Source organism: Vigna angularis, chromosome 10, assembly GCF_016808095.1.
Source record: "Vigna angularis cultivar LongXiaoDou No.4 chromosome 10, ASM1680809v1, whole genome shotgun sequence".
Classification (NCBI taxonomy): Eukaryota; Viridiplantae; Streptophyta; class Magnoliopsida; order Fabales; family Fabaceae; genus Vigna; species Vigna angularis.
In genome coordinates this window covers 26784755-26843825 of record NC_068979.1, presented here as the reverse complement: position 1 = coordinate 26843825, position 59071 = coordinate 26784755, and the positions used below count along the sequence as shown (strand labels likewise).

General features: G+C 32.2%; 7 protein-coding genes across 11 annotated transcripts in view; 2 read left to right on the top strand and 5 right to left on the bottom strand.

Moving 5' to 3' along the window:
* Positions 1-5253: 5253 nt before the first annotated feature.
* LOC108336062 (rhamnogalacturonan I rhamnosyltransferase 1) lies at positions 5254-10857 on the bottom strand. Its single transcript, XM_017572369.2, has 9 exons — positions 10384-10857; positions 9970-10284; positions 8992-9059; positions 8824-8912; positions 8576-8738; positions 7247-7536; positions 6644-6848; positions 6224-6381; positions 5254-5914 (listed from the first exon to the last, which is right to left on the bottom strand). The coding sequence occupies exons 2-9, from the start codon at positions 10238-10240 to the stop codon at positions 5638-5640; spliced, it is 1521 nt and encodes a 506-aa protein (XP_017427858.1). The 5' UTR covers positions 10241-10284; positions 10384-10857; the 3' UTR covers positions 5254-5637.
* A 4585-nt stretch (positions 10858-15442) lies between these two features.
* Positions 15443-17190, top strand: LOC108335532 (transmembrane emp24 domain-containing protein p24delta7). Its single transcript, XM_017571569.2, has 4 exons — positions 15443-15673; positions 16182-16394; positions 16728-16804; positions 16895-17190. Exons 1-4 carry the CDS (start codon positions 15449-15451, stop codon positions 17037-17039), a joined length of 660 nt encoding a protein of 219 aa, XP_017427058.1. The 5' UTR covers positions 15443-15448; the 3' UTR covers positions 17040-17190.
* A 1016-nt stretch (positions 17191-18206) lies between these two features.
* On the bottom strand, positions 18207-27091 carry LOC108334735 (integrin-linked protein kinase 1). 2 transcript variants are annotated; one of them, XM_017570667.2, is made up of 11 exons: positions 26630-27091; positions 26445-26519; positions 26130-26246; positions 25615-25709; positions 24896-25016; positions 24708-24787; positions 20363-20422; positions 20092-20213; positions 19482-19567; positions 19261-19376; positions 18207-18642 (listed from the first exon to the last, which is right to left on the bottom strand). In XM_017570667.2, exons 1-11 carry the CDS (start codon positions 26897-26899, stop codon positions 18624-18626), a joined length of 1161 nt encoding a protein of 386 aa, XP_017426156.1. In that variant the 5' UTR covers positions 26900-27091; the 3' UTR covers positions 18207-18623. The 2 variants fall into 2 exon arrangements, with proteins under 2 accessions (XP_017426156.1, XP_017426155.1); XM_017570666.2 differs by having other exon boundaries at positions 18207-18650; positions 26630-27088.
* A 2686-nt stretch (positions 27092-29777) lies between these two features.
* LOC108335300 (uncharacterized) lies at positions 29778-31966 on the bottom strand. Its single transcript, XM_017571283.2, has 5 exons — positions 31517-31966; positions 31114-31213; positions 30881-31019; positions 30145-30240; positions 29778-30057 (listed from the first exon to the last, which is right to left on the bottom strand). Exons 1-5 carry the CDS (start codon positions 31800-31802, stop codon positions 29920-29922), a joined length of 759 nt encoding a protein of 252 aa, XP_017426772.1. The 5' UTR covers positions 31803-31966; the 3' UTR covers positions 29778-29919.
* Positions 31967-33249: 1283 nt separating this feature from the next.
* LOC108336070 (vesicle transport v-SNARE 12) lies at positions 33250-38557 on the bottom strand. The gene is made up of 6 exons (XM_017572382.2): positions 38352-38557; positions 38151-38258; positions 37421-37479; positions 37131-37319; positions 33831-34001; positions 33250-33585 (listed from the first exon to the last, which is right to left on the bottom strand). Exons 2-6 carry the CDS (start codon positions 38245-38247, stop codon positions 33433-33435), a joined length of 669 nt encoding a protein of 222 aa, XP_017427871.1. The 5' UTR covers positions 38248-38258; positions 38352-38557; the 3' UTR covers positions 33250-33432.
* Positions 38558-42228: 3671 nt separating this feature from the next.
* Positions 42229-48162, bottom strand: LOC108334684 (uncharacterized). Of its 2 annotated transcripts, XM_052869783.1 has the most exons (8): positions 47834-48162; positions 46779-46830; positions 46348-46454; positions 46026-46055; positions 45679-45780; positions 45138-45245; positions 43935-43989; positions 42229-42854 (listed from the first exon to the last, which is right to left on the bottom strand). In XM_052869783.1, exons 3-8 carry the CDS (start codon positions 46440-46442, stop codon positions 42786-42788), a joined length of 459 nt encoding a protein of 152 aa, XP_052725743.1. In that variant the 5' UTR covers positions 46443-46454; positions 46779-46830; positions 47834-48162; the 3' UTR covers positions 42229-42785. The 2 variants fall into 2 exon arrangements, with proteins under 2 accessions (XP_052725743.1, XP_017426080.1); XM_017570591.2 differs by lacking the exon at positions 46779-46830 and having other exon boundaries at positions 47834-48161.
* A 4735-nt stretch (positions 48163-52897) lies between these two features.
* Positions 52898-59071, top strand: part of LOC108336105 (CSC1-like protein At1g69450) — a 6202-nt gene continuing 28 nt past the window's right edge. Inside the window, exons 1-11 of one of the 3 annotated variants that reach the window (XR_008245753.1) lie at positions 52898-53315; positions 53721-54046; positions 54182-54337; positions 54497-54560; positions 54748-54957; positions 55423-55614; positions 55898-56196; positions 56300-56576; positions 56749-57024; positions 58365-58495; positions 58605-58743. Coding sequence is in view for 2 of the 3 variants with exons in the window: in XM_017572440.2 (XP_017427929.1) it covers positions 53766-54046; positions 54182-54337; positions 54497-54560; positions 54748-54957; positions 55423-55614; positions 55898-56196; positions 56300-56576; positions 56749-57024; positions 58262-58495; positions 58605-58760 (2145 nt within the window). In the remaining variant the exon portion in view is untranslated. Of the gene's footprint in view, positions 53316-53720; positions 54047-54181; positions 54338-54496; positions 54561-54747; positions 54958-55422; positions 55615-55897; positions 56197-56299; positions 56577-56748; positions 57025-58261; positions 58496-58604 lie in introns of those variants that run through there. The other 2 variants (XM_017572440.2, XM_052869723.1) reach the window with 2 other exon arrangements.

Sequence of the window (59071 nt, the reverse complement as noted above, 5' to 3'; positions counted from 1 at the left end):
GTATCTTATTCAATCTGTAGTGAAAATAAAGAAGAGAACACTAGTAAACGATCCCTAGGAAACCTCGTTTCCTCCACTAACCAAGAGATCCAGTCTCAACCCTAAACCTAAAATATCTGATGCCCCTTCTTCGAACCACTCAGCAATTATTTATACTCTCTCTTCCCTAAACAGTTAACGAACTTTTCCACTATTTCTTTCTCTCATAACAGACTTGTGACCCTTTAATATTAACTTTCCACCGTTCGGTATTAACATTATTGTTCGGTTCTCCCTTCAGTGTCACAACCTCTTATTTAAATGTCACCACCCGGCCCCTTTCACCAACATAATCGTTCGATCGAGATGCAGCCGGTCAACAGTATGAAGAGCCTACCTAAGTAATTTAGAGGAAAAGCCATCATTCTAGTTAAGGTTGTTTGGGGATAGGAGAATAGGTGACTCTACCTGGAAATTTGAAAATGTCATGAGGGAATTGTTCTCTCATCTATTTTCTGGTAAGCATAGATTACGAGGACGAAAATTTTTGTTGTTGGGGAGAATGTAAGAACCAGAAAAATTAGTTTATAGAGGGACAGGTGTTTCATGTAAAGACTGAGAGGAGTCAGCCTTGGGAGTGAACAAGTGGCACCAGAAAATGAGACCGAACATTTAATAATAAAATAATGTTGATATATAAACGCTGAATTCAAAGTTGGTTTCATTATTTGAGAAACCATCATCACTCTTCAAAGCTCTGCTCTCTTTTCTCCTCCTTCTCTCTACAAATTCTCTCTAAAAATCTTTCATCTCACCGCATCTGATCTACAATCAGATTGTGCGTAAGCTATCCTAATGTCAAGGACTTTCATTCTCACCGATCAAACTTGTGTTTTGAACGGGTAAGTTTCATTTCTTCAGTTTTGTTAAAATCTGGAAAATTCTATCACATGCAAGGTAGTCTGGCTGCTTGCATGTGTTCTTCAACCTTCTTTTCCCCTTTCTAACTCCATTTTGGTCCATTGGGTGGTCTTTTCTCACCAATCGGTGAACTGTAGGTGTTCATAGGAATTTCTGGTGGTAATCGAGTCTGCAGTTGTTGAGCTCTCGGTTCGATCATAGAGGTAAGGAAAGCTAGTTAATTTAATTATGATTTATTATGTATGAATATGTTGTTTGATGATTATGCATGTGTGTAAAAGTGAATGAATTGGTATTCGGCATTGTTGGACGTGTGCATGTGTAGATAATTTGATGTTGGCTTGATTTTTGTGTATTGCCAAGACTTGTGAACTGGTTGAGAAGTTCTGCAGAGTTATGTAGAAAGTCGAGCGCTCATTGTTGAACGCTCGGTCATGTCAGTTAATTGGACTTAGCGGTATTCGGTTTCGTAGTGATATTCGGTCTTAGTGTTGTCCGGTTTAATATTGTCATTCAGTTTTAAATGTACTCGTTTTCGACCTCGGCAGTCTTCCGGTTGGTATTATCATTCGTTCTTAGTCGTACTAGTGATCGTTCTTGGTAGTGCTCGGTCTCGTACTAGCGCTCTTTCTTGGTAGTGCTCGGTCTCGTACTAGCGCTCGTTCTTGGTAGTGCTCGGTCTCGTACTAGCGCTCGTTCTTGGTAGTGTTCGGTCTCATACTAGCGCTCGTTCTTGGTAGTGCTCGTTCTTGGTAGTGCTCGGTCTCTTACTAGCGCTCGTTCTTGTTAGTGCTCGGTCTCGTACTAGCGATTGTTCTTGGTAGTGCTCGGTATTATACTAGCAATTATGATAGAGTTAGCGTTCGGCCTAAGCTATATGTGTTCGGTATAAGTTCAAGTTTTCGACTCATGCTTGAGTCTTACTCTCTAAATGACCATTCGGTCATGTTCGCATGTAGGGAGAGTTTCTCCCGTTCGGCATTGTCTATAGGTTGTATTGATCTTTTCTTTTCGGTCGTGCTCAAGGGTGGGGGTTGTTTTACTGTTTTGTGTGACTTTTATTTAAGGATGTTATGGATGAGGAAGTATGATAATTCTAATGTAATGTGAAGGTATGATGAGATATTTATAATATGGATATGAAAGAGAATTCCAAGGAGGAATGTCTCGGTGGTTGGTTTCAATGTGATAAAAGTATGAATATGGATAGTCTAAGTTGGCGTTCATCCTGACATTCTAATGGTCACCGAGTCTCAAGTAGAGAATGGTGACGCATGTGGTGAGAATAGTAGGAGGCCTGGTCGCGTATAGCTTGGGGTTCCAGCTAACGGACTAAACTCATGTTGTAGCTTGCGGTTTCCAACTACAATGAGGGATGAAGGGCTAACTTCGTGTGACGGCTTGGGTTTCCAGCTATGGTATTTGTGAGGTTTCCAGTTTACCTTTCCATGAGTGCAAGAACGGCCTAGCTACATATTCATACAGTCCGGACAATCAGAGTAAAAGTGGTCGGTTATAACATGCTTGTATGGTTTCTGTATATGTATGATTGTATTATATGTTTGTCTGAATTGTATGTTAACATAGTTAATTAAATTACACTAGCTTATCCTTATTTTCCTGTCTTGTCATGTTCGTTCGGTCGTCTGCGTCCTTGCAATGATCACCATGTGGGTGTGAGTAGAGTGCGAAGAGGATTCTCTAAAGCAAGTGCTAAGCAAGGAGTCTTCAACCCCTTTAGGATAGGACTGTTTGGTTGATACACCTCTTGTGTGACCGATCGGTCTGCTTTTATGATTTCTATCAGGATTTTTGTAAGTTTTAAATTTATGGTTATTTTAGGATAACTATAAGTTACCTTTATTTCCTGTAATTGTTCTATTTTATTGTAAATGTAAGTACTCTTAATTATAGTTTACAACTATATTTTTGGGATGTTACATCTTGTAATTATCATTTACTTATAAATTAATCTTCAAATAAAAACTATACTGGTTAATATTTGATTGTAAACTTAAAATTTAAAGTGAGTTTAAAATGATACTAGTTTTTTCATCATGAAAATTTTGAATATTCATAAATAAAATAATTTTAATATTAAGTAATCAGAATTTTAATATGAAAGTGGTAATAAAATTCAACACACTTAAAACATATTATAGGATGATTGTTAAAGTAGATATATTAAGACAAATATTAAGAAAAAACAATCACTTAACCGGCTTTTTAATCTTTGATTCAATTGATAGTAATCTTATTGTTGGTGAACATGACTCTAAAAAGGAAGATTTAATAGAGTCTAGACTCTTTCTACATTTAGTAAATTGAAATACTTATTAGCAAATAAATCAAGTATAAAAGAAAGTTTTATACTAATTCAATCAAGCTTAGAGGTGATATCTAGTTTTTCATTAAACATTCTAGTTAAGAGGTTTCACTAATCTAATAAAATTTATTACAAAACAAATAACAAACAACTTCAAGTTACAAGTATAAAACCTATATAGGTATTATGAGTATCAACCTTTCTAGGTGAATACAATCTCTCTAGATATCATTATTAATCTCCTTCTAAGATCAAGAATTCTCAATTAAATATTGATAAAACACTTATAAAGAAAAAGAGAACAAATAAGGCTCGTAAGGGTAAACTTCACAATATAAAAAACATTAAAGTAGCTTATCACTTTTTTCTCAAACTAGACTTTTCACTAAGGAAATTTTACAACGATTTGCCCTTTGATCTTTGAAAATTTTTCATTATGATTGTTTTTGTTCAATTATTGATCAACTTGTCATCTATTTGTAGCTATTGAAAATATAATTTTTGGAGTTCTATTGAATTTGAAAATTTTTATTTCATACTAACATTAGTTGGTATCTTCTTCATATAACTCTTCATAGGGAAAGTCTTGGTAATCTTTTCAAAATGATCTCCAAATTTTGACTTCAAGTTTCAAATTATATCATTGAATTTTTAAACTCTTCTTTCCTTCCTTGAGTCAGCGAGAACCTTGATTTAGAAACTTTAACTTTATTTCCTCATCAACATTAAAAAAATCTTTATTGAAGAAAACTTCGACGATTTATCGTTAAGAAAATTTTGACTTGAGAAATAATTAATTTAAAAGGTCTTTTCAATAATCAATTTTAAATTATCTACAAATAATGTCATGGTTATATATATATATATATATATATATATATATATATATATATATATATATATATAAGCAATATAGTAAATATGAAAATGTTGACTTAGTAATGATGACTTACGTTGAAAAGAAATAACATAAAAATGAACTTTATCCTACCATGTTATGATTCCTCTGTTCAAGTGAGATAAGTCTCGATGTTAAAATGAATCAATATAAAATTATTCTCTCTATCCTATATATCTTTAAGCTCTGAAGCTCACACGAATGGCTTTTTCATATTCCTCACTATTGACTCACCCAGTTACAAGAAATTTTGCTCCTAATTGTAACAAGAAATTATATATAGGTTTGGATGCCATGGATAAATACTTTCGAATTATAAAATCTGAAAATTAATTTTTTTCTTAAAAAGTTCAAATTCAACAATCCAAAATTTATTTTTTTCTGGAAGAAAATACTTTTAAATATAATACTAATTTGTATGATCCTTATTTGTATAATCTAAAAAATTGTATACTGTACATTTTTTAATTATAGATTGTATAATCCATAAGCCACATAATGAGGAATGCCTATGAAAAATATCAGTTTAAATACCATGAAGAAATACTTTAGAATTATAGAATCTGGAAGTTAATTTTTTCTAAAAAAAATAATGAAATTCTACAATCTGAAAGATATTCTTTTCTGAAAAATAAGAATAAAATATACTTCCAAATTATAGAATAAAAAAATATTTTTTTCTAAAACAAATATTTTCATATTGTATAGTCCAAAAATCAATATTGTTTTCGGATTACAAAGTTAAAATTAACTTCAATTATACAATTACAAAAGTAAAACTTGACTTTTAAATTACTGTTCGGAACTGTATAATCCAATATAAATTTTTTAATCCTGGATTGCACAACTCACAAGATTTCTATATTCCAAAGTCCAGGAAGAACTTTAAACCAATGGAGAAAGTAACGATTTTAATATTTATAGAGTTACAAAAGAAAGTAGAAGGTGCAAAACGAAATGGCCTTGACTTTGTACTAAGTTTAGTATTATTTGCATATATTTCAACCATCTTTCCAGGCGTATTTAATATCTCCATAACCGTAGCATTTTTGTCGAAAAGGAACATCATTCATATTTTCTGACGACTTATCCAACAGAAATGTCTTCTAGGAAATAAAATTCTAATGTATTTCAGAACCATCAACACTCCAATTCATTAAAGTCATAGGTCAATTCATTAAATGATATCCTTTTAGGATACCATGATGAGTTACTCCTTCTCTTCTATCCTATTTTATGGTATACTTAATTTGAATTGTCAAATATTCATTGAATGAAACTATTAAGAGACAGAAGAAGAAAAAATTAACTAATGAAGGAAAAAAATGAACTTTTGCCAGCCACAATATAAGCTAATGCTTCTCTCTTTTCTTGTTATTTTTACTCCTTTGCTTTCCTTTACTTGTTCCCTACAAAATTCTTGTGATCTCACCGTATCTTTGGGCTGTAATCTTGATTCTTAACAAAGCACCTGAGCAAGAATGAATGCATATTTTGGATTCCTCCTCCTAACTCATGATGATACCTTACTAGAGTTATGAGGACCTAGCAAGTCATCACAATTTGTTTCCTCACAGAGGCACTCATGAGGATTGGCATAGAAGTAGTCCTCTTCCTTTGGCTTATCTAAGATAGCTCTACGCCTAGTTGGCTGAGCAATTCTCCTCTCATGAACCACTCTCACAGCATCTGCAAACTGAATCCATGAAAGGGTTCCATTTTGATGCATATCAACTAATTCTACCACCTTTTTTCGGTCTAATAAGATGGTCTTTTTAAAACCAGAATACCTGCACACAAAATGCTTAGAGACTTTCCAAGGATATTCATGTGAAAAAAAACATAATTACTAAACAGAAAAATGCTAGCAACCCACTCTTCATCAGAAAACACTAAGATTAAGTGTCTTACTTTTTATTTGATGAGTTGCACTCTGGTTTTGTAGAAAGATTGCATTATACTAGCACTTCTCTTGGTAACAATTTAGATTAATTCAGAAGGATCCCACTAAATCAGTAATGTGAAGTTCACTCATTTTAATACAGGGTGTGTTTACATTCTCCAAAACCAAACTGCAACTTGCAAGGGTAAATACATACCTGCGATGACCTTCCACTAGTTTCGCCATGTTCCCATCATAGGTAGGAACAAATGCGTTACTGGCTACTGAAACCATAAAATCCAAGGCTGCCATCTGAGATGAATGATTCTGGAACTGTCGCAACTCGTCCCAGGTTAGCAATGTTTCCTTTTTCACCTAAAATTGCGAAGAAGAAAAGTCAGATGCTTCCATGCAGAACAATTTGAAAGGGAAGAAAGGAGGATCAAAAACAGAAAATGCACATTTAGATCAGGGCCAACAGGTCTGAGGGCTAGACCAATTTTCAACCACAGACAGAATGCACAAGGAAAAATTTGCATAATCCACAACAACCCATTAGTATTATTCTGAACCATTTTAATATCCAAAAAATAAACAGAAAGTTAGTAGGAAAAACTATAATCCAATGAAAACTCACAATTCGTGGATATACAGATCTCAATTGTGCAAGTCTGCGTTCACCACCATAAATCTCACCAGCTGCAATATAGATCTGAGTCTCCCTACCAAAACCTAAGGCTCGCAGAACTAAGGCTGCCTCCTCTGGTGTCAGAGGACATAAGCCCTGTGATCTCCGCTCCTCAGAAATGATCTCCTTTTCCTTCCACCAAGGGAAAGCATACCTGAATTACAAGAGGAATTCAATATTGTGGCTCATAGCAGAATTTATGATCATAAAAATGTTTATTTTCTCAAAGTACTCCAAATCAACATATATAATTCATGAAATATAGTATAGAATGTCTACTCTCCAATTGGAAGTTTCCTCCAACAGCACAACTAACCATTACCTATTATCAGTCCCAAACTATAATGTTCCTATTTTTCATCTCAAAATGAATAGAAGGCATGATTAACTATTTCAAATCAATGTTAATATCTATCACAGGGAAAACAGAAAAGATGTTCAGTTGTATCCTCCCCATCATCTCTCAGATAAGAACCATCTCTCTCAATTATTGACAAAAACAAGAATGGTTAAAAATCCAATATATAAAGCCAAACAAGAAACATGAAAGACCTCAGCTGCTTGAGCTCTTCAGCTTCTTTATCAGTGCAACCATGGGTACAACCAGAGAAAGCCAACATGTCCATCTCATATCTGAGATGCAATGCCACAAAAGTTCCCTTCTCACGAAGCATCTGAATCAATTTGTGCCCCAAATTTTCAATTTGAGGAGTGAACTTAAGTGCCTGGAAATTGACACGACACCTGAGTTTCTGTAAATCAAGTGGAAGACCATTGTTTGCTAGACGGGAATCAGTTTTGTTGAAATGTAACACCTTATGTTTTCCAAAAAGTGGTAAAATCTGCAATTGGAATTAACAGCATTAGATTAAACTCACTATATGTATTGGTCATAAAAAGGTAACACAATATTACAAACTAATTATTTTCTTCTATGCACTCATGGAAGCCATAGTTCTGAATTTTGATACCTACTTTGGCACTACATCAGAAGCAACCCAGTCCAATTTTTAAATAAGAAACACAAGAAAAGCAACTTAAAGTAGTACTTGTGCCTTTCTTCATATTATTTCAATTTAATTCAGAAGTTAAAATGCCTGACTTCAATGATAATATATTTCTTAATATAACACAGCCAATGGTCTCCATTTTCAACAACATATAACACATCTCTTCTCCTAAATTACACACTTGCCTCTCTTGTCCTTTTCTTTTTAATGAGAACAAATGAGATATTTAGGAAGAACAGTAACTTCAGATATGAGTCATGGAAGGTTAAAACAATTTCTTAACTATTATCCCAATTTACCCTCCAGCATGGATGGGTACAGACGGTACCAATGACAAGATGAAAGAAAAATTAAAATGCACTCCTATTTAGATACTACAAGTTCACACTGCATTTTAGTCTTGCTGCATCACATAACAAAATCAAGAGTAATAAAATATAGCAAAAGTAACAATTAGTAAGTATAGTATGATTTCGAACAAGAAATCCATAATAATAGACTAGGGGCAACAATAATGCCCAAGTCCCAATCAATTTGCAGGAGGACAAATCTATTGACACAGAATTCATCGTATCTTCCATGTCTATTAAATAAGACAGTAGCAACATGCCATACAATCATAAAAGTTAAGAAAGGCTTCATGGCCTAATAAAAAAGAATTAAAAAATGATTTAGGAGGGAATGACACACTTGTATCATCATAATGCTAACAAATAAAGAATACATGCTGTCCTAAAATTATAAATTTCAATTGCATAAAAATAAAGGTGAAGAATCACAATCACAATATCAAAACTTAAATTGCAATATGCATAGTATATAGTTTTTGGCATTTTTCTCAAATGGCATGAAACAAATAAAATGAGCCCACCTGTTCCAAGTAATACTTTTCGTTAGACCAGCTAACAGGAGGCATCTCCAAGGTAGAGTATCCACGTTTGCCACTGAACTTTTTTGGCACTTTTTTCACTATCCGAACTTCATCTCTTAGAGAATCAATAAAATGCTTCACATCAAAAATGTCCTCAAAATTGCTGCAAAAAGAAAACTAAAAACCTTAAAATGACAAGGAGGCCAAATTACAGGATACTCATCTTTTTTTCAGAACAAAGTACATACCTAGGGTCTGCCCAAAATGATGTCTTATCAAGCTCCGGAACAACCAATGTGAGATTCAAAAACCGAGCAACTGTCACCATATCACAAATCTGAAACGTCATACCACTAAATGAGTATTTATGCTTGTCATACAATATAAAGAGAAACGGCAGAATAGGAAGTACAAACCGCAGCACGCATTTGATTCAAGCCCCCATTGCAGGAAACTCTTAGAAAACCATTACTTGTATAATTTCCTGTCAGGTTTCAGGTCAAAATTTTTTAACATATACCAAAATGAGTTAGAAAATAGAGGTAGAACAGTTAAAATATCTTATCCAAAAAACCTATTATACCCACTCGCAATCCTTTTAACAACAAAAATACACAATAATGGAAATCAAAAGATGAGGCACACCAACAGGACACAATTTTTGTCCAGAACTCAGGACATTGTCACTAAATCCAAAACAAGCAAGCAGATTTGAACAAATTATTGTCCATTCATATAAAATAGTTATAGAAGAAGTCATATTAGAAGAACATAACATAACATAAATCTATAAATGGAGATCTTTCTGTAATATTTAGAGAAAATTACCTCTTTGGTTACAACTTAAACAGGTACATGTAAAACTACCAGGTATGAACGTATGCATATCTTAAGACCCTATGTTATTGTCATACATATTTGCTTTCCGTTTAAATCGCTCCTGCCACCCCAAACCAAAACTGTACGGAACCACAAACCAGTATTAATGTTAAGCAGCTCTTCTTGCAGGAAATCCTCAAAATATGATGATTAAATATCAAAATCAATGTCGATGTTCAGAAATCAGTAAGATCTGTTCTAATCTTGGTTAGAAATTCTAATGTTCGCATCACAAAACCCGAATCACACCTTCATAAATACCAAATAATAATTGCTAGTTAACAGCCATAAGTCCATAAAGCATTGACGCTCCCCAGTGATTTCACCATCCACAAATCTATCACAATTGCACCTACTTTTGTAAGAACCATAGTCGCCTTTAATAACAATTAACAGATGGGTTTCATTGCTCAAACATATTATATACGTATCCAATGTCACATTACAGGTTCAAGTTATTCATTTAAGCAAACAAGAACTTAGCTGTAAGACAAGTATGCAGTAGAGAAACTAACTTCGAGGAAGAAAAGCAGGAGGCGATTGAGCAATCGCATTATTCGCTTGTATTGGAAGCTGAACTTGGGCTATGTTATATATACCATTAGTAATCCCAGAAATCAAATGTGAATGCCATAGTTCACTCACTGTCGCTAACTGAACCAGACACGTCCACAGCACAATGCTTGAGCACACACGAATGAACCAAATCCTCAAACGTGTCCTAGGAATGACAGGACCCGGAAATTTATCACACCTCACTTGTATGCCCTCTGATCTAACCTCCATTTCACAGCCACACACCTCATTGCCGCTTCATCGAACCTTAAAACCTTCACACAGTTTCCAACATTCCCACACAAACCAAATCAGCATAACACAAATAGACAACTGAATAATAAACTCATTAATGCAACCCCGTGAAGCCCTACCTCGGGCACAAACGATGTAACAAAGAGGACGAATCTTTTGCAGAAACTGAAACCGACCCAGAATTGAATTTGAAGCAGATTCTCGTGCACGAGACTCAAAACACGATCTTTTTGTTCTTCAAGAATCAATGAACAAAAATTTAACAGGAGAAAGAGGGGGAAAAGTGTTATAGAGAAGGATTGGGATAGCACGACGAGACAAAGATCCAAGAACAAGGGAGTGAAAGCAAAGGATCAAATCTCAACGACAAACAAACGGTCTTGCAATGAATTTTTGTATTCCCTTATCTGGGAAAATTGTTTTTCTTTTCCTCTCTCTCCCTCGTTTTTTCCTTGCCTTTTCTATCCCAACCACGATTTCGCCAATCTCAATGGAAGTTTCTCTCTCTTTTCCACAGAAAAAAATGTTAGCTTTCTCTCTCTCCGATTCTGATTTTCTTTCTTTACAGGAAGTTTTAAGAAGAAAAGGGAAATAACCCAAAATCAGTTACCTTTTCACAAGAAAATTATACAGACGAGATGAATGGATAAGAATCAACTAATCAAAATTAAAGACTTTCAAATCATTCTATTATAATTCTAACAACTTCTTATGGCTTCAAAATTCTCGAGCACACAAATCAATTATTTAAATAATTTTTAATTTTTAATATCTATATATACCTATTTGTTAGTATTTGAATGTATAGAATTTTTCATACTTTTATATCATTTATTTGATATTTTAAAAATGATGTACAAGTTTTCTATTAAAGTTTACAATATCTATATATACCAAACAAAATACAGTAATTTAAATACTTGCTAGATTTCATAAACTAAGCACTTGAGTCTATTCCATTTAAACACATTAAACTTAATTAACTTATATATATATATATATATATATATATATATATATATATATTAATAATTACTCTTTTTTAATTTACATGAATATGAATATTATTTGATTATTGATAAGTCACTTTTGGTTTATATCAGTATTCTTTATCAATTAGTTACTCTTAATTATCAATTAGTCACTTTTGGCACATTGCATGGGAAGTAAATTGAAAAATAATAAGATATTGAGTGATTAGTAAACCAATGGTAAGAATAGCTCTCTAAAGTAATTTAAGTATCCTTAAAATTGTCAAACGTTCATCAATTAAGATGAAATTGTCTTTGCTAATAAATTATGTATGCGTGTGAACATCAATTATTTAGGTTTATTGTTAGATATGTACAATCATCCCAAGTAACATTAAGTATGCATGTTGTACAATGTCATTTACTTGGATAAGTGATATAAAGTTAGAATCCAATTCAAATTTATTGGAGTTAGAACACAATTCAGAGTCATATATTATCATAGTTTCATATGAAATTAAGGTGTCAATTAATGTGGGAAATATTATATAAATTTATTTTAATTGTATTCATATCATTAATTTTTTTTTATTGATGAAACTGCTTCATATCTCTATCTTCCAGCTAACCACCAAACACACGGACACTCACGGATCTCTTTCCAGAACTCAGGTACACAAGCTTAATTCACAAATACACTTAGACTGCGTGTTCGTATCAACATATTGGACTGTTCAAGAGAAAAGGTTAGGACGGATTTGCGAGAGTTCATTTCAGATGATATACAAAGATGAATTTGAGCTTATATGCGGGATATGCACATTTTCATCATCTTGCTAATACGCTTCGATTTATGGTGATTTTGATTAAAATCTCACCTTTCATTATTTGTAAAATACCATATAAAAATACAAACGTGAAATATCATGTAAAAATGCAAGCATTTCGATTGTAGAGGTTGGAGATGACCAAGAATGGAGGTTGGTCTATGGTGATTTAAGGTTGATAGCTGCTCCCATTTTAAAGATGAAGATGAAGAGTTGTTGAAGAGAAAGAAGGTGAATAACAAAGCTTGAAGAAGGAGTTGAAGAAGAGTTATATTCGATTCTAATAGTGTTGGTGTATTCGATTATCATTTTTGAGTATTCAGTTCCAGTAGTAAGAACAAATGCAATTGATATGTGTACTCAGTTCCCACAAACTTGTATTCGGTTCCATACACTCCCTTATTCGATTCCACTATACCATTTATTCTATTTCCATGGTGATTTATTCATTTCCATGAGCCTGCACACCTCTCCATGCTTTCCTCCATGTGTTGATATGTGCCATGCAGCCTTCACCTTTTCTTCATCTCCTTATTTCTATTCTTCAAAAACAACTTTTTACTTTATTTCGTTTTTACTTCCATCTAATGTATATTTTTTGCATATATATTTTTACTACTAATAATAATAATAATAATGGAATTTTAAATTAATTTTTATTTTTTCTCTCTTTATAATAATTTTTAAAATTTTATATAATATTAACAATTATCATTTATAATACTTTTACTACTAAGAGTATTTTAGTAATCTTTAATTTCTATCAATTAAATCATTTTTTTATTTGTCACATGGATCAAATCCTATCCTAATTCTTACAAATTTTACTTCCAAATTCACTCTCACTCACCTCCAAATTCACTTAAATAAACAATAATTAATTCATCCTCAAATTCATAAACCCACTCTTCTCCAAATCTTTCCTTCAAAGTAAACACAACCTTATAGATAGCGAAATACTATGACATGCATTAAGATCACAAATTAATCCTATAAAAAAATCTTTAATAATAACTAATTCTAGAGATAAAAAATAATTAATAATTATATTAATTCATTTACATATTTTTTTATAAATTAAAAATTATTAATATTTAATTTATTTTTTATTTTAAATAAAAATTTATAATTCATTTATGAATTAAAATTTAAATTGTTCTTTATCTATCAAAGTTTTAACCATAAAAATTAATATCTAAATTTACAACCATTTGATCAAGTTTAACAACAAAAACTAATAAATTTAAAACCCTACTTCTAAATATAGCAAATTTTCGACTATCACTCAAGTCTTACACTACCGTAAAATCAATTTTTGATATTTGTTATTTTTTAATTTTAATGTCACGTCTTAGCCAGAGTGATTAAATTGACGTTAAAATTAAAAATAGACATTCAAAAACAACAATCATACGAGAGTTTAATGTCCTTTATGCTGTGTTCATTTAAGAGAATGAATTTGGTTGATATCGAGTGAATGAATGTGAGAAAATTTGGAAGTAGATTGATTATTATTTTTTAAAAAGGATTTGAATGTGAGTGAAAGTAAATTTGAAAATAAAGTTTATAAAAATTAGTATAAAATTTAATAGATGTGACAAATAAAAAAAATGATTTAATTAGTAGAAATTAAGATTATCAAAATATTCTTAGTAATAATAATAATAATATTATTATTATTATCATTATTATTATTATTGTTATTATTTTATTATTATTATCGTTATTATTATCATTATTATTGTTATTATTATCATTATTATTATTATCATTATTGTTGTTGGTATTATTGTTATTATTATCATTATAAAGCATGTGAAACCAAATACTAACTAAATACAGGGAGTTGTAATTGAATACAATCCTTGTAGAATCAAATAAAGGCCGATAAATATCCCTCAAAGTGGAATCGAATTGAGCCTTTGCTAGTCCAATAACGACCTCCTCTTCCACTTCATCTGCAACCTCCATCACAACAACTTCATCTTCAACCTCTGCAATAGACCACCCTTCATCTTCAACCTCTTCAACATTCACATTAACATAGACCACAAAGATCCACTTCAATGGCTAATGAGTATGGTTGCTTTCTCTTCATTGCAAATCTTGGACATTTGGTAATTTTACTCGTAATCATCGTAAATCCGGTCTACCTTGGGAGGATTCACTTTTGCTACCATCTTTCAAATCTTCTTGATCACTCGTTTTTAAATCTTTGAAAACGAGCGATAAATTTCGCAATTCCTTCCTCGTCAATCAGTATACATTCTATCAAAATGAACAAAGCCTTAATGATGAATTTTACAAAATACCAACTTTTAATTGATGTCATTTCAAAATAAAATTGTACAACATTTGATGTATGTTAGTGCACTAACATATGTTAAATATCTTTTTATTATATGTTATTATGTAATAATTTAATTATTTAATTATTCCTTTACACAAATAAAAATCCCTTTTAATAACATATCTATATACCATATATAATTATAACATCTATATCTCCATCTCCTAAACTCATTCATACAAATATATTATCTTTTCAATATATTATTTTTTTATTCCCGAATTAGAAGAAAAAGATAGGTTACGGTGGAGAGAAAATATAAAAAGATTTTTTATTACTATATATAATTTACTTTATTAATATTTAAATAAATTATAAATGTTTATTTTATTATATATTTTTAAAATAAATTATAAATTTTCATTTAATAACTTTTTTCATAATTTTCTCAAAATGTAAATATATTTTCTTTTATTTCAAATTAATAAATTTTATATGTTTTTTAAATTAGTTTCATCTTATTTTATATAATATTTTTAATTATTCGGATGAAATTAAGTATTGATAATAAATATAAAAATATACACATATATATTATAATAATAAAATATAATAAATTATTATTGTTATTAATTATAACTTAGGTATATTCAAAACTTTATTTCTCTATTTGTGGATAGTTCTTTTATTATAAATATTCTTTTTTCGTTTAAAAAAGGTTAACTTTAAAAAAAATTGTTAAATTGAAAAAGCAATCAATTTTTAAAATATAAAATTGATAAGAATTGATGTAAAATTGCTAAGAATTTGTTTACACTACAATATATTTTTTTATTAATATTACAGATTTGTTAAACAGCACAAAGAAGGAAAGAAATACAAAGTAACCAACCACGATGAACTATGAAACAAATCTGACAAACATGCTCCATTGAACGATAAACAGGGAAAGAATCAAAATTTGGCCAACTTTGTAATAATGGCACATAATATATATATATATATATATATATATATATATATATATATATATATATATATATATGAATTCACTGTACATGTTTCATGTTTTGTAATACCTCGTCACTGATTGTACATGAACACTATGTTTAAACTAAACCCACAACCCCATTGGTTTTTTCTTCTGATTTTTGGACTGTTTTCATATTCAGTTCAATCACTGAGGTTTGAATTGGAATCTGGTCAGACCAAATGCATAACCGAAGACATAAGGAAGAGTTCAATGACAGTGGGCAATTACAGTATCATTAATCCCAATGTTCATCAACCCTTGCCTGATTCTCATACTGTCAGTGTTCGGGTATATTTACTGCTTATTTCTCAACACTCGTTTAGGTTTTTATTATACAGTAATTTTTCGTTTGATGTAATGGTTATCAGTTTTTTTTTTTATCTGGGGTGTACCTTTTCATTTCTATTTCACCAATGTAGTTATTTTCCATTTTCACTCGGAGTCTATAAGTTAATAAAGATTTGAAATTTTTTTATTAAAGTGGTGTAAGTTTCTTATATAAACTGAATTCATGTCATTTTATTGACGCTGTTTCTTCCATGAATCTCCTTAAAAGATTCATGGAATTAGTGTGGAATATTGCTTCCGTTGAACTTGTAGTTTTGAAATGAATTCTTGAATACACTTGAAGGATCGAAAATTTGACCCACTTTTCTGAATTGGATCCAACAGAAGAATAAGAGGGTAGGAAGAAAATCAAGAAGTAGAAAATTAAACTTTTGATGCTCATTTTTTAGAATTTTTGTGCCTGAATTAATAGTGATAAATTTGAATGATGGGTTATTTGGTTTATCAGGTGGGTTCACTGGAAGGGAGCAAAATTTATCACGAGAGTGATCATGTTCAGTCAGGACAGTTTTCATTTGTGGCAGGAGAAAATGGTGATCACATAGCATGTTTCTGGGTTGGCCATCAGAAACCCCAGGTAACACTCACAATTGATCTCGATTGGAGAACAGGTGTTGCAGCAAAAGATTGGTCTAATGTTGCAAAGAAAAGCCATGTAGATGTAAGTGGATGTTTGTATTAGTATTAAGGATGTATTTGTTAAACACTTTCTTACACAAAACAATAGATACAAAGATGGATGTTAAATAAATTAAGATGAGTAAAAATAATCATATTTATATTTTCTCATACAGCTATTAGATATAACAATAAGAAAGGTAAATGTGAGATTAAAAAAAAGAAAGATTAGTAAAATGTAATTTAAGGATTTGTTTAAAGAAACATATAACTCAAATCCTACTGTTTATCCCCACCCTTCATCCTTGTGTAATGCAAATAGTGTGAATTTTTCAACCCTTCAATTATCATACACTGATTTGTCTCATATTTGCAGGGAATGGTTCGTCAACTACAGATTTTACAGGAAGTTGCCTCTTCCATTCACGAGGAGACTGTTTATCTTCGAAAACAGTAAGCATGTACATTAGTTTGTACCTGAATTCTTAATTCAAATTTCAAGAGGATTTTAATGCTTCTTTTATTCACCATATTTGCTTTTAGAGAACAAGAAATGGAACTGCACAACTGGACAACCAACACCAGGATATTGTGGCTGTGCTTGCTTTCATTTTTTGTCTGCATGTCAGTAGCAGGGTTGCAACTATGGCACTTGAAGACCTTCTTTGAGAAAAAGAAAATCCTCTGAAATTTTTTCATTTCTTTTATATTGTGCTCATAGCATACCAGGGCATCAGTTTATAGCATATACACATGTGGAGACCTCTAAGTTATGCAATATTGTTCCTTTTATTTTGTTGAAAATAGATAAATTCATAAGGAAATTATTTTGTTGAGTTTTAAAATACAGCAAAAAAATTGAATAGGTTATTATAATGTGTGCTTAAACAATGCATTTCTATTCACAGATGTGTTCAAACTATGCACTTCTATTCACAGTATAGCACTCTGGTTGAGTGATGGTGTGATCATGAAGGCTCATGGCCTAGAGTGACCTTCATTACACCTGGAAAAGGTGCAGTTCTAAGGTCTGTCCAAGTGACAGTCCCTACTGAGAAAAAGGTGTGAATAATACCACAATATTTATTTATTCTAATTTGGTCTTTAGTCAGCTAGTTGTATTAAAAGTTTATTATGCAAACCATACGTATGCCACGTACAATTCAGGTAATGAACATGTTTATAATGATTATGCAAAAATTTCCCAGGATATAACAAATTAGCATGGCTTTGGTAGTGGTAGCACATAATTTTTAATTTGTAATGTCCATCACTTGATTTTAGTTAGAAATTAATTTCACTTTACCTTTTTTCGTATAAAGTACTTAAACAAATTTATCAGAAGTGAACTTATGCCCTTAGCCAAATAATTCAGCTAACAATACTCTCACATCTTAAAACATAATGATTTGGTAGCATCTGGATCTCAAAATGCTGTAAAGTTAGCCAATAATTTGGCTACAAATGCAAGAATCACCTCAACGCCCTATAAACACAAATGTCACACGGAATTATGGAATAACTAATCTAGGATAATTTAGGCGTAGGTGATATCACCATGTTCACATACAGAGATAAAATTGGATTGAGCAGCCTGCCACTTTGTCTCTCTCCTTAGAGGACCTCTTCTCATAGAGAATCAAGCTGACAGAATAGATTGGGACAGGCCCAATATTTGATGACATAGGAGAGGACAATTCCTAAATAAACCTTCAGAACCAATACAAGAACAACCTAAAAATTGGGAAGGAAATCTGGTAGTAGTTGGTAGAATTTAACACATGAACTCGTCAAACAATGTCCAAGAAATGAAAACTACCAATAGTTTTCAAAGATAAGAAAAATTTAAACATTAGTTAGAATTGTTATATTTTTCCTTAATAGGTTTTGTACACAACATATTACACTCGAACAACCGCTATTATCTGCTCACAACAATAGCTGAATGGAACTCAGCCAAGAATTTTAATGAGACAAAAAAGTAGTTGAATGTAAACACCTGCTAAAAGAATCAGCATCAACCAGTTATGCTTATCTGAGACTTAAGTTTAAAACACCGTGTATGACTCCAGCTAGGTATTCCAAATTGGTTTCTTTGACAAACCCGCAGCAGATTTGGAATGGTAATAGCAGATAATCACCTGAATATCTGGACACGAATGCTCTTATAATTCATGAAGCAAACACTCTCCAGTGATGATCTGAAGGCAAATTTTCCTTGATCTTTTCAAGCCGTTTAAGGATCTCTATGAACGAAGGTCTTTTAGTTATGTCAGAAGACCAGCACTCCTCTGTTAAACTAAGAACACACAAGGTCAAATTCCATATGATTACAAATTACAACCCTGAAGCTGTTCTAAGAAATAGTTGAATAACAGATATGAGTATTTGACTAGACTGGAATTCTGACAGCCTAATTGTACAACATTCATAACCTACTACCAAGTGATCTCAAAACGAGAGATTTCATTTTTATGCTTGTCACACTAGGACTCTAGGAGTATTACCAAGGCACCCTTAAGTGTAAGCATAGTTGTAAAATTTTCTTCCAAGTACGACAGAGAAGCAGGATAAAAATAAATGTCTCACTGTTGTTCTCTTAACTTAAATCTTATTCTCATTCATTATGACTCAGATCGTCACAAGCTTTAGTAACTGTTCATAAACTAAGAATATAGACGCTGGGTTGGTGTAAAAGCAAAGAAGAGGAAAAGTGGATGCTATGTTACTAGTTTCAAAGGTAAAGAATTTACGTCTGATATTGATTTCATCAGTTTAAAAAATTTTAGAAAAAATGGCAAAAAATTAAAGAATGATATACGTCTCTGACAGACAGCAAACGCAAATGAGATACAAAAAGAGAAGAAATTGGATTTGAGAGGATGAGCGGGAACTGGGTAATTACTTACTCTCGCAGTTCAGAGGTATAACTCTTTGAGCGAAATGAAGGCCTGTGTCCTTCTGCCACATATTTGGCTCCATCATATGGCTCATAATTTGAAAAAGGAGGTTCACCTTCAAGCATCTGACCCAAAGAAGATTTCAAGAATAGTGAATTCGAAATTTAGAACTAGCTTCAACTTTTTACCATTTTATCAAACAAAATTCTAAGTATTAAAGTGTGGAATACCTCATACAGAATCATTGCAAAGGAGAACACGTCAACCTTCTTATCATATCTCCGGTGTTTGAAAACTTCAGGAGCCATGTAGCGGTCTATTTTTTTAAACCAAAATAAAGGAGATTTCAATTTTGTGCAGAATTGTTACTAGTTTTAATTAAAAAAAATTCATACATTCCTTCAACTTTACCCCATTTTGAAATAGCCATATTAAAATTCCATTTTAGATAGATTTTTCCTAAACCTCAATTAGATAGAATCGTCCATGCACAAGCCTAATAACAACCATTCATCATATGACATGCCTATTGATTAATTCATTTGATAATCTCGGAACTCATGATTTTATTTTATTTTTTAAAATACTCTTACTTTATATTCCTTTTATTCTGCATTTTTTAATTTATGAAACTTAAAAATAAATTTAAGAAAAAAGACAGATATTATCTCATGCAAGTCATATTAACTTAATTACTGAGCAGATTGGTCTCAGCAGAGTTTGAAAGTTAAGCACTCACCTCGTTATTCAAGTTCAAGATGGATATTTCAAAACAAGGTAAAGTTCATGGCATGTCTATGCATTTTCCCTTATTAATTTGAAAGAATTTCTCATACTCACAGCTTCCAGTTTCACCAGTCATCTTGTATACATCATGAGAACTTTGGACCTTAATAAGCTTACTAAGTCCAAAATCACCAACTTTTAAATGGTCGGCACTAGAATTGACTAAAAGAACATTCCTGAAATTTTAGGGGTGAAAAAGATTTCAACTTCTAGTGCATTCTTGTATCCACATATAAATAAATTCCTATGATGTTCTAGATCATGTTAAATACTCTAAACCTTGGACAGAAAAAATGAAATCAATTTGTAAGAATAAAATATTTACCTTGGCTTTAGGTCTCGATGGATGATGACATTTGGTTCATTGTGAAGATAGGCCATCCCTCTACAAACAGTATTTACAAAATATAGATTAGAAAAATAGTTAGATTCAATGAACCTGCATGCTTTCAACTGTTTCTAGATTTCCTAACAATGTTTTATCAGCACCGTTAGGAATACATGATGCTCAGATGTGCTTAGTTATGCGTTTGACAACATTCTTGAAGCTCCTCCCTTACTCACCTCAAAAAGAATTAATCAGTTTCTTTAACAAAAATAAAAAAAAAAATCTTAAATTTTTCTAGTGAGTTTTGTGAATACAGTTTTTGTTTTAAACAAAAATGGTAAGTAAGGATAGCATTTCCTGTATCCTCATTCTCATACACAGCAAAACTGACTATGATCGAAAAAAAAAATCATGTAGAAAATTATATCAAAGGACATATATATGCTTAAAAGTGTTACTGCATGTAATTTCTTCATTACAGGCACAAACCACTATTCTTATACCTTATGAAGAAACTTTGGTTCATAGTCTAAGTCAAGACAAACATTAGATCGCAGCAATGGTAGTGACAAGTAAACAAGCACTGGAACGGGGAAATCTTCTTTTATGGGGTTCCAAATTGTTAGAATATTTACCCTATTTATCATGATTATATTGTGTTTAGGATTATCCTATTTATCATGATTATATTGTGTCTAGGTTACCCTATTTATCATGATTATATTGTGTCTAGGTTACCCTATTATGATTATATTGTGTTTAAAGTTACCCTAATTTTCATGTACTCTTGTATCAATTTATTTTTATAAATAGAAGATTATGAGAGGGATCAATCAAGCCTTCAAGAATTATTTTACAATTTCAATCTCAAGTTGGTATCAGAGCAGGTTGTCTGAGTCTCTTCCTACTCTGTCTTTGTTGTCGCTGGTGGCAGCGCCACCACCGGCGGCCTTAAAAATTTCATCTTTTCTTAAACACCTCAATGAGCAATCATGTTCTGATTTCTATCTAGTCTCCAAACCCTAGTTGTTGTCCGCAATCGTCTGGCACTGTTTGCCGCTGTCTGGTGTAGTTTGTCGTTGCGTGGCATCGTTTGTCGTTGCGTGGCATCGTTTGTCGTTGCGTGGCATCGTTTGTCGTTGTCCACTTGGCACTATTTTTCCATTATGAGGAGTTGTCCACATAAGTTTGTCACCATCAACCTCTGTTTACTGTCATTCCGACGTCGTCCGCTAATGCCCGCCATCGACCACCGCCACAGTTTAGTCCGACGACCAATGGATCTGGATCGCCTCCTTGAGCCATGGTCAACCATGCCTGTGTCGAGGGCTAGTTCTCATCCAAGCACTGCCACATGCGCCACATTTGTTCAACCTTTGTCGTCGCTGCCGTCTCGTTTTCTCTGGCAAAGTTAGGGGTTTTGTGCGCATCGAGGAGCGTGACTCATCCCTGGTTGTTGCTGCCATTCGTCTCGCTGGACCAAAAGAAAAAAAATATTCTTTGTTTCAGCATTGTTCCTTAGCCTTTTAACGTGTGTTTAGCTTTGCATATTGTAATGTTCCTGATGGCTTGTGTCATTTATTTACAAGTCTCCAAGGAGAGTCAGTGCTATTAGCGGGTTAACACCAAGGAATTTCAAGACCAAAGTCATAAATTTGAGGTTCTCATGGCATGAGGGGGAGTCTATTTCTGGCAAGATTCAGAATCTTAGTCAAACAATTTCACCAGTTCCTTGTCAGATCTGTTTTTGTATCCTTGGATGAATAAAGGAGACCATTATGATCTTCCACCTTCATGATTTGTGCAGTGAGGGGGAGTATGTTTCCGGCCACTACAGGCTTCATCAGTCAGTGATGGCAATTTAGTCCCTGCAGGCTCCATTAGTCAGTGATGGCAATTTAGTCCCTGCAGGCCCCATTAGTCAGTAATGACAATTTAGTCCCTGCAGTGAGGGGGAGTATGTTTTCAGCCACTAGTCAGAGGCCCCAACTAGTCAGATATGACAGTCCCTGCTTTCAGTCACTGCAGGCCCCAATTAGTCAATGATGGCACTCCTTGTAGTTTTGTCGCTTCCAGCCACTACAGGCCTCATCAATCAGTGATGGCTCGTTGTCTACCACTCATCATTCACTTTTGATGGAAATCAACTTTGTCAAAGTCATCCTACTTGAAGGTTCATGGTGCTAGATGAAGTTTCGTGATTGTCCAATATTATTTTCCATAAGCTTATGAGGAGTCTCTTTGGTTAGGCTGGTTTGTGAGTCCAATTTGGTTTATAGATATTCTCTCGTGATGGTCTGAAGCATATGTACATCTTATTCGAAGCCAGAGTTACCACGTCTATTGCCTCGACATTTTAGACAAGTTGATTTTGTTGGACTGGGTTTATTTATTCCAAGCATGACACATACAATTTGTATGCTCCAGCTTGAGGGGAATGTTAGAATATTTACCCTATTTATCATGATTATATTGTGTTTAGGATTATCCTATTTATCATGATTATATTGTGTCTAGGTTACCCTATTTATCATGATTATATTGTGTCTAGGTTACCCTATTTATCATGATTATATTGTGTCTAGGTTACCCTATTATGATTATATTGTGTTTAAAGTTACCCTAATTTTCATGTACTCTTGTATCAATTTATTTTTATAAATAGAAGATTATGAGAGGAATCAATCAAGCCCTCAAGAATTATTTTATAATTTCAATCTCAAGTCAAATCTTTGCAACCTTATCTCCAACAATGTTTAAGTTGTTTAAATACATTATATTAATAAAAGCCTGAGAGCCGATACTTTTAAGCTATAACCAATTCCATCAAAAGTGTAGTTCACTTATCAGCACCGAGGAAGACAGATTTCAGAGAAAGGTGATTAAGTTATTTGACTTGAACTATTTGCATTCCTTTATAACACCGACAATGTTTGATTTTCTATTTTATATTTGTAGAAGCCAAAGAAAAGTACATCTATAACAAGGGTAGAATACATTGTCTAAAGCAGGAGAGGGAATATCTTCGAACATGGAAAAAAGCAGTAAATTTTCCAATCCATCACCCTGAAGCATCCATAAGAACCCCCAAAGCCAGCCATAAGTGTGACACCCGGGCACGGAGACGAGGGCGGGGAGTGACGCCGGTGCAAGAAGCATGGTGCAGGGGGCATAGACAAGGAGCGGCTCCTGGCAGCTTCGGGTGGAAGGGGTACATGGATGAATCGAACATACACCGGAATGAGAGGGATTTGGAGACTGTATAGGTATGGGACTATACAGTTGAAGGATAGCTTAAAGGAATTGATTTGACTACTCATATCACCAAAATGCATTTGCTTTTCGGTAGCCTGACCCATAAGAACTCCATAGTTAAGCGTGCTTAGCTTGGAGTAATTCTGGGATGGGTGACCTTCTGGGAAGTTTTCCCGGGGCGTTACAGATGGTATCAGAGCCTAGCCTCTCCCAGTACGGACATACACCGGAATGAGAGGGATTTGGAGACTGTATAGGTATGGGACTATACAGTTGAAGGATAGCTTAAAGGAGTTGATAAATACGCGTTTATATGCATTAGGATTACTTGTCAATGGCTGATCCAGTTTGATAGATTCACCTTCTGAAACAAGAAGTTCTGGTCCTGGAGGTATAATATCAATCACTTCTGAAGCAAAGAGACACCCATAAAGATATAAGACTTTTACAAGGTCACAGACATCAGTAATTCACAATATCCCATAGCAATTAGATTGTAAGGCAAGACAGTAAAGCACTATTTTCTATACCAATGCTCAAGTTGTAATTTGGGAGTTCATTACAAACAATCATCTTTTATTGATTTTGATGTTGTTTGGAAGCTTAGGAAATTACTTCTGGAAATTTTTTAGAAGTGGGTTTGGCAAACTTCTTTTGAAATTGGAACATCTTCCGTCCATCCATTTCAGTAGCGTAGGACAAGGCAAAAGATTAAGGTCCTGTGAAAGAGTGCTCTCCTTGCAATAGATTAAGGTCCTATGAAAGAGTGCTCTCTTTGCAATAGATTAAGGTCCTATGCAAGAGTGCTCTCCTTGCAATCCCAGGTCTTGGGTGGGGTCAAATTTAACAGTTGTTTCGGCTTCTCAGTGGCTGTCCCACGAGAATTATCCATTTAAGGAGAGATTTATAATTTATAATTATATAAAAGATTTACAGAGAGGTTGAAAATTTCTGTTTGTTCTCTTTATAATTATATAATTATATCAAGGGGTCAATTTCTCTCTTGTTTTGAGGTTTTCTGTTTGTTCTCTCTATAAATAAATTTAAAAAGAAAAACAAGAGAAACATCAAGAATGACACACCATACCTAGCAATATCCAAGCCAAAGTTGATAGCTGCTGATGGACTAAGAGAACTTTTGTCCTTGAGGTACTTATGAAGATCACCCTATAAATAACACGAAATAGTAATTTAATAAAGTTTAATCTTAAAGCACAAGATTTCGTGAGTTCAGAGCATCTGAACCTAGGTGTCTATTTATATGCATTCACGTACTCCTCTTAGATACTCAGTAATTAACATAAGGGGCTTCTTGTCTGTAACAGCTCCAAGAAATTGAACAACATTAGGATGTCGAAGTTTCACAAGTAAATTAACCTCGTGCCTGAAGTCCTGACTGTATTAAAAAGTGATCAACAAAAATAAAGGGATAAGTGACTGAAAAAGGTGCAAGATAGAAAAAATGGTCGATTTCTGAATGCACAAGCTTAATCACTAGTTTGTCTGTGTATTGCCTCCCCTCTCCTTTTTATTATTCATTATTTCATATTTTAGGGGTTTGATTATACATGAGCTTTAATGTGAACCATATTTCCCAAAGAGGTAGCTAGTTCAAACAGAACAAACATCACCGCAAGGAACAGTCTAAAAATTGAAATGGTTACCCATAGCCAGGGGGTTCAGAAGTAGACAGTTTTAGTTTACCAAGGACAAGTTAATTTTTTAGATAAAAAAAAAGTAAATGTGAAAGTAAAATTTACAAAAAACACGTATTTAAGAAATTTTGTGGAGAACCATATCTGCCTTCTCAGGCTCCAAATGAATTTACCTGTAGCCCCAAGTAAGCCTTGACAGAAGACAGATAATAGTAAGGTGTTTGTTTTAACACATTAATCAACCACAGGCAATTAGAAGAATTTTACTGCAGCGATAACCTGTTAACTATATAGCAATCAAATCAAGACAAAATCTAGAAATTAAATAAAGGATCTTACATCACCAATCTATCATCTGACAGAGATGGAAGAATACGTTTGACGGCAACAGGCGTTCCACGCCAATGGGCTTTTAAGATCTCACCAAAAGATCCCTTCAGAAAACACACCCACAAAGATCAAACCTCAAGAGCAGATTTGGTTCATTAACAGTATAAATGCAAAGTAAAAGTAAAATGACATGAGCTGTAAAGCAATCATGTAGAAATGACAGCAAGAAACAGAGTGGATACAGAAATTAAAAAACTTCAAAAAACCAAGACAAATAATTAAAAAACATAAATGACCAGATTATCATCACGAAGATTGACAATTGAAGACTCACAACTAATTGTACTCACATACGATACAGTCTGATGAAAACAACAATTTCATACTCACATCCGGTCTATATGATGAAGACACAATTTCATACTTACAGCTCTATCACAATAAATACAGTGCAATTTCTAAAATTCACAGTAAGATTTTGATACAGTACAATGCAAATGAGATCAAGAAAATAAAGAAAACACCTTTCCAATGCAAACCGAATGAGAGAAGTCCAGCTCGGATGGGTCAACTTCCCAGTCACATTTGTTAGGCAATGGGGGAAGAACAGGGCTCTTTTCAGAATGACTTCCAGTTTGGCCCTGCGCAATAGAAAATACATTTTTATTTTATCTTTTAGTTTGAGACAACAGGTATCATTCTCCCGTGAGGCAACATGACTAGAACTAAAGACGATTTCATTAAGCTCGAACAATCTATTTCAGTGTCCGTTAATCGACGTGCTCACATTTATATTTTCGTTGTTACAAAATAATGTCCCTTCCATTGAATATACTTACATAAGACAAGCCTCCATTTAACTGCAAAAGCTCAATTATCGGCAATTTTTTAGCTCCTTCTGCATCAGCCAAAGGCTTTCCGGAACAAAAGAACACTAATTTATTCGTCAGAAGAAGTTAAAAAAAAATTCTCTAGTTAACGAATTTATCATAACACGACATAAATAGAGAGGGAGAGAGAGTACAGTGTTTTTCCAACGATCCAAAGCATTGACGTCAGCACCGAATTCAAGCAAGCAGTTAGCAACCTCGACCCAGCCGTGGAGCGAAGCCACATGCAGCGGCGTGCGGCTGTCGTAATCCCTAGCCTTCACCAGCGATGGATCCTCCTCAAGAAGCTTCCGCACAGCCGCGGCGTCGTTTTGGTGCGAATGCCACAGAATGAGAGACGTTCGACTCACCCGAGCCTTCTCCATCGCCGCCGTGGCGGACGATCCGCTGCTGCCGGTGCTCATTGCCGGTTGCCGCCCTCTTCAATTGCTATGTTTTGATTACTACTCGCGAAATGCAACGCGGAAATCATAAGCTGCAAAATTTTCAAATGAAATTGAAGATCAGAAAACGGTTCGCTGTAATGTGTAATGTGTTAATTTGTGGCTTTGTTTCTTCTCATTTCTAGTTTGTTGGTGTCATGTGATTGTGAAGTTTTTGGCTCTCTTATCAGTTTTATTAGTTATTCTGCGTTTACTAATTCAACTGTCAATTTTTTTTTCGAATGAATTAATTATTGTATTCGGAATTTAAATATTATTTATTCAAGTGCATTACACTTTAGTTAATCAACTGTATCGTGATTAAATTAAATTCCGTATTCGAATTCTATTTTTAAATATTATCTTCACTTCGAAGCATTTTGTTTTTCTGTTTTTTTTAGGATCAGGTGTGGGGTATAGCTATGTCACCTTTCGTGCTCCTTTTACTAATTTAATATTTAGAGATCCCGAAAGTTCAATATCAAAATATATATATACAAAATATATACACTGAGATAATTATATTTTAAAAACATTCTTTTATAATATTTTAATATTATTTACTTCTTCTTTTTACTGTGATTCATGACAGTATTTATAATTATTATTATTAATTATAAAATAATTTTAAATAATTACAAAAATGATATTAAAATGTTGTTAATATATATATATATATATATATATATATATATATATATATTTCTTAAGTGGAGAACTTTTGTTCACACTGCATTAAGAAATGGGTCGTGCTGATCCACCAAAGGGGATCAAATCATGCTTTCATTTGGACTAAACAATTAATTTAGTCTGAGATTATTGTTTGTTGCTATACTATTCTATAAATTTAAGAAGAAAAAAAAGTTAAATAAACTTTTGAAATAAATATTTTCTCTTTCATTTTATCATATCATGCCAAATCAAATCAAAACTATCTAATAAAAGTATTTTGGAGAACCCTTATTTTGTTTAGTGTTTTTTGTACAAAGTTCATCATAAATATTTTTGAGAAAAAAAATTATACTTTTTTAGATGCTAAAATTATATAAAAAAATGTAGAAGTTTTCTCTAATAACTTCTCTCAATTCTCATCTTTCTTTTTTTAACTTATACGTAAGTTTTAGCTAACGAAAAAATTATTTCATTTTTGTCGTTTTTCTTTTATCTCCTTTATTGAGAAACTTATCCACACATCTTTCATAAACCTAAAAAATAGGACCAGCACTCAATGTATTGCCACATGGTAGTGATAGGTAGCTTATATATAAATGAATATATAAAAACAAACCATTGATTTTATGTCAAAAGCAATTATTTTATTTTCTAAATAGTTCTGGAACTAAATAAGCTATGCTCAAAATTAATACTTCAAGAACCAGATTAGGGTTTAATCGATAGTATTTAATGTTCCAACAGTAAGCAACATCCAAGGGATTTCTTATTAACATGATCTCTCATAAACAATTTGGTAAGTGTACCAATTGTTATTGTAGTAATAAAATATCGTCCTCTAAAATTGAAATAGTTGAATACTAGATTACTAATTCGTATAATTTTGAGCAACCAAAGTAAAATAGTGAACATAAACAAATGACAAAAATTTAATTAAAATAAACAATGTACGCTTTCATATAAATTCTTAACCCTTCCCAATTGATATGCAAATTATAATTATCTAATTGAGTTTATTAAGAGCTTGTTTACCCCTAATCCCTTAGATAGGCAAACGTATTCATCAAATTCTAACCCCCAATCCCTTAGGCCAGTTATAAAATTTAATGAAGTTATGAAGAACAATTACCATCTCAATTGCAATCTATTTACAATCGCAAGCAATCTCCAATTTCCCAATTGTGAAACTGCTCATAGAGAAAGACATTCAAAACATAAATAGAGCACTGGATAAATTAAAATTAATGAAACATCAATTGAAAAGGTTCAGAAGTTATAATCAAAGTATTACATCAATTCTCTAACAAAAGGAAATTAGTTTTGCATACTGGAAAAATAAAATCACCAAAGAAGAAAAAGAAATTAGTGGAATTGGTCTGTTACTTCTCTTAGTAACGGTCTCTTTTTGTTTTGTTTTTCTGTTTTTTTCTTTAATATTTAATTCCACTTAATATCAGAGCTTGATTACTGCTCTGACAGTTTCCACAGTTCATGGAAAAATCCACAATCTGGGTGTGAACCTCTCTGGTTTCCATTCTGCACACCTTAGTTAAATCCACAGGTAGTGGAAAAAACCGCAGCTCAGTTATGGAACTCTCTGGTTTTGAGTTTTAATCTCCTGAAGCAAATCTACAGGTTGGGTAAAAAACCATAGTTCAATTGTGACGTTCTCTGGTTTCCTTTACATCTTAAGCACTTATTCTTCCTGATTTGTAATTTTAACCCGCACAAAACACCTATTAACAAAGAAAAAACACAAAATCCAACTATATAATCCGAAACAACTATAATGCTTAATAAAATGATTCAATTAATATAATTATGCATACAAATGGCCTAAACTAAACTACTAATGCAACTACATTTTATTTACCTATCAATCTCCATACAAGAGGTGTCTAACAACATGCTTAAGAAAATTTGCTTTAATTTTAGTTGGTTTTATGAAAAATAAAATGTTTATATAATGTATAGTTGCTTTTTTTTAACAACTTTTTCTTTCAGGTTCATACATATTCCAAATATTTATGTTTTTCTTACATTCGGACAAAATTAATTATTTTGAAACATCTTTTCATAACTTATAATTTAACAAAAATCAATTCTCAAAATACTTTAATTTTTTAAGTAAGCACAAGCATTGGAGAACCGTAATTTTTCTTGTTACCATATGCATTGAGTATAAGCATTGAACAATCATATACATGCTATATTATTTTCAATTATATGATGAATGAATTTCTATGAATATACATATTTTGTTCCTTTGGGGGCTAAGAATATTAGCAATTAGCACAGATGCTTGCTCTCATCAAAAGGGAATATGAATTTCACATCAAATCATCTTGATCTTCAAGGGACCTTTTACGAGCTCGCAGATTGAGTTTAAGACTTTCAGGAAGAGGAGGTGTCCTCCCTCTGCGGAATAGAACTGCAAGAGCCCTCATTTTCTGGCAAAGATCAAATATCTGCAAGAACAAAGCAATTGTTGTGGTACATTGTTTCCAAGCAACAGAAAGAACAGTGACAAATGATAATTGGTTAGTTATTTGTACCGATGAGGCTTCTATCTCGGCAACACCCTCACAACCCTGACCACCTCCTTCCAGCAAGTCACAATACTTTACTGCCTCATTTTCATCTTCAAATACCTGCAACCATATTGTCACATTGTAATGGATTAAATTATCTTCCAATAGATTGAAAATTACAATAAACCATGCAATATGTTATGGACACAAGATTGTTTCATTGCATTTAGGGACATAACTTAGATGTACTTCTTCTGCAGATATTGTTTCCGTTGTTCTTCAATCAAAATTGGGGTTTCGATTTTATGATATGTATAGGAAAAGTTGCATGGGAGATTGTGTAAGTTTTCCAGTTGGAAAATCCAATTTAAGATTTTAAATTATGGTCACTGTTTAATTTCTTGAAATCGTGAGAAATTACAAGTAAATGCAGCGGATGGGGTCACAATAGCAACAGTGGATACATCAAGACATTTAACATTGAGGTTGAGGCTTTTCAGTTGCAGATCCTTTCTTAAAACCATTCTCCAATTCTAATAGGAAGAACTGCATTTTTTACATGCGTCCTGGTTTGCACTAACCAAATACCCTATAAAAAGTGGCTTCAAATTGAAGAAATCATATATATAACGATTGAATTCAAACAAAAGGTAAACACATATATCATAATATTTCGACGTTTTCGCACATTAAAAAATGTTCCCCACATGTTTGATGAATATAAATTGGATCACAATATCATGTGTAATAGAACACATACCAGTACTCCCTCTCTAACATCTTCCACAAGCATTTGAAACTTAGTAGTCCCTCCCCTCGCCTGTTTGGACTGATTTCCAATTCCAGATCCCCACTTGCCTCCTTTAGAAAACAACAATCCCAGTTCTCTTTCAACCTCACTGTCACAGGAAAAAGCAAACTCAGCTACGAGAAATGCCAAACACAATAACTAAGAAAAAGCACACAACATATCCAATCTCTAATTAACCCAACCTTCTATTTCTGCGGGTCTTCATTGTGCACAATTGATTTTCCTTTTGCGTGAGTACATACACGGCCTTCGAAGTCTCTCTCCAAGGGTTGGCATCTAAAACTGAATAAAAATCAAGGAAATATAAACAACACATTAACAACAATTTTCTTTCACCCTTTAATTTTATTTCAAGGGTAGAACAACTATGCACTTAGTCATTATGACAATCTTTACTTCAAGTTTTACTCCTTACAACTACGGTTATGCAACTGTAAATTCTAATCCCTACACATAGATAAAAGTTAATTTTGGAGGTATAAGAATAAGGATAAATCATCCATAGATCACTACGGTTAGTCATACATTTTAGCTCTCCCAACCAATGTTTATGCAAGAAAAGGAAAGAGAAGGTGTGTGTAGTACCGTCGTAGCTGCTGGAATCGAAGGACTGCTGGAGGTTGCGGCGCATGTCGTAGGCGCGTGAGGAGACGCGTTTGACAAACTCGTTGGAGGTGCGTGGAATGGCGCCGTCCATGTGGAGAGCCCTTTCGAGGTCGTCGTCGGTGCCGTCGCCGGCGAGTGTGCAGGAGACGGACAGGTGGCGGCGGCGAGTTCGGGTTCGGGCAGAGAGGAAGCGCGGAGGGAGACGGCGGAAAGGGTGGCTGGGAGGGAGGACCATGGAGGGCGAGACGGAAGGAAGGGAATCCATGAGAATTGGAATGGATTGGATTGGAGATGAAGATGAGAGAAGAGAAATTAGGAAAGGAAGAAAAGAAAAGCAAAGGAAAAATTGGAGTTGAGTTTGGGAAATTGGGAAACAAGATTTTTTGTTAAGTGGGGTCCACGTGGATCTTACTTGTTCTAAGTTTCAGTTCATATTTCAGTTCGTGATCATTTTGTACTCTACACACACGTTCACATTCACTACTACGTGCTTCCTATCGCCGCTACTGTAACTTACACGCTATTTCAAGATCCATGTTTTTTGGTTATTCTTCCTACCAACAACTATGACTCAAAATATTTCAACCATTTTTATTCACTTAATGACATAATTATTAAAACAATTTTTAATTAATTTAAAGTCTTACTCTAATCTTGTTATTCTCGATATCAAGTTTAAGTGAATAACATTTTAACAAAAAAAATCTAATAATCAGAATATATTACCAATCCTTTTAATTAATGTTAACTTTAGTTTATCTTCTTTATATTTTAGTTTGCAAATAAAATATTTTCTCCTTACTCAATTATATAGATCAAATTTTTTAATAAACTTAAATATAAACAAGCTTTAACTATTTTTTATTTTATTTAATAATATCATAAATATAGATATTTTTTTTCGTCAAAGCACACTCTCTTTAATGTTTCACATAGCACATTGTATATAATATTTACGTATATTTTTTTTGGCTAATTCAGAATTTGGGTTATGGGTAATCAAATTCCCACCTTCATTTTGTCTCGATTGATATGGGATGACAAAATAAAGATAGAAATTCGGCCGATCCTTACTCGAATTCTAAACTAGCCAAAAAGTGTGTGATCACAATAAATAATATCATAAATAATATCTATGTGGGAAATTAAAAAGACAAAGTGTGCTATTGCGAAAAATATCCGTAAACATACACTCTTAATTAGTATGTTATTTTGTTTTATCAAGTTTTAAAAATGACCCTTTAAAGAGTTTATTTTTTAAACATGATGGTTAATATAATTAAATTACATTAATTAACTTGTTCCGTTAGTGTAAAAAGTAGTTATTTTGTTTATATTTGAACAAAATGAGTGATTTTTGATAAATAAGAGTTGTTACATATATGAATTTCGTCGCTTTATGAAATGAAATTATGTAGCATAATTTTGACATTTTCTATAAATCTTTTTGACTTATTTTAATAAGTTTCACAAAAAGAATTAGCACAAAGAGAAGGTAATAGAAGTTGCATATTCCGCAAAAAGTTTCTTTTCAGGTAAACACTTCAGCTAAGGCAATGAACAAGGCACTCGCACACGGCATTAGCACAAAGATTTGGAAATCATGAACTTCAGATATGCTACTACAAATACATCATGTCATAAAAAGAGTATACTCGAACAGACTTACTTGCATTAAGTAATTGTTCTTACAGTTCAAAAGAAAAACATAATTAAGAGCATAAAAAGCAAGGTATATCATTGAAAACTTTCCAATCTTAAAAATAACAGAGGCGAAATAATTGCAGGGATATATGATAACGCCACCTATGTCCATACATTTCCTATATACAACCAAGTACATAAAAGCATTAAACATTGCTTCCATTCTGTCATATCTTTTATGATTTTATAAGCTAATGAGATAGCTTGTAAAAAAGAATAACAACTATAGCAAAAACAAGAGCTCCAATCACAGATGCAACGATCCATTTGTTCCTAGTTATTCTCCGTGACATGGTAGTTAAAACCTTCTTACTCTTGTCAATAGCATCATCTACCCCATGAAGCTGCAACGCAAGGAAACATGACCATCAACCAATAATCATCACAACTTCTCATTGCATTTGTTAAGTTGAATGAGGTTCATAATCTTGTTCCCCAAATAAGTGTCATGATTGGTTTTAATACTTCTCAGATAATAAAGATCATCTCATGATTCTTTCCTAGTTCATGAAAAAAGGACTAAAACAACCTAAAGTTCACATAATCAGAATTCAACTTTTAAAAAAATAGCTTACACATGTCAACATACCCTTTTATGGGAGTTCAATAGAGTCTCTCGCTGACTGTGCAAATCCTGGAGGATGGAAACACCAAGTTCTTCAGTCTCCAGTAAGGTTCTATGGCTCTCCCTTATTCTCTCACTGGAGTGGTTTAATCTCTCCACAGACATAGTTAATCTTTCTCTCTGATCAGCAGAAGCCTGCAATGTTATCCATATTTCCCAACCAAAAAATAGAATAACATCAGAACCGTTTACATGGCTTACAGGTGGAACCAACTGCAAAAGCCTACTAATTTCATAATTCCGAAAGCAAAAATATGCATCTAAGCTGCACTCTCAGTATATATAAAACAGAGCCCAAGATATGCATATGCACACGTCTGCAACCTTATTTGCAAGAAACAAGCAAACCTATTCTCATCACAAGCATAACACTCTCAATGACTATTAGGGGTGGCAAAACAAACCATTTATCCATCATTCATCCTATCCATCCACAAGAAAATCCATCAAATTCATCCATTACAAAAATATAAAAAATTGGTTTATATCAAATTAGTTTTATGGGATGATTAAGGAATCATCTCTATAAATACAATCAAAATCAATAAACTTTTTTCATGATTAAATCTATCTTAAATTAATTTTTGCCAAAAGTTTTCAAAAATGTTTTTTTTTTTTTAAATTTGTTTTACAAACTTTATTTTTTAATTTGTTTTAAAAATTTATTTAATCCATCCAGGAAAAAAATGTCAATGGATGGATGAATTTGACTTTTATTAAATGGATCAGATCTTTTATTAAATTTTTAATGGATCAAAATGGATTGATGGACTTTTTTTTTCATCTGGTCCCTTAATCTGAAATAAAATAGATCCTATCCATCCAATTTGTCAACCCTACTAACCAGATATATATGACATGCTTAATAATAACAACAACAATAATACTTTATTAATGTCATAATTCACAGGTTGTTAACAAGAATTCTACCATAAATACTCAAGTAATAGTAGCCTGCAATTAAACTGGCAAAGGTAACTGATCAAACTGACAAAACACAGCTATTTCTTCAAACATCAACGGGTGTTAAGGAACTAATTGGATAGCAAATTAAAGAGGCTACAGACAAAACATTAAATACCCCAACATGAATTACTAAAAAAGGGAAACATAACAGTGAAAATAAGTAGTAAACCAGAGGCGAAAATTAGAGTGCAATTATGAAAATATTCGATCAATGGTCAATTAGTCAGAGTAGGGTACTTACAGAAACTAATTATTAGAAGGGCCCGTTTTGATTCGTTACCAACCTAGGACAGTTTTGGCCATTGACAAGGTCAATCCAGCTGCCAAAGTAGCTAGTTCAGTACCACTACAGCATTTATATTTTTTTAAAAAAATTGGATTAGTCATCCATGTGACATGCATGGCACGTTACATAGACTATCTGTCCAATTTAAAAGAATATGTGAACACTGATGTGACACTGAACTTGCTGCTTTGACTAGCGAATTGATCTGGTAAACAGTAAAAAACATCACACTTTGGTAATATGTTTTAAAACAGCCTCCTTTTAGTAAATAGTTTCTAAAAGTCTCCTACTTTGGTCAATCATCTTTCAATCAATCAAAAGATCACTTGTTTTAGAGCTTTAACGATAGCTACGACATGAACCAACCTTCCCAAAATCTTAAGCTATTATGTGAAGACTCTAAAATGACAAACTATGTTATATTCCAAGCATGTCCCTCCATGCAAAAGCCTTTGGGCTTGAAGTGTAGACAATGCACAGGTCCACCTATCTCATGCTGTAATTATACAAGCAATCAACAAATAAAAAATGTTGAAACGAAAGAATGATGACAGCACTGTACCTATATTTTATACATAAGACGTAGAATCCATCTCATAAATTTAGGACATCATTTCCCTAATGATAACAAATATCTGAAAAATGTTTCCTGCAATATCTTAGCAGACCCCCTCAAATTAAGATCTAAACTAGTAACAAATATCCTCTTTAAATAAAAGAAATCAAACTACATAATTTGAGATTTGAAAATGAAGGGACTGTGACGATTCTTTCAGACTATAGAAGGGCCAACTGATACTTTTGGTAAAGTCATGTGAGTAGATTGATGTCTCTGATCTCATAGTGTATGACTTGAAACAAAAGAGAAAATCTATAAGAACAATGACATAATAGAGGATTGGTTGCAATGACAAAAAATTATTCAAATCATGCTTATAGTATGAATGGCAAAGTAGATAAGACCTGAGACAGAAACACGAGTGCAAGAGCACGACCAATGAAAAATGTTATCAGAACAAAGAACAAAACAAGGATTAAAAAAGGAAGAAAAAGGTGGCTGAAAATGTGTTTGAAATATGGCAATAGAATGCGTAGCAAAACAATTGTCTGAAACACACTAGTAATATCGTAATATGCAAGGTGGAGGCTAAGATGGCAAAAGATATGGTTGGAATGAATAACACAGCTGGAAGACAGCTGAACTTGTAGGAATCAATAACTTAACAAAGGGGATTTAAAATGTCACAAGATGTTGGAGGTTGACACAGCATGGAAGATGATTAATTTGCAAGAATAATCATGAGATTAAAGTAGAACTCAGAATTTTAAGAAGCATAGCAATGAAACAATGATGGGTAGGTCAAAGGACTGTATTGCTCTAATACAATGTTGAAATTTAAGAATAGTGTTTATTCCCAGTCATATATTCATATACAGGGCTAACAGAATCAAGCTCATAAGTTTAGGGATTAGAATCAAGGACAAAAATCAATCTACCTACAGAAATAATAGAATAACAGAAAGATGGTATAATTTCCCTGATCACATTAATGGACAATTTCTCTAATTATAACAAATATCTCAATAAAAACATTGTCATTTGAAATACCTTAAAGGTAATACAGTTACTATCATGAACCAATTATTCCAAAAGTTTAAGTTGCTATCTGAAGACACACTAATGATTATTCTTAGAAAGTGGGATAGGCCTAACTCAACCTTACAAATTTGATCATATCTCTAGCCCGTATGGGATCTCCTATAGTTTTACATTATATTTCTAACATATTTGAAGCAAAGATAATGCAACTATCTCATGCTGAAACTAAACTTTTTTTATCAAACTCTAGACAACTTGGTCGTAAAAGCTTTGATACCATGTCAAGGAAGGACTAACTATCCAAAAAGTTTAAACTGTTAATGAAGATATTTCATATCTCTAACCAACAAAGCCATAAACTATTTTCACTAAGGATGCCATAAAGTAATACAATCTAGGGTTCCAAATCTACCGAATGAGTATCTGCTATGCCAGCCTCCAACAATTCTTCACGGGCAGCCTCATCAGAATTAGGTGATGTTAGCCTTTTAAATTCCTTTTTCAAGTTGCTTAGATCAGATTTGTACTCCCTCAACTTTGCAAGAAGCATTGCCTTTGCGCTTGGCTGCAAACTTCTTGCCTCAAGGTCCATTTTCCGAATCTGAAGAGGGAGAAGAGTGATATAGAAAATGAATCTCAGATAATTAATACCAATAAAAAAAAATATAGCACGAACACATAAGAAAACATTCATCTTAGTACCAGGACATCAGCGTCATCCAGTCCTGCTTTGATCTCAGAAAACTTCTGCAGCTTCTGTTCTGAATAGTGTTGATTAAAAAATCAGTACATAAAATTTAACATTAAATAATAAGCCATCATACATCTTCATGTTACATAAGCAGAATCCAGAAAACGTCTGGCTCGAAGCACAGTAGATAAAATCCTCCAAAAAATTTTATAAGTTTTCACTTTCATCAAGTAACGTAAACACTATTATCAACAAAAGAAACACGTGAACCATCGATGTCACCAGGGATCACCGTTTAGGACAACAGCAACAAGCAAACATCTGAGAAATCCAAGAACATGACTAGTCTCGGTAGTATAATTAGCCTAACTGACCAACAATATAGTAAACTTCATCGAATCACATAGAAGTCGCACAAAAATCATTGAACACGACAAAACAACGACTTTTACTAGCTTTGACCAAATCTTGACACTTAAACAATCAAGCACAACAAATTTTGAATAATAAACCCTAGTTTCCCTTCTCATAGCCATGGTTTATGAGGGGTTCAGCTAAGAGAAAATTCATTTCCCAACACACGAACTCTTGAGCCAGATATGCATCCTATGATGCGTTCCGAGCTAATCACAGCAAGAAAGCAACAGGGGCAGTTCAAGACACCAAACGCAACACAGAAATAAGCGATAAACGAAAAAAGGGGTGAATTAAACGACAATAAAATTAGGATTTTGAAGGCACCTTGATCAGAAACAAGCGAGGTTGAACTACATTTGCGGGAGAGATTAGCAGAGAGCTCACAGTACTGGCGCTCGTACCCTTCGAAAACCTCACTCATCTTGCCACACCCTTTGATCGAAAAGATGAAGAAATTAAAATTGAAAATTGGAAAACAAAAATAGAAACTGCATGAATGCAAAGTGATGGATGATTCAATTTTACCCTAATTTGAATGGGAAAGGGTGCGAGGGATCTGAACAAGATTGAGGCTTTGGGTGTGTTGTTGGTGTTAACAGTGAAATATCTTCGTGGAAGATGTGAGGTGAGAAGGAGCAAGACCAAACAACTTTCCCTTTGCACTGAATGAACTGTAATTTCACCAACCGCAGGGAAGGATCACCTGCGGTTCGGTTCGAACGCTTTGGTATGGATGATACAAGTCAATAGTCAATTTTTGGTTTTACCAAAGCTTCTAGAAGTGAAACTAAATTTTTCTTTAAACTTCTTTTTCCTAAATTGAATTAAGAAAATAATTTTTTTTACACCGGTTGATAATTTATTTTTAAGAGTATTTGGTCATTAAAAAATTAATTTTTATATTTATAAGAAAAGAGAGATTAAAGAATAAAATAGTAAATGTAAAATATGTGTAAAAATTTGTTACTTTGTCAAAATAATATTATTTTTTATTTGGAAAATGTAGATTGATAAAATAAAATTTTACAGCTTCTGATTTTTATGTATTAAGGAAATCACATTCTATCATTAGTGATAAAAGAGAAAAACATTGAAAAAATCTTAATAATAGTGAAAAATAAGTTTAACTTAATGAATTCTATGAATTAAAAATCATAAAACATTAATTTATTTTTACTTATATATTATATTTAAAACTTAGTCATCATTATATTTAACGTGTTATTATAAATACTTTACCATACTTTGTTATTAATTCAAGCAATGACACACATCAGCTATATTTGTATAGCATTAAGAATATTTTTATCTTTATATGGATTCACCGTTTAAAAATAGATGGTTAACAATATTAGCAAAATATAATACTATCTTTATTTAGTCAAAAACTAATACGGTTATTAAAGTGTCTCTCCTTTAGTGAACAATATTTAGCATCTTTCTCCTATTTATTTCGTGAATTGTAAAGATAAATAATCTATCTATTTTGTCTATGAAAAAATACATAAAATTTTGAAAAGGAAAATAGGAACCATATTTAGATATCAAGAAACCATATATTTGACCATATTAATTAATTAGTATGATGCTATTCCAAATTAACTGGCATTAAGTTCGAGTATTGGATACGTAAAATTATTCAAATAGAAAGTCTTGAGTGCATCTAAAAAAAATGTTATGTGACTTATTAAAAGAATATATCTAATAATATTCTATAAGATACCATACATCATAAATATTTTTTGCATGTTAATTTTTGAAACTTGTTATCCGTTTGAACTTTTTCATATCTTCATCCATGTTTCTTTTATACATTTTTTATTGTTCATTATATAACATAGCACTTGAGATAATAATAAATATTTAAAGTGAATATCAAAGAGTGTGTAAACTTCTTTCGAAAGCTTTAAATTTACAATATCTTCATATATATATATATATATATATATATATATATATATATATATATATATATATATATATATATATATATATATGTTATAATAAATATAATAAAGATAAGAGAATTGCATAAGACATTTTTAAGAACTAGTTTTATAAAATGCACCTAATAATAAATCATGTTAAAGATAATTTATTCTAACATTCTTTCTGAAATTAGAGGATACAAATTGTATTTACTAAGCTTAGAATAAATAAATTTAATTTGGAGACCTTTCAATGATTTTGTTAATACATTTGCAAGTTGATCATTTAATCCAACAAACTTTGTGTATATTTTTTTGGCCAATAATTCTTCTCTAATACAATGACAATTTATATCAATGTGCTTAGGTTTATCATGAAACAATATATTGGAAGCAAAACGGAGACACACGATGAGGTAAAAGAATAATGCGATAAGGGTTCTGAATAAAACGACACAAATGAGATAAAAGAATAATATAGTGGAAACACACAATGATAACTTAAAAAATTATAAATTGGATTAGGGTTTTGAATAGAACAAATACCTTTGCAAATAGCAATAGACAAACTAGAATCCTTAATATCAGGAGTCGCAGTGAGGGATGATGATGGTGAGGGACTTGACGAAGAGGACTCATAGTGTGGTATTTGACTAGACATTAAAGTCAAAGGTGATGGACTAGGAGAACTAGGTAGATGTGAGGAACTTGAAGTATTAAAAGAAGATGGAACAATGATTGGAATTGTATCCATAGAGGATTCAACAAAAGGCATAAGCAAGACTCGTTGGACAAAGATTACATCTTATATAGAGGAAGGGAAGAAAAGTGTTTCTTCAAAAAATGTGACAATTGCAAACATGTAATATTTCTTAGTATCAAGAGAATAACATCGATACTCTTATTGAAAACAAAAACATTCTAAGAAGACACATATGATGGCTTCGGTTGAAATTATGTACAAAACATACACAATTAAAGACTCAAGGAGGTGTCTGAAATAGAGGTTCATTTGGAAACACAATAAAAAATGGAACTTTATTATTCAAAGACGAAAAAGACATTTTATTAATAAAATAACATGCAAAAAGAATGACATAACCCCAATGATGGACAAGAACAAACTAAGTGTCTATTCTTTTATTCTATTATACCATTTTTTTGAAGTGTATAACAACATGCAGATTAATATAAAATGCCATGTCAATTTAAAAAAATGAAAAAACCAGAAGAAAAGTATTCTCAAACATTATCACTCCTTAAGACCATGATCATTTTCTCAAATTAGTTCTTGATTTCATTAAGGAATAAACCTAAATACATCGAGAATATTCATCAATAAAATTGAAAAAACAATGAAACTCAAAGGAAAAAACCTAACTCTATAGAATAAACAGAGTTGCATTTTGTTTCATTTCCTTTTGAAAAAGACCAAACATGCTTACCTAATTAACATGATTCATTCTAAAACTTGAAATTAACCAAACTCGAGAATCATCCTTTTTAATTTTGATAAACTTAGATGACCTAAGCAATAATGCAAAGCTTAAGAGATTGGGAAGCTAAACAAGATACAAATGGTCTTGTACCAAGATAATAGAGTCCTCCAAATTCATATCCTTCACCAATCAATATCCTATAACACAATCTTGTATAACAAAATAATTAGTATCAAAAGTTATAAAACAATTCAAAGATATAGTTAATTGACTTAAAGAAATTAGGTGAAAAAGACAATTAAGAATAAGAACATTCTTGAGGTTTGAGAAGAAGAAAGGGAAATTTGACCAACTCCTTGAAAAGTAATGGTAGTCAATGGAGAGGCAAGAAAAACATTAAACAATGTCAAACAATGATGAACAACAAACAATGTCAAATAACAACAGACAACAACTGAAAGAATCCTTATACAAAACAAAATACAAACCAACAAAACATAATCGATCAACTTTGACACCAACTTAAAAAGAAAATAGAGATTTAAAGTGAATATTTATTCTTATCTCGAGGTGCTGTTTTTATACATTTTTATTGTTCCTTACATAACATAACTTTCAAAAGTTTATTATTTTAAACAATATTGTTAATACATGTTCAGCCATTTTGAAGCCTTTTACAAAGTCCCGATTAAGGAAAATGAAGGAGATATGGAAGGAATGGTATGGTGATGATGAAATTAGCATAGCAAAGGAAGCTGGAAATTGAATGCATGAACATGGTTTAAAGCTTGCACAAAAACATACAACAACCGTGACACAGTGAAAGGACGGTGATGTTTTAGACCTCAGTGAAAGGAGAGACAAAATGTGAACTAAAAGGGATCCAAATGGAAGATGAAAACCCAATCCCTATAAGCTTAAATTGATGTAAAAATTAGCGAGCAAGAGGGAGGTTTGGTTTGGTCATTCCCTCCTAATTTGACTTGCCATTGCATATTCAAAGGAAAAGTGTAGGCTAGTGTTGTGTGTTTGACATTGAGTGAAGGACCATGTAAGATGATATAAATGCCCTTAATATCTCATACACTTACACAGACAAATTGCAAATTGCATAAAGCAACACCTCTTTGGTAACTCACATTATACCCTCTCATTTAATGCAACTCAAGCCTACCTCCCACTTTTCTCCCTTTTTTTCCCATTATCACGCCAATCTCAAAGACATGCGACATGACCCTTCTTCTATTTATAACTCTCATCACTTTTATCTTATCCTTCTTTCTGATAAGCCTGATTTGCTGACCCAAAAATACAAAAACTGAAGCCTGATATTGAAAATCCCCTAGACCTCGCCTTGAAAAATTACATGAAGGCTGAGGCATCACAATGGTACTATATAACTACAAAGAAAAAAGGGTAGCTAGAAAACCTAATAGCATTTAATGTATCTTTCATGGACTTGGTACAAGATCACATAAAGAGATTTAAGATTGAGGTGGATAAATATCAATCTGTTTTTGTTCAGCATTTCTTCTTTGCATCGTTGAATGACGGCTAAAGACATGAGCAACTTGGTATATATTTGGTAAATATCAAAATATCCGCTCTGATAAGGATTTCTCAGCTGGAAGTTGAAGTAATTCTCGAATCCCTTCACAAACCTGCATTGTAAGAGTTTAAAGTTCATGAAACTCTACAATAAAATAATTTTTATTGGATAGAAATAGATAACAATTTTCCTAAAATATCTTGATGGAAAATTCAATCCTTGGTTACTAGAATTATCTTAACAGCACCCAGCATCTTTTTTATAAAAAAAGCCATCACTTAACTTGGGCAAATCCACTCAACTCAGTCAAACCTAAATGGTCAACGCAAAAACAGACAGACCCAAGTAGGTTGAGTCCAGTCCATTAAAAATTAGCTCACTTCTCAGATGTGCTAATCCTATGAATTGACAATAAGACCCATAACTTGGGGACAGTAAGGTGAAATTTTACCGTGCATATTACTTTTCTCAATATCTAAACACTTAATTCAACATTTCCTAGTCGAACAATATAAATATATTTAGCAAAATAGGACAGCAAACAATAATTCCTTGGTAGACTTCAACTTGATCTTCAACCATGTTAGACTCTACTGTTTATATGTTTATGCCCCATGACTGGAAAATTCACAATAACCTGTCTAAATTCATAACTAATTATAATATTATTTTGAGAATTAATCAAACGTAGTCAAAGAACAATACACAAGTGGTAATAAAAATTTCCTTGGTAGACTTCAACTTGATAATTAATCTAACGTAGTCAAACGAGTGGTAATAAAAATTTAAGCAGAGCAACACATTACCACTGGTATTCAAAACAAAACCATGCATTTTATTTCAATTAACATATTTGGTAATGTAGATTACATTTTAATGTCCATAGTTAATTCTATTGGTATGCACCAGTTCATGCTAGAGCAAACCCCCTATGAGGTGGGGTACTTTTTCCTTTCTTAGTGAGTTGACCCAAAAATTGGTCATAACCTACATGCCATGTAGGCTTTTGGCCTCAAGGGCATTAGACCCTTTGAGGGTTCTTCAGCTTGAGCTTCCTATCTGTCTCATGTGGTCTTAGGCTGTGTACGATATGCAAGCTAATATTGAAAGCTTTGACAAGTAGTACGTAATTAACTAATTACCACCACTTACGCAAGAATAATTATAAGAAGCAAAGGAATTAAGGACATACAAGCTTGATTTGGGCTTTAATTGATGCAATCAACCGGGTGTACTCTTCTATCTGCCTGCAACATAAGCATGCCTTAAATATCAACATGCAACATTATTTTCAGGTTTCAACCTTAAAATGAAAAGGATATTGTTGAATATTGAAAAAAACTAGGTGTAGGGTTAATGTCCCTGGTATCTAAAGTACACATAGTGTAATATATTTATAATGGAGAATGATACAAGTATATATGACAACAACCAAACATAAATATGGTAAATAGAAGATAGTTTACAAACAATATATACCAATATCACACAATATAAAATGCCTATGTTTCCCTAATTAACAATAGAGGCTATGTTTTCCTAATTAACATTAAACACTATATCTAACAAAAATAAAACTACCTGACCATGTTTAGACAGATAGGCAAAGAAGAACGAAATGAAGATAACTTTGACCCTCATGGCCAAAAGATAAAAAATAGATCAAAAAGTTCGAGACCTTATCACAATTCCAGGACTAAACGCATTAAATTTAAACTAGGATCTATTAACTGTTTCCATAATGATGTTTAACAAAACTTTTGTAGTTGTATTTTGACATCTAATCTCATAATGGAACAAAGCACCAAGTAGCTGTTGTCCTATCACTTAGAATTGATGGACTAATATCATATTACCCAAAATGCTTAAGCACACATTTTTATAACGTTAATGAAGCCTTCTAAACAATCTTCTCTTTCTATATTAGTGAAATTTGTTTAGTGTTATGACCCACAAAACATCCTGAAAGTTCACTAACCTAAGTTACACATACATCAATCATCAGCTCTCAGCCTGTCCATGTCCAAAACACATGCAAGGGAAGTGAGATTAAAAAGGAAAACCACAGAAAATTTTTCTAATGTCAATCATATGAAAGATAAGAATCCTACATAAGTATAGAATACAATCATTTACTATCCCTCTTAGCCAAAGAAATAACAAAGCACAACTAAAGAAAACAAAGTGTTTCAGTTCATTTTTGAAAAATACATGTACATGGATGAATCAAACTCAAGAGAATATTGATACAGAATATGTCAACAGGAAATATATGAATCTTGACCATGAGTTGACTAAAGTAAGTTTCAATATAACAAATAGACTGAAAAGTCAAAATAAAGAGACTGGTTTTCAAGCTTCAACTGAGTAAATTATGTTGAATCAAAACTTGTACCTGGCTATCTTTTCTTCCCTTTTTTCTATGTAGTTCAAAGCTTCAGACCAAGTAAACTCCACATGGAATCCAAATCCTATATCCACAAATATGCGTTGAGTATCTGGCCTGTAAAGTTTAAATAAAATACATGAAATATAGGAGATTTACATTTCATGGACTTCAGACAAAAACAAAGATGCACAAATTATAATGCACAGATGAAATGAACTAGCTGTACTAGTAGTGAGGGAGGGGTTTCCCAGAGTTTAAATCTCTGTCCATTGATTGTACCCAAAAGAAGGAGGGGAGTGGCAGTAGAACGGTGTCTACATCCACGTTGGCCCATGTAGCACAAATCCTAATAGTTGATAAGACGATGATGACTGACGTTGATAATGATAATATATCAAAAATGTCAATGACTAGTGACTACAAAGATAAGATATGCAATTGAAAAACATGTTTGATCATGATTTATATGGACTAGTGATAAAATATGAGTGCCCCATAGCAAAACTAAAAAAAACAAAATTTTGTGAAAGAAATTCTAATGACTTACACTTCTGCCTGCAGGTATACTTCAGACCCAATATTGACCAAAGTTCTTAGACTGGTTACACTATTCTTCTCGAGGTTTTCAATGTTTCTTCGCAGATCAGCACTAGTGAACAAGTCAGGTGACATAACAACGTCAAAATTGCTTTTTACCTCTAGGTGTTATTCATTAGAAGCAGATTAATCTCCAATTCAGTTCAGCCTACTACTAAGATTTACATGACTTGAACTTTCAATGCTACTGCAGACTTTATGAGAAATGAATAATACATAAAGTTGTTGTGTTGATGTTTCAGTCTTACAAGGTTATTAACTGATTCTATCTGCACACACAGAACCTAAAAAGGATACAAAATTTTCTGTTGTTCAAAAACCTTGTCCCTGAAACAAAGAGATGAGAAAATGAGTAAATACCATTGAACACAATTTGAGTCATGCACATATAAAACTACTTTAAATCCATTTTCAAGGACATAAATTTGCCATAAAAAACCTAGAAACACACATAAATTACTTATTATAAAGAATGAACTAACTATATAGCTTATATACAAATAAATTTCCCATTAAAAGGATTTAGGGTATTGATAAAAAAAACACATTTAGTAAGACAAGCATTTCATACAAATTGTTTCAAAACAATAAATAGAATGCACAGGAGCAAACATTATACCGTTGACTAATAGCATGAATAAGATCGGGTTTCAAGCGTTTGTCAACAAATTCTTCATACTTTCTAACTTTCTCCTGGCGTGCGCTGTCCTCCATATAATGAGAGTCCTAGTAAAGGAATGGCCAGCAACAAATTGTACTATATTAGTAAAATGCATACACAATATCACATACATGCTTAAATTCCCAACACTAATCAACAGACAAACATGATTGAAACATTACAGATATCCTAACTGGTGGTTCATTTGAGCATTTTATCGAGTATGAGGGGGACAAGGAACAAATCCATTGTAACAATATTTACAACAAACACTAGGCGTTATTTTCATAAAAAAAAAACATTTTTACAAGAAAAAAGAAAAAGGTAGATAACAGATCATTGAAGATACTCCAGAGAGAGAGAGAGTTTAATATGGTCGGAAATCTTACCAAATAATTGTTTATTCTAGACTTTGATTTCGTTGAAGGATGTACTCTTTTACTGTAAAGCCACAAATCCAAGGGAATCCAGTGGTAACTTTAGATGATAAACGATAAAAAAATTAATTGTTGATGACCCTAGCACAGCTCATGGTTTATTGTTGAAAATCTTCATGGCTTTATCATTCTGATGGTGATTAACTTCTGAAAACTACAAATTTATACTTATCTTAATTCTCACTTGACGAACAAATTTTAATTAATAACAAACAAACATGGAAAAAATACAATAGAAAATATATTATAAATAATAGTCTTTCATAAAAAAAAAAATCAAATGAACAAATTATCATCGTCTCTCGTTTTCTTAGTCAAGAAAATACTAACTTTGGTTATTGGATTTAAGTTTTAGGAGTTAAATTTGCTTATCACATTTAACTATTCCATATTCAATTTTACGTATAGGATATATCTAGTGGAAACTTTTGTTTATAGTGAGAAATAAGAAATACAAAGTATAAACAGATTGCGTTTTGGTTATGTAGTAGGAATGGACTAATTAATCTGAGCAAACATAGTTGACATGATTTGTTACTGAACCATAACATTGAACCAACCACAAGAGAAATATAATAAGGGGGGAGGAGGGAACTTTTTGGTGTGCCCTGGAATGCTGAACCACTTAGCGGCTAGCACACGACATGAAACTTGAGTCTTTTTTTTTTATTTTGAAGAAATTAATATTGGCCAATAGTTTTTTGCTTGGTGGATTAAGGGTCCAGTTGTTGGACTATGCACGAAGCCATACACCACTGTGATATAAACAACCAATAACAATTTGCTCCAGACATTACACAATCCAAAAATGAAATTTTGGATTGCATAACTATTTCCAACCATTTTAATATACATAAGAATTAAGCATTTCGTATCCAGAAAGACTCGTGCTTTACATCCATAGATAAATAACGGATGATTAATAAATAACCACAGAGCACAACACATTCAATAAAATACTAAACACACGTTACCCAAAAATCTTAGAACGTAGAGTTGGTAAATACCTGACGTGACGCACCCCCTTCGTCTCCAATCTAGCTAAAGTTTGCTCTTGCACACCGTTCTGCTTTGAAGACGGTGACGGAACACTTTAAACAACCAAAATGTGCTTGTGAACTGTGAGTGGAGTGGACAGCGATGGTGGCTTCTGACGAATGGCCCTGAGCGGCGGCTGGCTCTGAGCGACGGCTGGTTGCGGAAGAATGGCTGTGAGGGTGAGCACCGTCTTCGTGGGAGCTGCGTTCTTGATTTTAGGGTTATCAATTTTGGGCTATCAATTTTGCTGCGAAAAAAAGATTTTAGGATTTCTTGATTTTGAATGTTTTGGAATCAGAGTTTATTAGTTTCATTTTATTGATTTCATTTCAGTCTTAAGGGTGTAATAATTAAGATGGGTTAGTGTAAGTTTAATCTTTATGTCTAAAGATTTACACATATAAGTTTAAATTTTCATTAGGATTTTCAAAAGAAAAATGTTTTACTGACCTACATTACTTTGCAACTTATATTTTATGAGTATTTTTGTTGTTAAAAATCTTAATTTTTATATTTTTAAAAACAATATGGATTAAAAAATAAAGTAATAAATGAAAAGTATATATAAAAATATGTTAGTGTACTTTTAAATAAATTATTTATTTTATTTTTTATGCTTTTGTGTTCATTAAATGTTAAGAATAACGCATAAAAAATATATTTTTTTTAAAAAGGGAAGCAAAACATGTTTTATAAGTAAAACAACAAATTTGTTTTATTTGTAATATTTTTTATAAAATTTTAAATGAGTTTATTTTTTAATCTAAGCCTCCGTTTTCATATTAAAAATTCATTTATGAACTCAAAATTTTCAATTATAAACAATTACAAAATAAAAAAACTACACCATATATACTTGCAAACTTGTGTTATAATTTTGTATATAAAACTTCAAGTTAGATTTGTATTCCTTAATTCAAATTCATTATGTTTATGTCTTTATATTTATATTTATATACTTATTTTTTATTTTTTTATAAATATCCATTTTAAAAAATAGTAAATATAATGTTTATGGTGATTAAGAAAATTTAAGAAAGATTTTAACCAGACATTAAAATAACTGAAAAGTTCACTTCTAAATGTTTGAAATAAATTATTCAATTAAAAAATAAACTAAAAAAGAACAAGAGGATTCATAATATACAAAATGAAATGAAGACATAAGTAATCCAAAAACAAGAAAGATGATAAAAGATGAAAGATAGAAGACAAGAAGGGAGTTCAATAGGATAGTACGCCACTTAAGAGGCATTAAAGCTCACAAACATAATATTAGTGGTGTATGTGGCCACTTGAGAGTTATTCTTAAGATAAAACAAAGAGATTTAAAGGTGTTAGGAGATTGAACTCAAAGACAACCTCAAAAGGAGAGTGGAAAGTAGTGGAATGCACCATTCTATTGTATACAAACTTTATATGAGGAAGAACATCTTCCCACTTTCTAGAATCATAAATTATCATGTGCCTCAATATTTAAATAAAAGTCCTATTAACCACATTAATTTGACCATCGGTTTGGGGTGACATGTGATAGAGAATAGGAGTTTAGTTCCAAGCTTTCCCTATAAAGTCCTCCAAAAGTAACTTAAGAACTTTATGTCCCTATCACTCACTGTGGTTTTAAGAATGCCACAAAGTCTTACTACTTCCTTGAAAAAGACATTTGTAATTAAGCTTGCATAATCTACTTTGTAACATGGGATAAAATGAAACCTATCCATAACCATAAAGATAGAATCCAAAATTAAGTAGTGTTTTGTTATGACAATTGCATTCCGAAATATAACAGAAAACACACAATCATAAGCAACCATTTTCAAATTTTAAAGCTACTTAGACAACATGCTACACTGCTTTAGGGTTTTGTTTACTTAGACAACATGATTTTCAGGCATCCCGAGGTATTTTCTTACTACCCACTAGGCAAGTTTCAATATTGATAAGAAGCAACTATAAATTTTGGTTGACATTGCATCATGCAACTATAAACTAATTTGTTCAGATGATGACACTGCCTCGAACATCATTGCATCCTAGAAATAGAGTTCAACCAATGGAAGTACAATAATACAAATTTATGATGAAGTCGAAAGTAAGAAAACGTTTATAATCAATTTTTGATAGAAGAAAAGGCAAAGTAGGAAACATTTTCTAAAAACAAAGTCAATGTGTAATAGAATTATATCATCTTGACTCATCAAACAAGAATAACAACACTGAATACAGAAAGCTTTAAAACAATTAAAACAATCTTAAGCAACGTAAAAGGCAACAAATGTTGGTTATTAAATGTCATTTAAGTTACTTCCTTCATTAGTTTCAATTTAACTAGACTTTGCATTCTTAGTCTAAGTCATACTTATTCTCGTTTTAGATCCAACTAGAGTACACAAATGAGGTTTTGACTTGCATGTCTGGCTATTATGTTCAATCACCTAAAATTATAAAGTCACTTATATTCCATACTAGTCATGGACAATATGGTCCCATTTGATGATGAAGTAGGTAAATATTTCACTTCCACCAAAACAAAGGGATATGCATAGCGATAAGCTAAAATTGCATGATTACTTGTTCAGGAAAAGAGAGATTTTATTTGTATTTTGAAAGAATTATGATATTTTAACCATTTTTTTATAACAGAACATTTGTCACCATTTTATTGGTTTATTTGAATTTATTTTCAAAAAAATATTTAAAACGAATCAATCACAAATCACTACACGAATGTGTTTTAAAAAAAGTTGTCAATTGTTAAAAAACTTTTTCCATTTTGAAATGACGATTGGTTGATAGTTGGGTCCATGATGTCCGTAGCTAAAGTAGGAGAATTCATAATATGAAGAATTGAATTTGAAGTGTGGAGTAGTGTGCTACTTCCCATCTCTTTTGTTTTCTAGCTAACAATACAATAATAATAATAATAATAATAATAATAATAATAATAATAATAATAATAACAAAATAACAATAATGATAACAAAGTAATAATAAAAATAATAATAATAATAATAATAATAATAAATAATAATAATAATAATATCCATCCAAATTCTTGCACTTATAGCTGTGGGGGTGCTGCTTTGTTCTATATTGTGTAATAAAGTAAATCAAATCTTCCCTTATCTATTCAATGTTATGTAACTTTTAAAATATTGATTCGTATCTATTGACCCAATTGAATTGTAATAATAATACATCGCTAAAATAGATTATTTAATTTTAGATAAAATTTAGGTATAACATATTCAACGTCTTAAGGTTATTTTAGTTAAATTAAATTTTTGCATAAGTATTAGTCTAATTTGAACTAAAAAACTAATATACCCCTCTATCAAGTTCTAGAAGCCAATTATTTTAAGTGTTGTATACCAAGATCTTTTACAGTAAGTCTTGCATCATTAAATTTTTTTATTTACATATGGAAGGAGAGAAAGGGGGGCATATGGCAGATCACTCCATCATAATTATACTCATACAATTTTGCACTAATGAAAAGCAACAAAGCGATAAACAAAAGCCAAGACATGTTTACTGAATGAACAAATACCCCCATCCAACACTGAAAAATGAAAAACAAGAAAAAAAAATTAAATTAATTGTCATTTAGATCATCTACCATAATCCTAAATCTTGTTAATTTGTGAAAATTTTTACAACTTCCACAAAATAACATTTTTTTAGTGAGTGTTATATATATTGGGGTCCTTACACATAAAAAAAGAGAAAAAGTAAAAAATTGTTATTTTAATTTGTAATCTTAAAATGTTATTAAATGGAAATAAAAAAAAATTCTACCTTAGACCAAAACAAACTTGAAATTTTTGTAATCTTAAAACGTTAATTTTCAAATTTCAAATGATGAAAGTCAAATTCTGTTGTAGTTTTAGAATGAGTTAAATATGTTTTTAGTTCTTTGACTTTCAGTTAAAATTGGAATTAGTCCCTCTTGAATTTAAATAAATGTGTGAATTTAGTTCTTTTAACTAAATTTTGTTAGGTTTATTTGATATTTCAAGTCCGTTTCATGATAGTATTTAAATTGTTTACATGGTTTGACACATTTTTGCTTCAATATTAACTGAGAAATGTGTTTAAAACATGAAATAAAGTTAACAAAATTTGGTTAAAAGGACTATATTCACACATTTTATTTCTAAAATTTGGGGACTAAATTAGTTCAAAATTTTGAAGAGGAACAAAAACATATTTAACCCTTTTAAAATTGAAATTTCAAAACAATAAAACGAAGGTTGTGTGTAAAAATATTGATAAAATAAGATAGTTTAAAAAGTGGGAAGTGTGAACAACAAGAGATGCATAAAGCCATTCACACTTGCAACCTAATTTCCAATATGTTTTTATAAACTATTTATTTATTTTTAATTAAGGCACCAAAGTTATGACAAAAAATCATACAAAACATCTTCAAAAAAATTGATTTCACATAATCTCAGAAATTATGAGAATGACACGTTTTTCGTAAACTATTTAAACAAACAGTCCATGAGTGAAAATTGGAAGCCATCGGTTGACTGTTCTACCATAATTATAATAACATCCTTTCAACTACCTCCAAAATAAAATATGAATTCGTAAATGTAAAATCAATTAATCATATAATTTTTCCAACTGGAAATTGAAAACCTCTCCATCACTTTCATACACGATTAGTTAAAGTGAGATTTGACTATAATTAAAAATAATTAGAATATTACTTGTAATCTAAATTTTGTACAATGTTATAATTTAAATTCTTGTATAATTTAATGTTTTATAATGCTAAGTTGAAAGTGATATTTGAACATGTTTAATTAGTGGCTAATAATTGAGTACTGACTTGACTTTTCTTTCTAAAAATTATTTTTAAATAAACAATTTCTCGTGTATTCATTTCTCAAATGTAGTTTTAATTTGCTTCAAATAATACACGTATATCTTTTGTCATATTTCATCTTTTCCTTTGAATAAGAGTCTAGTTTTGAAGTTTAAAGCTTGGAAAAATTAAGGAAAAGAATCTTCAGGAGATGTTTGGTGGAGTTAAGGTAAATAAACTATCAGTGAAAGTAGTTGCACAACGATAAAAGAAGATGTAATTCTCTTCCTAATTTGGTAGTTGGCATAACTGGTTCATGTTCCAAAGTTCTTCTGACACACGTACTATTTTGACGCGTATTCCCTACGACGACGTTTGAGTAATCTTTGTTCTCTTCCCACACTTTTTCTGTTCTCAACTGTTGGTTCTTCTCACTCTGTAATTCTAGTCAACGCAGCAAAACTTGCAACATAATATCAGCTATTCCTTCCAACACTCCAATATAGCCATTTGGGTGTGTTCAACTTTTGGTGTTCAGAGTCTGCACCAATCATACAGTGATAAAGTCTCATACTTTGGGAGTTTCTGAATCTGGGTTTTTCATTTCAGGCTTCTCAACATCTATTTCAAGAGTATGAGCAGTTTCTTTGTTTTGATTTCATTTTCCTCTTTTGACAATTAGTATGAGTCTTACAGCATAATCAAATAATCCAGTGAAATTGTTTCTTCCTATAGTTTGTTGCATAACCCTGTTAACTTTGACTGGTGTAGCAAACCCTCATACGATGTATAAAATTTTCGTTGTTTATTGCCAAGTTTACTAAGATAGCGTGATAAACTAGTGAAATAATCAACTTGGCTTAACAGAGATTATTGAAGAAATGAAGTGATTTATCTTTAAACTTAGAAGGCCAAACCGAAACTAAGAATAAGATGAGCCAAAAGGGTATTTTAACCTCAAGCAATTTATTTACAAAGCTTGCTTCAAATCTGAAAAAGATTTGATTATTTGTTTCCATTGTTTGTGTTTCTTGCAGTAGCTTATACACCATTTTCTTGATTTCTGAGATTTCCTTGGAAACATGATCGTGTCTGCACTGTTGACATCTGTTGGCATCAACACGGCTTTGTGTGTGCTGTTCTTCACACTGTATTCTATATTGAGGAAACAACCAAGCAATTATGAAGTTTATGTGCCACGCTTGCTGGATGAAGGAATATCAAAGAGGAGGAGTCGTTTCAACTTAGAAAGACTGATTCCTTCTGCAGGTTGGGTTGCAAAAGCATGGAGGCTTTCTGAGGAGGAACTGTTATCATTATCAGGGTTAGATGGTGTTGTGTTTATGCGCATGATAACCTTCAGGTACATTCACCTTCATGATTAGTAAACTTGTGTGTCACCCCTTTCCATATTCAACTCTTCCAAAGCAAAGCAACAGAAGCATCTGAATAAAACCTCTTAAATTGTGAACTGACTTCTCATGTTTCTTGTGTGCAGTTTGAAAACGTTTACCTTTGCTGGGATGATTGGGATGCTTGTGATTCTTCCAGTTAATTGTTGGGGAAATCAGCTAAAAGATATTGATGTTGTGGACTTTGTCAACAACTCCTTGGATGTGTTCACCATATCAAATGTAAACAGTGGCTCTCATTGGTGAATACTAACTCAAGAATTTTTGTTTTTCCAATTAGCTTGCTTTAGAGAGCTTTACCTAAGACTTGGGAGTGCTTTTTTTCCAACATTGGTGTATTGTTACCGATTCATTATGGATTGAACTGTATCAGAATGTTATTCTTTATGATTTTGTTTCAGGCTGTGGGTCCACTTCAGTGCTGTATATATTGTCAGTGGCTTCATTTGCATGCTACTCTTTTTTGTAAGAACACAAACTCTTAGCTTTTGGCAATATTTTGTCTAACTGCTTAAGCAATCTGAATAGTTTTATGCATTGTGCTTCATACTTAATACAAGGCTTTTTCTTTCTCTTTAATTTTCTTCATTAATTGAAGTGTACAAGTAGATACAACTCACACATGACAATATATCTGTCTTTCTGTTGTCAGGAATATAAATACATATCGTCTAAAAGAATTTCTTACTTTTATTCTTCCGAACCTCAGCCTCATCACTTCACCATTTTAGTTCACAGCATTCCCACTTCCTCTTCTAGCAGCATCAGTTTCAGTGTTGAGAGATTCTTTAGTGAGCTTTATCCTTCTACATATCTGTCGCATGTGGTTGTTCCTCGAACGGGTAAAATCCATAGCCTCGTGGTAAGAATCATGTTTGATTTTAGTTTCCTTTCTTGTTAATTGATTTTCACCTCTATATTTTATTTTTTGTTGGAAACTTCTTTTTTAGTCTTTTAAAGGTGTGCATTAAGCATTAAGATGTATGTGTATCCTTCCCTTATAGTTGACAAAGAAATCAAATTAGAGCTATGAGTGAATCACAAAAGGATGATAGAAACAATTTAGGATTGCTTGGAAGAATAAAAGAAATCAAAGTATCTAGTTTGAATGTTTAGAACAATTAATTAGTTATGATAGAAGGAAGGATAGTTACTTGGAAGAACAAAAGCAATACAAAGTAATACATTTAGACAGTTAGAACATATTGTTAGAACATGGCTTCTATGTTGTTGATCAGATTAGGTGTTTTGGTATTCTATTTATTTGTGTTTTCACTTTTGTGATTTATACAACTGATATCTCTATCTTTCCACTGCTTTAATCAAGAGTGAGGCCAAAAAATTGTACAAAAGAGTTACTCAATTACGATCAGATCCCAGTCGGCAGAAGCGTATGAATCGTGGTATTTCTGGAATTTTTGGGCAGAAAACCAATGTTATAGAGGAATATCAAAAGAAATTAGAGGACATTGAGGAGAGTGTCAGATTGAAGCAATCAGAGGCTTCATTGGCAGGAGAAGTATGTGGTAATCTTTCAATCTTTTTCCAAAAGAAACAATTTAAAAGGATCTGTCGAGCTTTTGGTGCTGACCCTCGACTAAGCCTTGAAAATATACTGATTTTGATGTACTGACATCAGTGTATTTGAAAAACTCAGTAGAGGGTCAGCACTAAAAACTGAACAGAGAATCTGGACTCATTTAAAAGTAATCTCTTAATGTTTTAAATCTAACTATTTAAAATTTTCTTGTGTAAAAGTGCATGCTACATCCACTAATATCTGTTGTTGTTGAATATTGAAGGAGGCTCGAGCTGCCTTTGTGTTCTTCAGGTCTCGTTTGGGTGCTGCAACTGCATTTCATATAAAGCAATCAGTGAATCCCACCCAGTGGATTACAGAATTTGCTCCAGAACCTCGTGATGTGTATTGGCCTTTCTTCTCTGAATCATTCATGCGTCGATGGATTTCTAAGTTGGTGGTTGTAGTTGTGTGTACTCTTTTCACTATTTCATTCCTTTTACCTGTAGTATTCGTACAGGGACTTACCAACCTTAATGAATTGGAAATTTTGTTTCCCTTCTTGACAAGTCTTCTCTCCATGTAAGTTACTTTCGTTTATTAACATGATAACTTTTGTTTTGTCATTTGATGTTTTATTTCTTAATGCAAAAAGTTACTGAAGCTTTTGTGAATCTGCTTTCAGAAAATTTTTCAGTCAAATAGTGACAGGATACCTCCCCAGTCTTATTCTTCAGTTGTTTCTGAAAGTGGTGCCTCCGGCCATGAAATTCCTTTCCTCCATTCAAGGATACATCTCACACAGTGATATAGAAATGAGTGCATCTAGAAAAGTGCTGTGGTTCACAGTATGGAATGTCTTTTTTGCATCTGTATTTTCTGGCTCAATTCTATCCATGCTGCAAGCCATCCTTGATCCTAAGAACATTCCTGGGAAGCTGGCAGTTGCAGTTCCAGCACAGGTTAAAATAAAAGTATTTAATGGCTAACACATGTGCAAAAATGTCCTCCCAAAACTGATTAAGAACAAAACTGTTTATACTATCTATCACTTTGATCTAAGCAACAAAGTTACAATAATATAACAAAGTTATTTCTATATTTCTGATGTGGTTGATTTTGGTTTGACTGTAGGCATCATTTTTTATTACCTATGTTGTCACCCAAGGATGGACAAGTGTGTCTTCAGAACTGTTCCGTGTAATTCCTTTTCTTTTCTGTCGGATAACAAGGCTTTTCACAAGTCCAGACGACGATGAATTTGAAGTTCCATCTATTCCATACCACAAGGATATTCCGAGGGTCCTCTTTTTTGGACTTCTTGGTGTTACATATTTTTTCCTTGCTCCATTAATTTTGCCATTCCTCTTGGCCTACTTTTGTCTTGCATACATCATCTATCGAAACCAGGTTAGCATTTCTTTGGATGTTTTTTTTCTGATATATGTTAGAAGACTATTTTATTTAGAAACATTTCTAGTTTTTCATAATTATGTTCTGTTTGTGGTACCAAAGTTGCTAAAAGTTAAGTATGACAACGGGTTCGCTCCGACACATATAGTGTCTACTCGTTATCCAATCCTCTAATAAAAAAATATATACGGTAACCGTTTGGTTAACTCTTGGATAGCTGTTTAAAAAATATTCGTGAATATTTTAAAAATATTCGTGAATATTTTAAAATCTGTAGGTATCATGAATACTTCCATATATTTAAATAAAGATATTTTATAAATTTTTAAAATAAAATCTAAATAAAATTTAAAAAAATATAAAATATAAGTATTTTTTAAAAAATATATTTTATAAATTTTTAAAATAAAATCTAAATAAAATTACTAAAAAATATAAAAATTAAATTAAATTAAATATAAATTAAAATTTAATTTTAATTAAATTTAATCTAATAAAATATAAATTTATTTAAATTTTAATAATAAAATATAAATTAAATTATAATCTTAATTTTTTTTGTGGATAATAGATATATGCGGGTATAGGTAATATAATATTGCACCTGATTTATCTGAAGATACCATTGGATTTTATATGTGGATACGTAAGGACATTGATATTTATGCCATATCTAGGTATATATATACCTGTGGTACTAATTCTGTATAAAGTAAGTAAATTTAGCACCAAGTAAAATGATAACGTTAATCATACTTCTAATGCAAAAGGCTTTTAGATGAGGAGGCATCTTTGAGATCATTGATTTCTGTCTATGAAAGTAAATCTGATGTTGGTTAATTTTGTCCATTATTGAAAATTTGTTCGGGAGGACTTCTGAACTTAGGAAGGTCGATGTTGCTGAGAAATATTTTTCTGTAAAACAATGGAACTAAGTAGATACTTGAAAGTGTTGAGATCATAGTAGTTGATAAATGGTTTTATTAAGAAGAAATTAAGCTGCTTTTCCAATTAAGAAAGTTCTGCATGGTATTTATTGATACATTGCTAATAGTTGAGCAGCGGTTTGGTTTCCCAGATTCTTGCCAAATAATCGAGAAAACTATAGGATTGGTGAAGTTTGGTTATATAGCCTTTATAATTCTGTAGAAGTTTTGCCAATGTTAATTTTATTCATGAAAGTGAGAAATTTCTGATATAACTCAGTCTGATGCTCTGCCAATATATTATGCAGTTCATAAATGTATATGCACCAAAGTACGATACAGCTGGGAAATTTTGGCCCATTATACACAATTCAATGATATTTTCTCTGGTACTCATGCAAATTATTGCAGTGGGAATCTTTGCATTGAAAAAGCTTTCTATGGCCTCAACTCTGACAATGCCTCTACCAATCCTCACACTTCTTTTCAACGAGTACTGCCGAAAACGATTTCTTCCCATATTTGTTGCATATTCTGCAGAGGTACATTTCTCCACTATCCATCCAACCCTTATAATTTCTGAAACAATAGAGGGTTATTGCATGGTTCATCCATTGTCATTCTGATTCTGATTTTGGTTTATGTTTGCAGAGTTTAATAAAGAAGGATAGGCAAGACCAAAATGGTGCTACAATGACACAGTTTTATGAGAATTTGGTGAATGCTTACAAAGATCCTGCATTGCTTCCACTCCAATACTTACCAAACTATGACGACCTTCGCACTCCCCTTATACCTCAGGCTTAATGCTTAGGCACAAGGGTTCAATATTAGTACTGTTGTGGTGGTTCTCTCCACTATACGATGAAAAATATTCACATTTCATAAGCAAAAGGTGGTTGGTTGTATATTCTTGTTTGTGCAAATAGAGAAGTCTTGAATTCCAAAGGAGTGGCCAATTTTTACCACTGTCATAGATGAAGAGCCAAAAACTTACCTATAGCATTGTTTGTATATATTTGTTCTAAACAAAATATGTCATAGCCAAAGAGAATGCTTATTGCTTAATTGCCACATTTAGAGTAAGTGACACTGAAGTTGGTGCTTATTTGAGCTGA

Excerpts from the sequence above, each read along its gene's own strand:
- LOC108336062 (XM_017572369.2), bottom strand. The coding sequence starts at position 10,240 with ATGGAGGTTAGATCAGAGGGCATACAAGTGAGGTGTGATAAATTTCCG. Across the intron at positions 9,060-9,969 it reads TCCTGCTTTTCTTCCTCGAA|GAAATTATACAAGTAATGGT; the intron begins GTTAGTTTCTCT and ends GAAACCTGACAG. Across the intron at positions 7,537-8,575 it reads AAAAGTATTACTTGGAACAG|ATTTTACCACTTTTTGGAAA; the intron begins GTGGGCTCATTT and ends TTCCAATTGCAG.
- LOC108335532 (XM_017571569.2), top strand. The coding sequence starts at position 15,449 with ATGAACACTATGTTTAAACTAAACCCACAACCCCATTGGTTTTTTCTT. Across the intron at positions 16,395-16,727 it reads CAAAGAAAAGCCATGTAGAT|GGAATGGTTCGTCAACTACA; the intron begins GTAAGTGGATGT and ends TCATATTTGCAG. Across the intron at positions 16,805-16,894 it reads ACTGTTTATCTTCGAAAACA|AGAACAAGAAATGGAACTGC; the intron begins GTAAGCATGTAC and ends ATTTGCTTTTAG.
- LOC108334735 (XM_017570666.2), bottom strand. The coding sequence starts at position 26,899 with ATGAGCACCGGCAGCAGCGGATCGTCCGCCACGGCGGCGATGGAGAAG. Across the intron at positions 26,520-26,629 it reads TGGATCGTTGGAAAAACACT|CCTTTGGCTGATGCAGAAGG; the intron begins GTACTCTCTCTC and ends TGTTCCGGAAAG. Across the intron at positions 19,568-20,091 it reads GACTGGTGAAACTGGAAGCT|ACCGCTACATGGCTCCTGAA; the intron begins GTGAGTATGAGA and ends TTAAAAAAATAG.
- LOC108335300 (XM_017571283.2), bottom strand. The coding sequence starts at position 31,802 with ATGGATTCCCTTCCTTCCGTCTCGCCCTCCATGGTCCTCCCTCCCAGC. Across the intron at positions 31,020-31,113 it reads AAGACCCGCAGAAATAGAAG|TGAGGTTGAAAGAGAACTGG; the intron begins GTTGGGTTAATT and ends TTCCTGTGACAG. Across the intron at positions 30,058-30,144 it reads CCGAGATAGAAGCCTCATCG|ATATTTGATCTTTGCCAGAA; the intron begins GTACAAATAACT and ends TTGTTCTTGCAG.
- LOC108336070 (XM_017572382.2), bottom strand. The coding sequence starts at position 38,247 with ATGAGTGAGGTTTTCGAAGGGTACGAGCGCCAGTACTGTGAGCTCTCT. Across the intron at positions 37,480-38,150 it reads CTCGCTTGTTTCTGATCAAG|AACAGAAGCTGCAGAAGTTT; the intron begins GTGCCTTCAAAA and ends AACACTATTCAG. Across the intron at positions 34,002-37,130 it reads GCATAGCAGATACTCATTCG|GCTTCTGCTGATCAGAGAGA; the intron begins GTAGATTTGGAA and ends ATAACATTGCAG.
- LOC108334684 (XM_052869783.1), bottom strand. The coding sequence starts at position 46,442 with ATGGAGGACAGCGCACGCCAGGAGAAAGTTAGAAAGTATGAAGAATTT. Across the intron at positions 46,056-46,347 it reads ATTCATGCTATTAGTCAACG|GGACAAGGTTTTTGAACAAC; the intron begins GTATAATGTTTG and ends TCTTTGTTTCAG. Across the intron at positions 42,855-43,934 it reads TTAAAGCCCAAATCAAGCTT|GTTTGTGAAGGGATTCGAGA; the intron begins GTATGTCCTTAA and ends CTTACAATGCAG.